Source organism: Nelumbo lutea, chromosome 1 (assembly GCF_056320005.1).
Source record: "Nelumbo lutea isolate HS-2025 chromosome 1, American lotus-T2T, whole genome shotgun sequence".
In the NCBI taxonomy this organism is placed as follows: Eukaryota; Viridiplantae; Streptophyta; class Magnoliopsida; order Proteales; family Nelumbonaceae; genus Nelumbo; species Nelumbo lutea.
The window spans coordinates 51949489-52008164 of record NC_142684.1 but is presented as its reverse complement, the minus strand read 5'-3'; the positions used below and the strand labels follow the sequence as shown (position 1 = coordinate 52008164).

The following is a 58676-nucleotide window of genomic DNA, read 5'->3' as shown; positions in this document are numbered from 1 at the left end:
CTGATGGAAACCAAACTGCCGGAAGTTGATTTCAATCGTTGGAATTTTATTTCGCAAAATTTATATATATGATATATAGATATGTATGGTATCAAAATGTTTGCAAATGGTTTTAATTCCTAGGATCCATATGAGCAGAGAGTGCAATACTATTCCTTGTAGCCGAGGGAGAGGTCCTCTCTTGTCAGGTAGTGTTTGATCATTATGGGTTGAGAGGTTAAGTGTAAATCCATTTAGGGTTACACCTAATGGGCTAATCTTGCATCTACCCATAGTCCCTAGGTTTTTATAAGATGGCTTAGCCCCAGGACCACTTAGTGTAAGTGTTGGGCCCATAGAGTCCATGTGATGGGCTCAGGGGGTTCACTGGGCTCTCTAGTGAATTCGGCTAGGTCTTGTAACAAAGGTTGGGCCGAACCCATGTGGCTGATGTGTAGATCAATGCTTGGGTCCCACGCCATACAAAGAAGCCAAACTGAGCAGTAGTTTGGAAGCCTGTTGAGCACTTGATACTTATTGGGCCTAAAGCCCATTTCGAACTAGTTGATTTAATTATCCTCTTAAAGGGGTGAATTTCATATTCAAATTAAGATTTGAATCTGATAATCTCCTGATAAGATCAGGAGTGGGTTGGCCTTATCTGCAGATAGGATTAAGATAATTCCCTATCCAAATATAGATTTGGATTGGATAACTCCTAATAGGATTAGGAGGTTTCTTAATCACTAAGAAAGAGAAGAAACCCTAGTCTTGAATTACTAGAATTCGAAACAAGGTTTCAGAAGAACCTCCTTCTGCAAATTGAGATTGGATCTCAGAAACCCTAGAGAGAAGAAAAGCAAATACGCCAACTTCAGCTCTAGAGTTCTTCTTCAACCACCGTCGCCATTCACTACCTAGTTTGATTTCTCTGAGAGGGAAAGATCAAGAAGGTGTTCTTGATACCAGTCTTTGCTGAAAGGCTGATTGTGTACGGTGCACTTCGCTTCCACCAAATTCTTGTGAAGAATTTGGTTTGTAGGGTGAGCACTATTGGTTTTGTTCCAGTATCAATGTGTCATCTTTAGTGGGAGCAGATCTTGGGAGTATTCTTTGGGCATGAACACCGACGTTGGGAAATATCGATTCTCTGTATCAGGTATAACCCTTCCCTTTCTGTTTGGTTCAGATCTGGTCTGGGTTTGGTTCGATTAGATCCATGAATATTGTATTCTAAAATCAGGGAATATGATTCCCAGTTTGAAGGGAGGAGAGAAATTTTTGAAATTCTCCCACCCTATTTCGCTGCAATCTTGGCGTCCATACGATGGATCTCTCCCTCCTTTCACTTTATGTACCTTTACTTAGAAAAAATCTGATTTCAGTTTCTAAGTTGTGTAAGGATAGTTATTTTATTTTGTTTAATAATAAAATTACAAATAAATTGAATAACAAACTCCTTACTCATGGAGAAATTGACAATGGTCTTTATGTTTTCATGCTTCTCTAGAAACAAATGTGATCGAAACTGTATTGGAACGCATCCCCAAGAAAAGAATGTGTGATACAATTAATCTTACGTGCTTATGGCATTACCGATTTAGCCAAATTAATATTGAAGGGATAGGAAATCCATCATATGGACGCCCAAGATTGCAGAATAAAGGGGGGCGAATTTCAAAAATTTTTTCTTTCCCTTCAACTGGGAATCGAATTCCCTATTTAGAAAATCATATTTTCAATGATCATTCTTGAACCATAAACTGAATCAGATCTGAACCAAAAGGAGGAGAGAGAGATAATACCTGATACAGAGAAATAATATCTCTCAATGGAGGTGTTCACGCCCAAGGTAGAAACCAAAAACCGCTCCCACTGAAAATGGCGCAGTGTAGGGTGGAGCAGAATCAGTAATGTCCTTCCTAAAAACTCGATTCTTCCCAAGAATCACCTAAGCGGTTAGTGAATACAACTCCTATCAATCTTTTCTCCAAAAGATTGGAATCAAGATCCGATCTTGATTTCTCCCAAACAATGGAGATCGAACTGCTATAGCAGCTGCAAGAAAGAGGCGGCTAGAGAGAATTTGCAAGGTGCAGAATTCTCTCCTCTGTGATCTCAGCTCTGAAGACAAGACTTGAGTCTGTTGGTTATTGTGTGTCTAAAGGCTGCCGCCCCCTCTTCCTTTTATAGACTTAAAGGGATCAGCTCCTAATCCCATTAGGAGTTGCTAACCCAAATCATATATGGATTAAAGTCCCTTTGAGATAAGGGATAATCCTTATCTTATCTGCAGATTAGATCAGCCATCTCCTAATCTAATTAGGAAATTTACAAATCTAAATCTCATTTAGATCTTGGACTCTCTGAGTGGATAGGGTGTGGGCCCAATCCTATCAGCTGATCTTATCTCAGAATTCGCCCCTTAAAGACTAATCAAATTCCATATAATAATACCCAACTTAGAAGATCTACCCAGGTTTCTAGACCTCTAGTTCATTACGGTTATGATCAAGAAAATTACTTGATGAAAGCTATGAACAGTAAGAAAGACCCCATGACTCATACGGAAGCTATGTTGTGCATAGACTCCTTGAAATGGGTAGATGCCATGAAAGTCGAGATGGACCCGATGAAAACCAATGGAGTCTAGACTCTTGTAAACCCACCCCAGTGGGTGAAAGCAATCGATTGCAAATGGATCTACAAAAGGAAGAAGGGGCTTGATGGAAAGGTTGAGACCTATAAAGCTCGACTTGTAGTAAAAGGGTTCACTCAGAAAGAATGAGTCGATTATGAGGAGACCTTCTCACCTATGGCTGTGCTTCTAAAAGCTGGAACATCCGATTTGACTTAACAGTTAAATAGTTTGATTTTGATCAGAATCTGGATGAATCCTGTGTTTACAGAAAGATAGTGGGAGATAAGGTTACATTTTTTATTCTATATGTAGATGACATTGTACACAATGGGAATGATGCAGGAATGTTGACTATGGTGAAGGTATGGCTTTCGTAGCAATTCTTCATGAAGGATCTTAGAGAATCCTCTTACATCTTGGGACTTCAACTCTATAGAGATAGATCAAGGAGGATAATTGGATTATCTCAATATACTTACATTGATAAAGTCATCAATAGACACAACATGTAGAACTCCAAGAAGGAATTTGTTCCTTTTAGGCATGAAGTCACTCTCTCAAAAGAAACGTCACCTAAGACCCCTGAGGAGATTGAGGACATGAGAGAGGTTCTCTATGCCTTAGTCATAGGGAGCATCATGTATGCTATGTTGTATACTCAGGCAAACATTGCTTGGGTTGTTAGTGTGGTAAGTAGATACTAATCTTACACAGGACAAGAGCATTGGACTATTGTGAAAAACATACTAAAGCACCTATAGAGAACTAAAGATAGTCTTATCTTCGGTGGTAGTTCACTACAAATGGTCGGGCATACTAATGTCGACATATAGCCTGACCTAGATGATAGAAAGTCTATACCAAGATACTTTAGGATCCTATGTAGTAAGAAAAATAGTCCACGACCAAGGCCAAGCACATGGTCATAAGTGATGCTACCTAATAAGTAGTATGGATGAAGAAATTTGTCCTAGAATTTGGAATTCTACCATATCACCCATTTCACTATTGTGTGATAACACTGTATCTATGGGGGATTATTGGTAACAGGGACATCCAGATTTAGAATGTAGCATCAGTGGAAAATGTGGTAGACCCATTGACTAAACCACTGGCACAGAACAGGTTTGAGAAACACATGGACAGTATGTGATTGAGGCTTGTACCTGATTGGACCTAAGTGCAAGTGGGAGATGTTAGATAGTGTATGCTTTTAGCTCCAATTATATTGATGTACAGATGCATTTATTGTAAATGAATAAAAGTACATTATTATTTCATGTTGATATTGGTATGTTTCTACGAAATTACCCCTTAAACTAGACACTTATGAGACTCATGTTAGTTTAGAATGTTCTCAGTCGTTGGATAGACTTGGTGAGTTTATCATACCAGGGCTGGCATTGATGTGCTGCCAAAGAAGTTGGGGCACCTTATCTCAGTTGCTAGGGTTACACCCAAAGCACATACAATGTGTGTTTGGTTGAAACACTGAGCCCAAACCATTTTCCAGCTATGCCCTGGACTGTGGAGATTGATAGGCAAAACTGGAAAGTTATACAAAACCCCTAAACTTGATTGTGGTACTATACTAGGTGTTGGATTGGACTGTCTTTGATGAGCCAATTAGTGAGATTTATTGAGGGTCAAAACCTTGGTATGTTGGGGTAGTCTGAGAATTCACTTAAGTGGGTGATCAAAGTGATAGGATCGGCCCCTATATCGGACAAAGTAAATGATAGGGTTAACACTCTATTTGATGGAAACCTAAACTGTCGGCAGTGGATTTCATCTGTGTTTGAGATTTGGTTTTGAAAAATATATTTATATGATATATATTATGTTTTATGAAAAATGTTTGCAAAATGTTTTAATTACCGGGATCCATCTGAGTAGAGAGTGTGGCATTGCACCTTGCAACCAGGGGAGAGGTCATTCCTTGCCAGGCAGTGTTTGATCATTATGGACCAAGATGTTAAGTGTAAGAAACTATTACAGGGCTGATTACCTGATAGTCTTTATCTTACTTAAGTCCATTATCCTTTGATCTTCATAGGATAGCTGAATTCAATGATCATTTAATTGTAAATGTTGGGCCCATTTTTAGCCCATAGTGATGTGCTCAGGGTTCACTACGTTTAGTAGTGAATTCGACCAGACCTTTTTGTAGAGGTTGGGCCAAAACCATGTGAACTTATGTGAGGTAATCATGGGGTATTAAAAACCTCCACCTTCGGACTTGGTTGCCTAACTCAAAGACTCTTGAATTTGCATAAACAATAAAAAATAATACAAACAAATAAAACATATTTTATTAGTAAAATATATTAAAAATAACAGTGCTTTAACCTCTCTTCTACTTTGATCTCTCCAAAAACTTCCCTTTGCATTTCAAATAAGTTGATTTTGAGATGTTAATAGAAAAGACGACATCAATCTTACGAACAAAACAAAATTTTGATATTCATCAAAAGCAAAATAAAAAAAAAACAAAATTTTGATTTTGCCACGAGATAAGGATATTGAAATATCCATTAATTGGAAAAAGCACAAAAATATCAATATGAAGATTGAGCCTAAACCACCCAACTTGGGCCCAACCCACACTTTAAATTTGATCCACTCGGGTTATGCTCGAGCTTGGGTTACTCAATCAGCCCAAAATAAAATTTGACATCAAAACTTAAAAAGTTTGTGCACATGTATGCATGTGTATGGTTTGCCAAAATAAATAAAAGTATATATATAACAAATATGAATATATATATAGATATAGATAGATAGATAGATAGATAGATATCAGACTGAATTCAGGTTTGAATAAGTCAAACTGGGCTTAGGTTGGTTTCAGGCTACCTAAAAGCTATCTCTGAACTTTTGGATTCAAATCCAAACCAAAGATCAAAATTCCAAAGCCAACCCATGTAAAATTGCAAATTGAATCAGTGTGGTTGAAATTGCGCCAACCCAAATTCCACCCTATCAATTTATATAATATATCCAAATTGTAGAAGGGTATTTCGAGAGGTCATCCAGTTGTTGGAAACTATATAAGAGGTTTAAGTAATTTATCCTAAAATTAATAAATTCTAACAAATAACAGCCATGTTTATTTATTGCACAGGTCCTGACAAGGGTTCAATTTGGACTGCATTCAAATAACACAAAATAATATTTGGGTTGAACTTGGATTGATTTGGTTATGCCCAATTGGAATTTAGTAATGTCATCACAAGGCTACTTTCACGGTTTACTTTAATTTTACACAATACAATAAAACCTGTGCAACACACGGGTCGCGACTAGTATAGGGCCTGGAGAAATAATTTCGATCCAATCTATTTGAATTTGATCCTTGGCCTGGCCCAAAGGAACTTGGGTTGGGTTATTAGGGGGCCATGTACACTTATCGGGCCTAGGCTTTTGAGTAAAAGATTTGTCCAACAACTGAAAGGTGAAGATTGATTGTTGTTGGGAAATCACAAAATTTATCCGTATGCCCTTTCTCACAAAAGAATATCTTCCTCTCAAAGCTCTCCCTAGTTTCTCCCGTCGCCCTAGCCCTGCTGAGAAATCAGAGAGATCGAGTTATTCGTAAAAGGGCTTCACTGTAAGGGGTCATCCCCCTTCGAGGTTCGTTTTTTATCTCTATCCTTTCGTTGATTCCTCTCTGTTTTCATCTCCATTACTGACAGACAGAGAACCCTAGAGAACTCATAAGAAATCTTATCTAGGGTTTCTGTATATAAGTTTTAGTATCTCAAAACACTCAAAATCTACTGTTTTGCATTTTTTGATTTCCTAATGTTTTTTGTAGATTGTGTTTCTATTTGACATATAAGATTGTTTCAAATTTGGGTTTTCTTAAAGGGGTCCTCTGTGGTTCTAGACTTCTAGCATCGAAGATTGGTTAATGGTGAAGGACGAGGTGGAGGGGGGATTGCTTTGGTTGAATTTGTGACGGATTTTTGAAGGTTTAGGGTTTTTCTTTTTCTGCGTAAGAAGCAGTTTTTGGATTAATGGCAGATCGCAGTGCTGCAGTTGCCCGACCCATATGGATGAAACAGGCAGAAGAAGCGAAGCTGAAGAATGAGGCTGAGAAAGCCGCGGCTGCGAAAGCTGCATTCGAGGCCACGTTTAAGGATGTCGAAAAAAAATCCGAGAAGGAGCAAGTTTCTTCGGATAGCGAGGCGGAAGAAGCGGAGGATTTGTCCAACAAACCCATTGGGCCGGTTGATCCTAGCAAGTGCATGGCTGCTGGTGCAGGGATTGCCGGGGGTGCAGCCTGTGCCCCTTCGTCTTTCGTGGTTGTTACAAAGGACTCTGATGGGCGGAAGGTTCCACATGGGGGTGCTCAGTTTAAGGTCAAGATCTCTCCTGGTGTTGGTGTTGGAGGAACAGATCAGGAAGGGATGGTGAAGGATCAAGGTGATGGGACTTACACGGTTACTTATGTTGTTCCAAAGAGAGGTAATTACATGGTGAACGTTGAATGCAATGGGAAACCCATCATGGGCAGTCCGTTTCCAGTGTTCTTCAGTGCTGGCACTACTGGAGGTGTACTGGGTTTGCCGCCGACCACTACATATCCTAATCTTGTTAACCAGACTATGCCCAACATGCCAAATTATGCAGGATCTGTTTCAGGGGCATTTCCAGGACTACTTGGAATGATTCCAGGCATTCTTCCTGGCCCCACTGGAGGGGCAATTTTGCCGGGAATTGGAACATCACTTGGGGAAGTTTGCCAGGAATACTTGAATGGAAGTTGTAGGAAAGCTGTTTGTAATCACAACCACCCAGATCGCAGCTTGTTGATGAGTGCATTGGCTCCAATAACAACCATGGGAACCTTAAGTCAAGTACCTATGGCACCTTCTGCTGCTGCAATGGCAGCTGCTCAGGCAATTGTTGCTGCACAGGCTGTTCAAGCCCATGCTGCTCAGGTGCAGGCACAAGCCCAATCCGCAAAAGATTCATCTGGTTTGCTCTTTCCCTTAATAACTCATATTTGTTTGCATTTTCTACTTTTATATATATATTTTTTTCATTTTTATTTATTATAATACTCAGTCTGGTCCAAACTCAGAAAAACAATAAAAAGGACATACCTTGTTGATGCATGCATGAGATCCAAACAAAGAGCTATGAGTACGCTAATTACATGCATCAATTGATAAAATTGTCATTAGAGGAGAACTGGTTAACCTGTCAGGTTAGACACCAAGCAAAACCAGTGTGCAGGAAGTTTATCTTGTTGTTAAACCATGTGAACTCTTAAGTAAACTATTTGATTCAAAAGCAGCCTTATTTTCACTGCTTATAAAAAGCAATCTTATTTTGACACTGTCACTCCGCATCTTCCAAATTTTGGAACTTATCTTCAGAAGCCATCATCTCTTTGGTGTTTGTTGTATAGATTGAATTAGCAATATTTCCTACTTCCTTTTTATTTAATAAGGATTCAGAGAGGGCTACATTTGGGTACTTTCTGGTCATAAAATACTTCTCTTAAAAGGTAAATACCTGTCATTTAGCACTATTTTTTAAGTTGCAATGTTCAAACCTCTTGTTGCTTTATTTCTTTTGTTTTTTTTAGTAACTAGATCAAAAGGTCTCCTTTAATATGATGGCTAGAGGGTACTGCAGATGCAACTATTGATGATGGAATTGGAGATAAAGAAGACTTAGGAATTAAACATGAGAATAAATAGGAAAGAAAAACTACTGCTGATAAAAAAAGGAAAGAAAAACTACTTCCATTATTGAACTTGCCTATCTGAGAGTGCTACATTGTTTAACCACTAGACTGTAGAGATAAATTCAGTGAGAGTCTGTATTGATTCTATCTTAAGTTGGTGGCAATATTTCTTGCTTTATTCAGCATGTAATGCTGATTTTACAAGCTTGGGTCATGCCTAACAATGAAATAAGAAAGTTTACTTTACCTGCAAATGTATATGCACCCAACTAGTGGTTTAAAAGGCGTGCTCCAGGTTCACCTAGGCGCTCAGTCTAGGCACATTTTAAGGTATATGCCTTGCCTAGGCCCTAGCGCAACAATTTCGAAAGGTGAGTGCCTGGTGCGCCTAGGCATGTACTTGGTGTGCCTTGTGCTTCAGCCCTGACATGCACCTTTTTTATTTTTTTGTGCCTTTTTTCTTTGAGAGCCCCCTATTTGCTAATGTTGTTCATTTATTCATCCTAATAAAATATATTCTTAAAAGACCATTTAAATTATAAAATCAATTTTTTGTGTAAGGGCTAACAATTTAAGATCCTAACGTGGATTTCTTTGGGCTTACCTCAAGGGGTTTGGTACAAAGGTGGCTTCTGGAAACATGAATGCAAGATATTTTACATCACATTAGCTATTTGAAGTAATACAATTGAAGAAAAAGAGAGATTCTGGGTTTTACATGCTTGAAAATGTTTTATATGTTTGATTTTATTTTTAAATTTTAATTTGAATACACTTTACATGTTATGTTTATGTATTTCAATTTTAGATAATAGGTTTTTAAAACTTATTTTAAAATTTAAGTTTATATTTTTTATTAATATTATGTTTAATATTTTTTATTTTTTTCTTAGTTTTTTGAATTTATTTGGCATTTTTTTTTGTATTTTTGCACCTTGCTTTGAAAAGGTTTGCACCTCCTGCACAAATTGCCCCTTGTGCTTTTAAAACACTATACCCAATATCTATAGATAGAGGAATGAAATGTTGGGAAAACTTGGTGATATTAGGGGTCTTTGGGAGGGTCCTTGGGAAGAACTTGGTCAATTTTATAAGATATACTCAAGAAACAAACAACCCTAGGCAGATAATTATCATAAGCATGAGGAAGTTCAACTAGTTTGTTAGCTGTTTTGAGCTTAAGGAATCTAGAACCCACCTGGCTACAAGGGAAATTTACTTGGTCCAATCTACAAAGTGGCCCTATTTGCTCTAGGATAGATATATAGATTCCTTTTTATTGTGGACTAGGACTCTAGGGGGAATATTGGAATGTTTTGTCATCTAGATCACTGCCTAGACTTGCCTTTGATCATTGGCCTATTTTACTAAAAGAAAAGAAGATCCAAAGGGGGAGGGCCAACACCTTTTAGGTTTGAAAATACATGACTTTGTCATCCAACACTTATCGAAAAAGTAGATGAGTGGTGGAGGGAGGGACAACCTACCATATAATGGAAAGGGATGAGGGACAACCTACCAACATGATGTAGGACCAGCTCAGTTCTAGTCCTTAGAGAATGTTGAATGGTCTTCTTGGATCAGAATTTTATGGCTGTTGATGGCTGTAATGGCTTCTTGAAGGAATAAGAGAGAAAATAGGGAGAGAAAGAAGAGAGAAAATACCCGGAATCACTCACAGGGTGCCTAAAATCACTCTAGCGCATGGGAATCAGTCACCATAGCTAGCATAAGCTGAAGAAAACTCAATAAACTTCATTGCCTTTTGTGTAAAACGTTCATACATATTTATAGACTCAACTCATAATAATCCTAGGAGTCAAACTGTTAGACTCATAATAGTCTTAGGAGTCAAACTGTTAGACTCAATAATCCCAGTAGGACTCAAATTAAGCTGTTATATCCTATTTCAATTCAAAGAAGACTTAATAACTCTAATCCTGCTTATGCAATGACTCTGAAATTTTAAACATAATCAAACTATAAATAGACAATCAAACCCTATTATTGGACCCTACAGAAAAATTGTAAAATGGCAAAAATACCCTTGGTGTTCAATTCAGTCCAAATCCCAAGTACCATCACTATGCCATATTAGGACCTGTTGTAAGGCCTTTCTTTCTAGAATAAGTCTTCAAGGGTGCTGATCGATTTCTATCACAACACTATGTGAAGTACAAGAGATAGTTTCCACAACATATTCCCATTTCACTTCCATGGGTAGCAATATGAACTTTTACTGGAATTGACATATTCCATAGTGAACTACTAGGACTATAAGGAGTACAATGGATAATATCATAACATAAGGGTGACAATATTGGAGATATGCGGAGTAACGGTATTATTGCCCGTGGGTGCGATCATACCAGCACTAATGCACCGGAACAATATTATTGCCCGCCTAACCTACATGATTACCACTTTGAGCTAGTTCAATATTCGTTTCAAACATGAAGTTAAATGCTAGTTTTTTTTTTGTGCTTATTTGGTTGATCTATTACACCCACTTACATTTTCTTTGAGTTTAAATTTTGCTTTAACTCATTCTATGATGAGGTTTTGAATGATAAGGTTTACTTGTCAACTTCAGAATGTATTCTTTTGTCTATAACCTTAGTTTCTTGGCTTTGTTTAATGATTTGGAACAAGATAATAATTTAAAAAGGTGGGTTTATGCTTTGTTTATCATTTAATAAAATATTTTTCTATATTTTGCGTATTTGACAATGTTTTATTTGATCAGATGCATACTTTACAATGTTTCCACCATGTCTATAATTTTTAAAATAATTTCATATAATATTTCTGACATTTCTGACATGTTTCCTATATTTGGATTTTGGACGACTGACATTTTCACTGACACTGACATTTTAAACCTTGTGTGCTGGGCTTTGTTTGTTGATGAAAGGGTTTTGTGTAACTGATGATAAATAAGGATGGAGAAAGCAATTAGGCAGCTTGCTGTCCAAGTAATGAACAAGAGATTAGAAAGAAATAAAAGAACTCTTGTTGATAGAGTAAAGAACAAAAAAGATAAATCATTTAGAAGAAGTAGGTGAGGGAAAGAAAAGAGAAAAATTCTTGGTAACAGCCAGAATTCACTAAAAACTAAACTTTATTTCATAAAATCAACTGTTATTGTTGCCAATCACAATGACTCTATTTATGGACTTACCGCAAGAACTTGGATGATCCTTTACAGACTCCAATTTGGACTAGAGAACTGACCCAAAACAACTTTTAATTGCTTTAGAACTCAGACAAACCCATAGACAACCCATAGGGACACTCAAATAAGGACTCTTCTTAACTCGTAAACAACTCTGGTAACACCTAACTAGTCCTACTAAGACTAACTTAGGGTTTGTTTGGTTCACAATTGGAATCGGAATTGAAATTCCTCAGAACTGGAACCAGAATAGTCTATACCCATAGTCTGTTTTGGTTCTGACAGTAATCAGAATGTGAATTGGAATAAGCTGGAATGAGATTTCATTCCCAATGGAGGGGGAGGGAACGGCCATTTTCTTAAATGGGGGAATGCCATTCCATGGTTTCCACCAGGAGTAGAAAGTAGAAATGGGATTCCGATTCCGCTCAACCAAACAATTGGAATTGGAATGGTCCATTCTGATTCTGATTGACTGATTCTAAACCCCTATTTCAGTGAACCAAACTGGCCATTAATGTAAAGAAACTAGAAAGTACTAACAAAGTAAATGATGATTTTACTACAAATAGTAGTTATGAGAATTGCTGCAACTAGTAAGTTGAAAATTGCCATAAATGGAAATTTTGATTTTACTAATAACACATGAACACTAAATTTGTAAAGTTGAAAAAAATACTCAAAAAATATCAATAGTCCAATTTCTGAACACCCAAAAATTCTGAAATCAGATAGTTATGGGGATTCTTAAGACACCTATAACTAGAAAATGAAGTTGCGGCAAATCTCTTCTGTTGAGCAGCACATTGATGCTTTAACAAATTTTGGGAAGTTCTTGGATATCTCTTTCCCATGCAGCAAAGAAGATGCATGTGTTTTGTTTCCAGTTAAGGTGTCAAAAGATCAGGAGGCTTGTTCTCTCTCAAAACCCCAGTTGAGTGAGGAGGAAGACCAAGAGACTATGTTCAACTCTGAATCGGATTGGTTTCTTGATAGTTTGGACCCCTTTGGTTGCAGGAAAGGCGAAAAAATTGGCAGATCTTTATGATGTTGTGGCATCCAAACCTCAAAGCAGAGGCGCCAATAGTACTTGGGGTAGGGGAAGGGGGCAAAGGTAGGAAGGTGGTGGTTTAATTCTTTTATTGGTGTGGCCGGTAGGTAAGGGACTGGTTTAGTCCAAAATCAATTTGGACGGATTGGATGGATCAACAAGACATATTGGATTGGACCAATCCAGTCCAAAATATTTATTAGATTGGATTGGACCTGGTCCATCTGTAATAAATTTATATTGGATTGGTTGGATTAAGCCAATATCAGGTCCATTGATATAAATTAAGAATATAGGTGTCAATGGACCGGGTTTGGGTTGAAACCAATCTAAATTAAAATGAATTTGAACAGATTGGACAGTCCGGACATTGAATTGGACTGGTTCAAAATGGTCCAAGATATTCATTGGATTGGATTGGACCTGGTCCATTTGTAATGGATTCACATTGGACTGGACTGAATTGGATCAAATCCAGTCTAATTGACACCCCTACTAGTAGGGTGGTCTACTAGCCTAGGGGTTGGCTCTTTTCTTTTTTGTTTTGTTTGGCCTAAGCATTTTGTGGGTGTTTTCTTTGTCCCCTGTGGGCTTTATTTAGTGGTCCCAGTGTTTGTTTGCTGGGTGTTCTCGTTGAAGCTCACCTTAGGTGGTTTGTTGGAAGGGCTTCTCTCTTGTACATCCTCCTTTTCTCTTCTCTTTTCTTTAATAATACCTTGCCTCTTCTCAAAAAAAAAAAAAAACTGGAATTAGTGTAGGAATTAAAATACTGATTTATTTCTTCATGGATACTTTCCTTGCTTCTATTGTCTTCATCATTTGAGGACCTCTCTTGGAGTGTGTCTCTCATGTCTTTCAGGTCAAAGTGGCTGTACTTCATGTCCCTTTATCAAAACACACCCATTTATTCTTTGGTGTCTTTAAATCCTTTTGGGTTCTCTGGTAATTTTGGGTTTAGGTGAAGGCTCAGGGACTTTGAGAACGAAGAAGTGGATTTTTCCTTACAGTCTTGATGTAGTGCTAAGGGCATGTTGTGCCTGAGATGTAATATGCAAGGCAAGGAGCATGACTTTTTCAAGCAAACTACATAATTTAAAAAAAATTAAAAAATGCATGCACTTGCAAAAAATGTAAAAGATCACAACAAATCTAGAAAATACTAGAAAGTATTAATTAAAAAATGAAAACTTTAATGTTAAATTAAATGTTTTAAAAAGCCTATTAGCTCAAATTAAAATATATAAACATAACATATAAAGCATATTCAATGTGAAAATCCAAAAATAAAATCAAAATATAGCATATAAACATATTCAAGCATGTCAAACTTTCAATTTCTTTATTTTCTCCCAATTGATGTTAAACATCTTTCATTCCCAATTTTATGAGCCACCTTTGTTCCAATACCCTTGAGGCGAGCCCAAACAAGTCCTTTTTAGGGTCTTAAATTCTTAATCTTAATGCAAGGTGCCAACTGGTTGGTTGGTAAGGCCTCTTGCTGATTGTAGCGGAGGCTTGGGATCGAGTTCTGTTTACACTAGGGTTGGGGGATGGCTATCCCTATTTTGTAGCCCAATGGAGCAAAAATCCCCGTTTTACATGCTTGAATGTTTTTATATGTTATGCTTAATTTTATTTTTACATTTTTACTTTTAATATTTATTATATGTTATGTTTATGCATTTTAATTTGATCTAATAAGATTTTTAAAACATTTAGTTTAAATTTAAGTATGCATTTTTTATCAAAATTATCTTTAATACATTTTTTGAACTTTTTGTAATTTTTAATTTTTTAACAATTTTTCTTTTTTTTTGAAAAATTTAAAAGTTGTGCCTCACTTAAAAAATGTACATCTCGCCTTGCACCTGAAAGGATGGGAGATCCATCATATGGATGGCCAAACCATGCATAGTGGTTGGGCGAAATTTCAAAAATTTTCTCTCCCATCTAGGAATCTTATTCCCATAATTTAGAAAAACTGCTTTTTCAAGGTTCATTCTTGAAACAAAACCAGACCATATCTGAAACCAAAACTAGGAAATAGGGATATACCTGATACGGAATAACAGTAACTCCCAATGTAGGTGTTCATGCCCAAAGAGTAACCAAAACCCACATCTATTGAAGATGACACAGCTTATGGTGAGGCAGGATCAACAGGGTGGTTTTTCAACAAGAAGCCTAATTCTTCAGTAAGAATCAGGCAAGGGGCTGGTGAGCACGACTTTAGATTGTTTCTTCTAGCAAGAAACAATATCAAGAACTATTTTTGATCAGATTTAAAAGAGATCAAACTGGGTAGGGGCGGCAAGAACTGGAGGAGAATTTTGCGGATTGCTGAGTGTATGAAACTGGTGAATTCGCCCCCTATTTATAGCCTTCTTTGGATCAACTTCGTAATCCACTTGGGAAAGATTTTCTTGCTCCAAATTTGATATTTGGATTTGGACTCTTAAATGGATTAAACATATCTTATCTCTTGCTAATCCTAATCAGCTTATAAACCAAATTCGCCCCAATTAATTAAGTCACTTAAGCCCTGTTCGAAATGGCTTTAGGCCCATTAAGTCATATAGCTCACTTTCCCTTTTATATGCTGACTAGTTTGTCTCTTTTTTTATGGCATGGGGCCCTATCATTGATCTCCACAAAAGCCATATGGGTTTAACCCAGCCTTTGTTACAAGGCCTGGCCGAATTCACTACTAAAGGTAGTGAACCCTTGAGTCCATCAACATGGTTTCTTAGCAGGCCCAACATTTACACTAAATGGTCCCTGGGTCTAGCCGCCTTATGAAGGCCCAAGGACTATGGACTTATGTGAGATTAACCCATCAGGTTTATTATTTCTAAATGGTCTTACACTTAACCTCTTAGCCCATAATGATCAAACATTGCCCGACAAGAGAGGACCTCTCCCTCGGCTGCAAGATATAGTGTTGCACTCTTTACTCACATGGATCATGGGAATTTGTAAATATTTTGTAAAACCATAATATATATATGTATATCTCTATATAATGCAAAAACATATCTCAACAATTTGAAATCAACTGCCAGCAGTTTAGGTTTTCATCAAAGAGAGTGCATTCCCCGATCATTCATTTTGTCCGACAAAGGGGCTGATCCTGTCACTATGCTCACCCACTTAGGTGAACTCTCGGATTTCCTCAACATACCCAAGTTTTGACCATTTCTAAGGATCTCACTGATTGGCATATCAAAGACAGTTCAATCCAACACCTAGTACAGTACCATAATTGAGTTTAGGATTCAGGTGTAACATTCCAATTTTGCCCATCTATTTCCATTGTCTAGGGTAATACTGAAATTTGGTCCGGTTCAGCGTTTCAAGAAAACCCACATTGCATGTGCCTCAGGTCTCACATTGACAGCTGAGACAAGCCACCCCAACCCACTTGGCGGCACATCAGTGTCAGCCTTGGCAGGATAAATCTCCCCAAATCTATCCAACAGCTGTGAAGATTCTAAACTAACACAAGTCTTATAAGTGTCCAGTTTAAGGGTATTACATAGAAACACACCAATATAAAATGAATCAAATATGTACTTTATTCATTTACAATAAATGTCATAATGTACATCAAGCTGATTGGAGCTAAGGGCATATACTGTCTAACAACACCTTGTGCCCTTAGCACAAAAAGTCCCTTGTGCTTTTTTCCGTGTCTTTTACTTTTATAACAGTGGATAAGTTGATGAACTTTTAGATGCACTACCTGTGGAAGGGACTTTAATATCTAAATTATTATGAAGATTTCCATGACTGGGCCTGTTCAGTAGCATAATTTTCATGGTTATGAAATAGTGATCATTAGATTGATGATGTTTTATGCCAGTCTTGTTCATTATGTGGACTAGGGAGTTCTCTTTATCTTAGGGTGTCTACCACCTACTCCTACTTGGTGCTTTTTAAATCTAATGTTTTATGCCAGTCTTATTCATTATGTGGACTAGGGAGTTCTCTTTATCTTAGGGTGTCTACCACCTACTCCTACTTGGTGCTTTTTAAATCTAATGTTTTATGCCAGTCTTGTTCATTATGTGGACTAGGGAGTTCTCTTTATCTTAGGGTGTCTACCACCTAGGCATCTCCTACTTGGTGCTTTTTTCGTAAAACCTCTGAAGCCTAGGGTAATTCCGTAGGCTCTATAGCAACCAACAATCATCTTTTACTAGTATGTATTATCATTTTTTTCCTAGTAGGTATGCATATATGTGGGATGGGAGGGGGTACTGATGTTCTGCTGCTTGCTAAATATCTACTCTGAAATTCTGAGTTCATGAGTTAATAGCATTGATCTTCTACAGTATCCAATTTTGCAAAGAGTTAGAATGTGAAAACAGAAATTAGAGGGGGCGCATGAGTTTGTATTCTGTCAATTGTACACAGTTTCTGTAAGTGCTAACATGACAAATGACAATGATTTTAATTGTTCAATTCGGGTATTTGCTGGTATCAGGTTGGTGGGGCTGGGGTCACCATTTTGTTCTCTAGATTTCTGGCTGCTTTCTAATTTGTTGGTTTTACTATAAACTATGTAATTTTTGGCTGGGCTGTCGTGGTAAAGGTGTTGAGCTTCTATAAGGCCAACTTGATGATTACTTTATCCATTCACTTTTTCTGATTACTACTTTACTAGTGTCTAATTTCTTGTTATTGTCTCCTTATGCCTTTAGTTATTGTTGTTGATTCTTCCAACAGTTCTAATATTCTATTTTCCATTTCTTAACAGGGTCACCTGACAAAGCAGGAAAGACTGATGCCCTGAAAAAAACACTTCAAGTTAGTAATCTCAGTCCACTTCTTACTGTGGATCAGCTGAAGCAGCTTTTTAGCTATTGTGGCACTGTTGTTGAGTGTAGCATCACTGATTCAAAGCACTTTGCTTACATAGAATATTCAAAGCCAGAAGAAGCAACTGCTGCTCTTGCATTAAACAATATGGATGTTGGGGGTCGCCCATTGAATGTTGAGATGGCAAAATCGCTTCCACCAAAACCAGCAATCTTAAATTCTCCATTGAATCCATCTTCTCTGCCAATGGTAATGCAGCAAGCAGTTGCCATGCAACAGATGCAGTTTCAACAAGCTCTCCTTATGCAACAAACAATAACTTCACAACAGGCTGCAAACCGAGCGGCAACGATGAAGTCTGCAACAGAGCTTGCATCAGCTAGAGCTGCAGAGATTAGTCGAAAGTTGAAAGCTGATGGGCTTGTAACTGAAGAGGACACGAAGAGAAAGTCCAGGTACTTGATGTGATTCCTTTAGACCATTTAAACATTACAGAAAACATAACCACAATCTGGAATATTTGATTGTTGGTGTCTCATGGTAGATAACATTGTAATAAATAAATACATCCCCATTTTTTTGATCAGCAAAATGAGTTCATTAATTAATGATTGAGAAAGATACATAGTTTTAGCTACACAAAGTCCAAAAACTCAACTGAAAAGAAGCTTGCCCACATTTGGTTTGCCAACCCCCTTTATTACTATCACAGGTTACAACATTGCCCAAAATAATGTGGATCTGTCAGATCCCTGTTTAACTAGGACATTGCCCAAGCAACACATCTCCTGTTCACAAACAGAAACTCTTCAAATTGGCTAGATGGATGATTTTAGCTGCTAGAATTGGAAAATTATTGTTTCACAAGAATTAATAGTTGGTTTTGGGACTTGGGTTGCTCTGGTGAATGGCTTCTGCTTATGAAGTCTTGAGGTAATAATTTCATTTGGTATTAGATGGATGATCAATGCATATGATCTACTACAGTTCTTACAGCCAAAACAAAGTTATTTCTGATTGTCCCTAAAACATCTATAGATGAGAAAATTAAGTTCATCTGATTGGCCTATAATCAATCCTCAAATTGAAATTTAATTGGATGTTTGGAGCTGATTTCCATTCATGTGCATTGAATGTTCCTCATAATGCTCAAATACAAGAGTTTGTCATTTTCGTGTTGATCCTTATGATTCCTTTTCATTTAATTCATTAATGCTTCTTTGGAAACAGTCATTCTTTCTTTTGTGTCAATTTTATTTTGAAAACTGATCTAACTATGAAAGAAAATTTCTGTTATATACTTATATTTAATAATAATATTGGAAGAGAACTTTTATTTTTTTTATCAATATATTGGAAGAGAACTTGCTTTACAATGGTATTAGCATAACTGATAATCTTCTTCAATTAACAGGTCACCTTCCATGTCTCGCCCAAAATCAAAGTCTAGATCAAGATCTCCCATCAAGTACCGGCATAGCCATAGGTCTCGCTCTCCCTCACCTCGAGCCCATCACTCAAGAAGTCGGAGATCCAGATCACCATATAGATCCCGACATCACACTGGTTATAGCAGCGAGTGGCGGTCACATAGAGATGTTAGGGATAGCGGCTACAGATCTGGAAAACGGGAAATGGAGAGATCCCATGATCGTTACTCTTCTGTTTCAAGGAGACATAGGAGTAGGAGTGTGAGTCCTCGCATAAGAAAATCATCTCGAGCTGGTTCTGCCTCACCAAAACACCATCAAGAAAGTTTAAGCCCTAGAATGAGGAAATCTTCTCGAGCCACTTCAAGATCTCCAAGGCGTAATCACAGAGGAAGTAGATTCTCTCCAAGGCACAACAATGACCACATTTCAAGCCAAAGAAGACGCTCGAGATCTAGATCTGCTGAAGAAGGTAAACTTCATGTAGATGATAGGAAAGATAGAAACAGATCTGATAAATTGAAGCTTGATGGCAGAAAGACTGACAGAACAGATGATGTTATCAAGGAACCAGATCTTGATTTAAAGGATTCAACAGAAATTAAAAAAGATAGGGCATCGAATGGTTTGGAACAAACTCATAAGAATTTGTTGTCTGAGGATGGGGCACTAAAAGAGGGAAGTAAGCATAGAAGGTCTAGACTGGATGACAAAGACTATGAGAAACCTGACCCCGAGAGTCAAGACCTTGTTGAGAATGATGTGGATTTAAGAGAAGATGAAAGGAATTCTCCTGTGCCAAAATTACAGAAAAGTCCAACATCTGTGGATGATAGGACCCATTCATGTAGCAAGGATATGAACAAATATGAAAAGTCCTCTTTAGAGCATACAAAAAATGAGAAGACCAGCACCGCCAGGAAGGAACGAGATTCTTCTGACAAAGACAGGAGTCGTTCTCGCACTGACATTTCCAGCAGGCATGGAAAATCAACCTCAGAACATAGAAGGCATGAAAAGGATTCAGTCAGAAGGGTGAGAGATTTTCTTGATGATGATTCCACATTCTCAAGGGAAGACAGGAAGGCCGTGGATTCTTCAAAGTCCAAGTACCACAAGAGTAGTTTGAAGCATCGAGAGGATAGTTCATCTAGAAGTACTAAAGATAGACATTCTCTTGATGATGATTCAACATATTCAAGGGAAGATAGGAGGGCCATGGATTATTCAACGTCCAAGTACCACAAGAGTAGTTCAAGGCATCGAGAAGATAGTTCCAGTAGAAGTACAAAAGATCGACACAGATCAGAGAGATTAAAGATGGAGGACAAGGAAGCCAAACCAGAAAAATCCACTGATGTCAGCAAGGTTATTATGTCTACTGATATTGATCCATCCAATCTGAAAGAGGGTAATATAGATTCCCCGAAGTTGAAATCTTACACATGTTCATCCCCCCATGAGGATCCAACTAATGGGGAACCAAAAGAGCTGAAGAATGCAGAACTAGAAGGAACTGAGGTTATTGCTGACAAAGAAGCTTATATCAATAATGATGTTGAGGGATTGGGGGAATTGACAGGCTTTGAAGTTGATGAGAAGCCTGATAAATATTCTGACAATCCTATGGAGTTGCAGGAAGAGGGAATGATTCCATGTTCTTTGGAGCAGGATACTTGGAAGAAAAACTCATCAGCTCTGGATGACGAACCTTCTTCTGATGCAGAAAATCTAGGCAAAGACAACCAGTCAATAGTGGAGAATGTATCTGGTAAAATCAAGCAACAGTATGACATCGAGGACTCAAAATGTATGAAATATGATGATTTTAAAACTTCACCTGGCTCCATGGAACAAGACTGTTACACTGAAGGATCAGTTGAGGCTTTGAAGACTGTGTACATGTCTGGGCCTAAGCCTGAGGAAAAAATGTCAGTGTTGCCAAATTATGAGAAATTGAAAGATACAAGGAAAAGGAGCAGGCATGAAACACCAGGAGAGTACAGAGAAATTTATGCAACTGGTTATGGTAAACAAGATAAAGTTAATAAAGATTTTTCTCTGCTGATAAGCCATAGCTATGAGAAGTCTGAGGGTGCAGAAGATCAAAATGGACCTAAAAGGTCATTTCCTGGGGATAGAGATATTGATAAAACTGGATTGAGTAAGGATCAAGATGACATTATTTATGGTTTAGCAGATATGAAGGAAGATGAAAAGGTTGCAGTTTCTCCACCATCTCACAGGAGTTTAGCTTCACCTGAGGGAGCTAAGAGTTATGGAATCCCCAGGACTATACAAACTAAATACCAGCATAAAAAATCTAAACCGGACCATGGATCTTTAGATTCAGGAATCTCTTCTTCAGGAGAGGATGAAGACTGGAATCATTAAATACTTGTGGTGGTGTGATGAAGTTCATTGGGATTGTGCTAGGAATTTTCCAAGTTTCAGTTCTGAAAGATAATTTCATGCTTCTAGCAGTGAAGACATGCTGTGGAAATTGAGCCATAAACTTTCTTTTGGTTCTCAGGATTTGCTCAGCCATTCAACTATCCATGAAAGACACTTGTATTTGTGTATTTTTTGCAGGTTCAGTGGGGAGACATTGGAGGAAGAGTTTCGGAGCAAATCTTGATCTTGTGAAAGTTTATTCAAGGAGTCAGCTTTTCCCCACATCCAGGATCTATCTGGCCAAGTCTGTAACAACCTTGTTTTACTGCTTAATGTATGGACTATTAATCTCGTCACTAGGTAGAGAACTTCTTGATCCAAGTGCTTATCTTAAAGGACAAAAATGTTGACTTGTCAGACTTCACCTCTTTTTTTGTTTATTTTTCTTGATCTTGTTCTTTTATTTCAAAGACATCAGAATGCTTTTCTAAAGTATTAGTGGCCTGGATCTTATCTAGATTAGGGATTTACATCTTGACCAATGCAGGGGCTTTCTGATGTTAATAGTTGCTGCATGAATGATATTCGGTGGAAAGATAATGGTGGTTGATGTCTTAGAAGGCGAACCTGAGCTATAGGTTTGTTTTCCAGAATGCTTGCGTGGTCACATTGCATGATAAGGCTTCTCTTCTTTCTATATTTGTTTTATTTCTTGTCTGTACTGGTTGGTTGAAGAGTGTCTTGCTTTGTGGTCATCCAATCTCTGAGATTTCTGGTTATAGGCTCCATGTTATTGTCTTTAATGGCTGGTGGTGCCTGTCATATCCAAAACCTGTGCAGGATTTACATGGTGGTTTTCTGTAGGAGCTTTGTCAGAGCAAGTTTGCAGAATTCATCTTCTCTATTTGTGATAGAGGTATGCAGACCTGTAGGGTTACAGACCTGTATGCTATAATGCTCTCCAACCAAATTGAAAACTTCCCCCTGGAGTCTTCACCTATACTTGCTTGAGATGGAAGTATTTCGTTTTAGCTTTTAGCATTCTCACTTTTTTTGTCTATGCCTATTACTTATGTCTTAAACCTTGGTCTTCCCTTACTCTTTTTTTCTTTTTTTCCTCTTTTCCTCTTTTCTTCCTTTTCCCTTTTCTTTTTTGCTTTTTCTCCCCTCCATTTTTCTTCGGCTTAGGTAAGATTCTGGTATGGTCGAATGAAGCCAGACACTGTTGGGCTGAACTTAGAACTACAACCTCATCATGTTAGCTTTGAGAAGAGTGGCCGTTATACTTTTAATCTATGGGAAATTGCGACTGGTGATTTTTAACAGGTAATTTTCTGTGAAATTTGTTATAGTTTGGTTGGGCTCTTCACTCTTATTAATTGATTATTTGGGTCAGAGTTATAGTCCTATTTCATAAACAGTAGCTGCTGCCTGCTGGTACTCTGGATCTCTATAAATTCTGGGTGCACCAAAGAGACTCATCTTTCCATCAGTAATTGCCACATGACTTGAAACTACCCCTAATTCCGAAAAGAAATAGGTCATTTGGAAGGTAGATGAACTTCATGAACTGTAACATATACTATTAAACGGTCTTAATTTTTAAGTGCATATACTGATATGCCATGCTGAGTTATTTATTGCTGTCTGTTTTCTGGACAAGATGACGGCCTCACATCTGCATGTAAATTTAGTTTTAAGGCATGGAACTCCTTCACACATCTAGGGTTTATCTCTTTATGGTGTAGAAAACTTGAGTAGGCGAAAGGGGATGTTTGCCAATATGCATTGTTTTAGAGAAAATATATGATATTGTATTAAACTGGAAAAAGCATTACAAGGCCCTGTTCAATGAAAAGTGCGCAGGGTTCAACCAATCCATCTTTTGTAATACTGATTACACTGTATACCTAGATACAAAAGATTACTAGTATAAAAAAAGAACTATAAGATGTATTCTTTTACTGCCTTTGTCCTGATGCGCGTTAGTATATTCTAACCCAGAAGCTCTTCAATAGTGTCTCATCTGTGCTAGTTTAAAAATTATCCTATTTCTCTGTCCATGTTGACCAAACCACTGCTGTGTTTATCGCTACTCCCCATGGGATTTTTCCTTTGTGGGACAAACCCTTCAAGTTCCAGCCCCATAATACTGCTTTCAAATCTTTGTGAAAGCATGATTTTACCTTGAACGGCCCCAGAGCGTTTGCCCATAACATCCTTGCAGGCTTTGCAATGAATGAATGAATACACATGTACTTTTTTTCATCATTTATTTTGTTCCATGCAATACATCTACACTCTTTTCGTTTTGTAAAACAAAAATAATTGCCATGCCAGAAAAAGCAAACGTTTTTGCTGATGTCACAGTTTGTTCTACAAAGCAAAGGCATGAATAGTTTGGCAAACACCCCTGAAGGGGGAAGACATTATTATTATTATTATTATATTTACTGTGTTTAAAATATCACAGTTTGTTTTACAAAGCAAAATCATGCATATTTTGGTGAACACCCCTGAAGTTGGAATGCTGCCCTTTTCCCATCATGATAACGCCATGGCTTAATATATTTTGTGTGTTCAAACTTGGTTCTTCGCATGATATATTATCTTAAATGGTTTCTTCTTCCTCTTCCTCTATCCTCCCCTTCTCTTGTTTTTTTTTTTTTTCTTTTATTTTCCTCTTCTTCCCAGCAACAAATTCATGATATTAGGATGAGCTGTGAATAGGGAGCTGAAGTCCTTGGGTTGAGCCCTCGTCTTATTACTTTCTGCTGGAAATGGATGCAAACGGATATTGTTCTTGTTCTTTGTTTTACTGCCTACTATCTTTGATCTTTCCAAGTGAAGGAAATAGGTGGTGAACCATTGAAATTTTGCATTGGCTTCTCACAGGGGGTTGAATTTATTGTGCATTGAATTGTGTTTGTCATGAGAAGCGGCTCGGATTCATTTATGTTTATGCCTTAAGAAATGAAATTGAATTTTCCATTCTGCAGGCTAAAACTATGGCTTAAGCTCGGCATAGACTTTGTAACCAAACAAATTAAGATCACAACCATTTTTTGATTGAGAAGGCCATCCTTTTATTATTATTAATATTTTTTTGATAATAACTTGGAAGGGGAGATACTTACATAATGCAATTTTATCATTTTTTTAATCTATATCACCCATTAACTCGCTTCACTCTCCACTCGTTAAATGACCCCCCCAAATGACTCCCACTCCTTTCATTCACGTTTGTAAGTCTCCTGATTTGAATTCAATTCAAGTCTTTCATTAAAAAATCAGCCCAGGTTACTAATATTAGAGGCTAAGGGTCCACTTGGTTTGCAGAAATAGGGGTCTGGAGTTGGAATCAGACCGGTCCATTCCAATTCCAACCGTTTGCTTGAATTGCAGGTCAAGGTTGCGTAGTGTCCCCAGACATTGTATTGGTGGGGGCTGCATGTATTAAGCTGCCCTGTTTGAATTTGATTTGATTCCTATTCCCATTACTATTCCGATCCCAATTCTGATTTTGATTCTGACTGAGTCATTTGGATCCTAACTTTAGCCCCTTTCTATACAATTCTACCCTAGAACCTGCGAAAGTAAAATGTGTCTTGACTTCTAACATTTTAAGTACAGAAAAATTATCGGAAAAAAGGAGGAGAAAACATATTTGAAGAAAGAAAAAAAATTGAAGAATAATTTAAACAAAAAATATACTGTGATTTATGTTTTTTGTTTCCTTTAGGTCCCTAAGTTTACTCTAGGAGGGGTGACCACAAATTTTTTAAATTAACCATTATTAAAGGGAGGTAGATTAAAATAGGTGATCCTGAATACATAACACAATTTCAGCATCTCTACCCAACCCAAAAAATACAAACGGTAAAAACATAGAGAAGAAAAGCCAAACGATTATCCCATTCGAAGAACAGGAAGCTGTTCATAGTCCTCTTTACAAACATGACAATGCCATTAGGAAGGTGTTGCATCGGAGTATAGGTATGGAAATTCTGCTGAGTAATCCTCTATTAACCAAGTTGATTAATTTCACACATGATATAGGTGATTTTCCATGGGGTAGCAACCTTCTCAAGAAGGCTATCAACCAAAACCTTGTTATCACTCTCCACTTTAACCACTGTAATGCCATGATTGAAACTTAGTTGCAAACCATCTCTAAGAGTCATCACCTCAGCAATAAACAAAGTCTCCTCAACAAAAGGCTCCAATGCTATTTCTTACAACTCCACCACAACTGCCTGGGTTACCAACTTACCATGACAAGCCCCATTACATTCATCATTGAGATTTATTTTATTTTCCTTATTTAAACATGCATATTTTGATTCTTTTACTATATCTTTTTAATTTTAATGTTTTGTAAGTCTATTCTAGTCGTTCACACTCCATATCAAGATTTAAAGTGTCGATGCATATTGGTTTTGGAATCCACTAATACTAAGTATAAAAAGTTGGATGTTTTCCTCTACCCAAAAATAAAAGAAAAGTCTTGGGTGTTTTCAACTATATTAAATATTAATAGGTGGTGTGACATCCCCTAGACAAATTACCTTACGAAAAGAAAAAAATAACAAGGAGGTTTTTTGTGTTCAGGCTGTGTTTGTTTGAGGTGTAAAATCAAACTGGGGTAAACTTTGCACCCCCGTTCGATTTTGTAGGCGTTTGGATAAAGTGTATATTTACACCATAAATCGGTGTAAAACTCCATTTTGAAATACCTTTACACCGATATTCGATATAAAAATACATTGAAATTATTGATGTAAAACTTATTCGTTTCTACCTTCTCTCTCTCTCACACACACACCTATAGGCATTAGGCTATAATCATGTTTGAGCAATGAGTACGGTTGGAAATTTGTATGCTATAAGCCAATAAATATTTAAAAACAACTGAACATGATTGATCATGTTTGAGCAATGATTACGGTTGGAAATTTACATACCTTGACAACCAAAACTCTTGATATGCATTTTTTTTTTATATTAAGATTATTGATACTTTGAACATTGCTCCATATAAACCAATAGAATATGTATTTTTGTTGTTTATTTAAGGATCAAATCTAGCATTATCCAGGGATTTATCTTTCATAGTGTATTTGTAATTTTTTCATTGTATTATGAATTTCCAATGTGTTTTCCAACTTTCAATATATCTCTTGAATTTGCCTTCCTAATATGTTTTGGTTACTTTGAACCTTGGTTAAAGTTTAAATTTAGACTAATTTATTTCATGTTGTGTTTCTAGTAAACTATTACTACTTGAAACTAATACAAAATGTGATCATGTGATTGCTTTGACCACATAAATGTTTCACTTTAAACTTGGAAATCAATTGAACGTAGGTTTCATTTCTACTTTTTCTTAGCATGGAGCCTGTTAGACAGCGTACGCCCTTAGATCCGATCATATTGATATACATTGGGCATTTATTATAAATGAATAAATGTACATAATTGATTCATGTTATATCTGGTATGTTTCTGTGTAACTATCCTTAAACTGGACACTTATAAGACTCGTGTTAGTTTACAATGTTATTAGCCGTTGGATAGACTTGGGGAGATTTATCCTGCCAAGGCTGACACTAATGTGTTGCCAAGTCGGTTGGGGTAACTTGTCTCAACTGAAGGGATGAGAGATCCATCATATGGATGGCCGAACCCTGTAGGTAGGTTATGCGAAATTTCAAATATTTCTTTCTCTCTCTCTCCCTGTGGGAATTGAAAGAATGGTAAGATCCATTGCATGGACACCAAAAGGGTGCAGAATGGGTGAAAAATTTCTTACCTTTCTTTCAATTGAGAATCATATTCCCTAAATTTAGAATACAGTATTCAAGGATCTGACTTGAACCAAAACCGAATCAGATCTGAACCAAAAGAGAAGGGAAGAGATATACCTGATCTAGAGAAATAGTATCTCCCAACGTCAGTGTTCACGCCCAAAGAAACTTCCAAGAACTACTCCCACTGAAGATGACACAATGATGATGAAGCAGAACCAGCAGTATTTATCTCATGAACCAGGTCATTCTGAAGAACTCGATAGAAGAAATGAGCACCACACATGATCAATCTTTCAACAAAGATTGATATCAAGAACCTTTCTTGATTTTTCCCTTATAGAGAAATCAAACTAGTAGTAGATAGTGGCTGAAACTAGAGGAGAGAGCTAGAGCAGAAGGTGGCGAATAACTTTCTTCTCTCTAGGGTTTTCTCTGAGATCCTATCTTAAGAAGCAGTGTGTTCTGTAAATACCCTTAAGGTTCAAATTCTTGTAATTCGAAAATTAGGGTTTTCTCCTCCTTACTTAGTGATTAAGAAACTACCTAATCTCATTAGGAGTTATCCTATTCCAAATCTGTATTTGGATAAGGAGTTTTCTTAATCCTATCTGCAGATTAGATCAACCCACTCTTGATCTTATCAAGAGGTTTCCATATTCAAATCCTAATTTGAATTTGGTCTTCATGAGTGAATATGGTTAATACCCAATCATTTTGGCTTGACCTAACCTCAGATCTACCCCTTTAAGTGACTAATCAAATCAACTCAGTTCGAAATGGGCTTTAGGCCCAATATGCATCAAGTGCTCAATAGGCTTCCAAACTGCTGCCCAGTTAGGCTTCTTTGTATGGCGTTGGACCCAAGCATTGATCTACACATCAGCCACATTGGTTCGGCCCAACCTATGTTACAAGGCCTAACCGAATTCACTAGAAATCCCAATGAACCCCTTGAGCCCAACACATGGACTCTATGGGCCCAACACTTACATTAAGTGGTCCCTGGGCCAAACCATCTTATAAAAACCTAGGGATTGTGGACAGATGCAAGATTAGCCCATCAGGTATAACCCTAAATGGTCTTACACTTAACCTCTCAGCCCATAATGATCCAAACACTGCCCAACAAGAGAGGACATCTTGCTTGACAACAAGGCACAGTGTTGCACTCTCCTCTAGGATGGACTCCGGGGATTAAAACCTTTTGCAAATGAGTTAAAACCATCTGGATCTGAATGGTAGTTGGTATCAGTATACCTAATGATCTGTAGTGAACTACCACCGAATACCAGACAAAACTCTTTTGTCATTCGAATGTACTTTAGTATATTTTTCACAACAGTCCAATGCTCCTGCCTTGGGTTTGATTGGAATCTGCTTATCACACTCACTGTCTCAGAGATGTCAGGATGAGTGCACAGCAAGGCAAATATGATGCTCCCTACGATTGAGGCATAGGGAACATCCTTCATGCCCTCAATCTCTTCGGGAGTCTTGAGAGACGTACCCTTGGAGAGAGTGACTCCATGCCTGAAAGGAACATTTCCTTTCTTGGAGTTCTCCATGCTGTATCTCTTGACTATCTTGTCAATGTAAGCAGATTGGGATAATCCTATTATCCTCTTCAATCTATCTCTATAGAGTTGAAAACCAAGTATATAGGAGGCTTCTCCAAGATATTTCATGGAGAATTGCTGTGAAAGCCACATTTTCACCATACTTAACATTCCTACATCATTCCCAATAAGTAGAATGTCATCTACATACAAAACCAAGAACGTAACCTTATCCCCATTGGATTTCTTGTAAACACAGGGCTCATCCGGTTTTTGCTCAAAGTCAAACATTTTGACGATAGAGTCAAACCGGATGTTCCAATTTCTAGAAGCTTGCTTAAGTCCATATATGGATCTATTTAATTTAAATACCATGTGTTCTTGACTTGTAGCTATGAAACCTTGTGGTTGTTTCATGTAGATATCTTCACTAAGATCTCCATTCAGGAATGCAGTTTTGACATCCATTTTCCAAATCTCATAATCATGGTATGCTGTTACAACTAGCAGGATCCTAATGGATTTAAGCATGGTCACCGACAAAAAGGTTTCCTCATTAATCGATTCCCTCTTTCTGAGTGTACCATTTCCCCATAAGACGATCCTTATAGGTCTCAACCTTACCATCAGGCCCTTCTTCCTCTTATAGATTCATTTGCAACCAATTGCTTTTACCCTAGGGGGTGGATCTACTAGAGTCCAGACTCCATTGGTCTCCATTGAGTCCATATCAATTTTCATGGCATCTACCCACTTCAATGAATCTATGTCCAATTTAGCTTCCGTATAAGTCACGGGATCATCCTCACTGGTCGTAGCTTCCACCAAGTAACTATCTTGGTCATAGTCAAAACGAACTAATGGCTTGGAAACCCAGGTAGATCTTCTAGGTTGGTCATTACTTGGAGCTTGTGGGACACCTCCCATTACCCCTGGGCTCTCCTCATCAAGAACAACTTCCTGACGATGATTTTTCAAGATGTAATCATCTTCCAAGAAATGGACATTTCGATTACAGAACACCTTCTGTTCTCCTAGGTCATAGAATAGGTAACCCATAGAGTCTTTGAGGTAGCCTACGAATAGGCAACGACTGGTCTTGGATTCCAATTTATCTGCACTTGTTCTTTTAACATGTGCCAAACAACCCCAAATCTTCAAGTGTCTCACACTTGGTTTCTTACCGATCCAAAGCTCATAGGGGGTCTTCAGAACTGATTTGGTTGGAACTCGGTTCAGCACATATATTGCAGACTCCAACGTGTAACCCCAAAAGAATGTGGGTAACTCTATGTGTACGAGAAGTAATCGGACCATATCCAATAAAGTCTGGTTCCTCTTCTCTGACACACCATTTAGTTGTGGTGTAGCAGGAGGAGCTAACTGTGATACTATCCCATTGACCTTCAAGTAGTCCCTGAATTTGTCAGGTAGATACTTGCCACATCGATCTGATCGAAGGCTCTTACTTTTTCTCCCTAACTGCTTCTCGACCTCTTGCCTGAACTCTTTGAACTTTTCAAAAGATTCAGACTTGTGTCTCATTAGGTACACGTAACCATACCGAAAATAATCATCGGTGAATGTTATAAAATAAACATGTTGTTTACGTATCCTAACACTCATGAGACCACATACATTAGTATGTATAAGATCAAGCATGCCTGTATATATTTCAGGCTTACCGTTAAATGGCCGTTTCATCATCTTACCCTGAAGGCAATGTTCATAGGTTGGAAGATCTTCTACAGTTAGAAAATCCAAAGGACCTTCCTTTACTAACCTTCTGATACAATCTATGTTGACATGGCCAAGTCGGTAATGCCACAGGCACGTGGGATTAACTGTATCATGGGTTCTTTTCTTCGGATATCATCCGACGTAGTTTCGGCTATGTTAGTTTCCAGAGAAGGATGGAGAACATAGAGATCATTCTCAAGTTCTCCGTATGCGAGGAATTTGTTATTTCTTTTGATAGTAATCATATTACTAAAAAGAACAGAATATCCATCCGTACATAATTTTGAAACAAAAATCAAATTTCTTCTCAAATTCTATACATAAAGACAATCTTTTAGTACAATAGTTCATTCTCTGAAAATTAACTCTATCGTTCCTATAGCTGTAGCTGCAACACTTGCAGAAGTCCCTAAGTAAAGAGTTACTTCTTCGTCACTCTGTCTCCTGCTTATCCTGAACCCCTGTAGTGAATTACACGCATGAGTTGAAGCCCCAGAGTCAATACACCAGAAAGCAGAAGTTACCAACAAATTGGTTTCTATGACACAGGATTCGAAATTACCTTGTCTCTTGGATTCTAGATACTGAGGACAGTTCCTCTTCCAGTGGCCGGCCTACTTGCAGAACTGACAAGCATCTGATGCTCTATCTTTCTTCTGCTTCGTTGACTTAGTAGCTTTCTTCTAAGGCTTTCTCTTTTCCTTCCTCTTCTTGTTGCCCGACTTTCCGGTATCAACAAGCATGACAATGGGCTCATCTTTCTTTATCAGTTCTTTGGCCCTCTGCAATATATTGCTGAGTTCCTGAATGCTAACATTTGGCTTATTCATGTTGTAATTCATGATGAACTGATTGAAGGATGGAGACAAAGAATTCAGGATGGCGTCCACCTTCGTGACATGGTCAAGCCCGGATCCAAGAGCCTCAAGTTCATTAATCTAACCCATCATCTGAAGATAATGGTCATGAACCTGTTGGTTCTTGGACATCTGCGCAATCATGAACTGCTTCAAGACCTTTTGCCGAGTAGAACGATTATGCTCTTCGTACATCACCCTCAGACTATCAAAGATATCATTGGACAATTCGTTCTGATTAAACTGTCGCTGTATCGGATTATCCATGGAGGCAATGATGTAGCAGCGGGCTAAGGAATTTTTCTCTTCCCATTCCTGGTAGTCCCTCCTATGGGCCTCAGAAGCCCTATCACCCGGATGTTCTAAGGCAGGATTCTTAGCTACTTTGTCCACCTTCTATGAATGAGGACCAACAGAAGGTTACGGTACTAGTCAACATAGTTTGGGCCCTTAAGTTTGTTGTCATCCAACAGTTTAGTGAATTATCCGTTTGCCATTTTTGATAAAAGGAAAATATTAGTCCATAACCTAATTTGATTCATGTTATCCACATTGATATGGCTTTTAATCTATGTTCCATTCCTATTTGTTCATCTCTAAGATTTCCCCCCTATCTTAGTGACGGAGACTGCGGATTATGTTTATGAAAATGTGGGAAATCACATAGGGTGCATGGAGCCAACTGTTTCAGCTGTATAACCCCACCACCTTTCTGTGAAGGATCATATCCACTCATTTTATGAGCTTTCCCTTTGGCCACTATCAAACAGGGTTCATTGCCATTTTATGTTAAACCTTTCTGTCTAGTGAGTGCTTACCCATCTATCATATTCGTGAACGCCAAGGTACCATGGAAGAGTTTTCCATTTTAGGATAGGCCCCTCCCACATCGGTCTATGACGCCCCTATCATCTTATGAAACATTCCAACAGATCCAAGAGCCTTTAGACATCACAAGCAAGCAATACAAAGTCTTGTCTTCAGAGCTGAAATCACAGAAGATAGAATCTGCACCCTGCAAATACTTTCTTGCTGCCTCCTTCCTGCAGCCGCCGCCTACAGCAGTTCGATCTCCAGTTCTTGGGAGAAATCAAGATTGGATCTTGATTCCAATATTTTGGATAAAAGATTGGTGGGAGTTGTATTCACAAGCCGTCTAGGTGATTCTTGAGAAGGATCAAGTTCTTTTGGAAGAACACTACTGATTCTACTCCACCCTACACTGTATATCTTTTGTGGGAGCAGATTTTGGATCCTTGCTTGGCTGTGAACACCTTCATTGGGAGATACTACTTCTCTGTATTAGGTATTATCTCTCACTACTCCTTTTGGTTCAGATCTGGTTCAGTTTATGATTCAAGAATGATCCTTGAAAATATGATTTTCTAAATAGGGAATTCAATTCTTAGTTGAAAGAATAGAAAAATTTTTGAAATTCGCCCCTTTATTCTACAATCTTTGGGCGTCCATGTATTCCTTAAGTGGTATCAGAGCCAAGTTCAAATCTTGAACCATTCTGTTTCAGATCTGAACCTGCACAAATAGGGAGAAGGCGTTCTACCCAATTTGCGCAGATATGGGTTTTGGGAAATTTGTTCCGAAAATAGATGGGCAAATTATCTGAAATTAATTTTATATAAATCTGATTATTATTTAGAATAGTTCTATATGATTTTCTTGAGTTTTGGGCTGTTCGTACAACAGGAGATCGAATTCTTTGTTTGTGCAGGGAGAACTATAAGATTTGCAGTTTCTTGAATTTATTTATTACGTTTGGTCTGTAAATGATTTTTTTTTTATTTTTTAGACTCAATGTATAGGCATTCGACCTAATGTAATTATTAATAGAAATAGGATTTCTATTTAATTTTAATTTTGGATCAAAGATGATGGCGCAGAGAAGGAGATTTCGCAGATGGGACATTCGCTATCTGCGATTTGTAGTTTATGAAACTGCAATCTGTGATCTAACCTCTGTTTTGCAGGATGGAGTGTGTGAACAACCCTAATTAACTGATTCTTGATTTTCTTTTATCAGTTATTTAATTTTAAATTATTTTCTTGAATTAAGAATTTAATTAAAGATCAAACCCTAGACCCATTCGAACCAAGATTGGTTCAAACAGTTTGGACCAAATCTAGGGTTTAATCAAGGCTGAAAGTCAGCCCTATTTTTCCCACTGATGGGCATGAGGATTGATATTTAATTAAATGGTTAATTCGGCCCAACCTGTAAAGGCCCAGTTTTAAATAGTTAAAACTACTAAAAGCCCACTTCAAAGGATAAAGATATATGGGCTAAACTGGGTAACCCAAATTCAACCCATATACCTAGATAATATTAATGGTTAATATTATGGATTTTCAACGGGCTTCTAATAGGCTTTATAGATAATTAATTGATTGGATTAATTTATCCCTGCATGAGATGTATGGATGTTTGATGTGTTGCATACATGGGCCATAAGTACTTGACCCATGCTCATTCTACAGTGGCTCTTGCGCACACCATGGCTGAATGCACATCATTGCCATGGTGTCCCTTTTAGTCATTGGATGACCTCTTTCAGTGGTGGGCCCCACACCTCATCAAGAGGTTACGTGCGGAACCCTAGATGATTTAAGGCCCGCCGAAATATGACTTTATGAAAGTTAGTGGGAGCCACTTTGGTTTGACCTAAATCAAAATATGGCGTAATTAACCATTCCCTCCAACTAATATGAGTGCAAGTGATAGGGAGATTCATATGATGAACTCCCTAAAGGCCTTCCATCATTAGCATGAGTATGGGTCCTTCAGTAATGAGGAAACACACCAGAAAATGCGCTATCCATTTGCTGTTGGGCTTGTCTAAATGTTTCATAAGATGATAGGGCCATCATAGATCGATGTGGGAGGGGCTTCACCAAAAAATGGAAACTCTCTCACGGTACCTTGGCGTTCACGAATATGATGGGTAAGCACTCACTAGACAGAAATGTTTACCTGAAAACGGATCTGAACCTTGTCTGGCAGAGGCCAAAGGGAAAACTCATATGATGAATGAATATGATCCTTCACAGAAAGGTGGTGGGGTTATGCAGCTGAAACAGTTGGCATCATGCACCCTATGTGATTTTCCACATTTCTAGAGACAACCCGTAGTCTCCGTCACTGAGAAAGGAGGGAAATTTCAGAGATGAATAAATGGAAATGGATCATAGATTAAAATCCATATCTATGAAATGAATATGAATCAAATTAGGTTGTCGACTGATGTTTTATCTTTTATCAGAAAATGGCAAACAGATCATTTTCAAAGCTTCTTGACGACAACAAGCTTAAGGGCCTAAACTATGCCAACTGGTATAGGAACCTTGTGTTGGTCTTAACCTCTGAAAAATTGGATAAGGTAGCCAAGAATCCTGCCCCGGATCGTCTAGGAGATAGGGCTTCTGAGGCCCATAGACGAGAATACCAAGAATGGGAGGAGAAAAACTCCCTTGCCCGTTGTTATATCATTGCCTCTTTGAACAATCCAATTCAGAGATAGTTCGATCATATCGAACTTACCAAAGACATATTGGATAGTCTTAAGACAATGTACGAAGAGCAGAACTACTCGGCAGAAGGTTTTGAAATAGTTCATGACCGTGCAGATGTCAAAGAACCAACAAGTTCACGACTATTGTCTCCGGATGATGGGTTATATCAATAAATTGGAGGCTCTTGGATCCGGGCTGGATCTGGTAACATAGATCGATGTTATTCTCAACTCTCTACCTCTATCCTTTAATCCATTTATCATGAACTACAACATGAACAAGCTGAATGTTAGCTTGCAAGAGCTCAACAATATGTTGCAAAGATTTGAAGAATTGATTAAAAAGGATGAGCCCATTGCATTGCTTGTTGAAACTAGCAAATCAGGCAAGAAAATGAAGGCAAAGAGAAAGCCCCGGAAGAAGGTTGCCAAACCCAAGAGGCAGAAAAAAGACAAAGCATCGGATGCCTGTCACTTCGGCAAGAAGATCGACCATTGGAAAAAGAACTGTCCTGGCTACCTGGAATCCAAGAAACGTAATTTCGAATCTTGTGTTATAGAAACCAATTTATTGGTAACTTCTGCGTCCTGGTCTATTGACTCTGGGGCTTCAAATCATGCGTGTAACTCACTACAGGGGTTCATGGTAAACAGAAGGCTGAGTGAAGGAGAAGTCACTCTCTACTTGGGAACTACTGCAACTGTTGCAGCCGCGGCAATAGGAATCGGGGAGTTAATTTTTAGAGAATGAATAATTGGACTCAAAGATTGTCTTTATGTACAAAATTTAAGGAGAAATTTGATTTCTGTTTCAAAATTGTGTGCAGATGGTTATTTTGCATTTGGGGAACTGGAGAAATAACAGATTACTATTAAACGATTACTATTAAAAGAAATACGATTACTATTAGTAATACGATTACTATTAAAAGAAATAACAGATTCATCGCATTTGGGGAACTGGAGAATGGTCTCTATGTTCTACATCATTCTCTAGAAACTAACATAACCGAAACTACATCGACTGAAATCCCCAAGAAGGGAGCCCGTGATACAGTTAATCCCATGTATCTGTGGCATTACCGACTTGGCCACATCGGTGTTGACCGAATCACAAGGTTGGTAAAGGATGGTCCTTTGGATTTTCTAACTATAGAAGATCTTCCCACCTATGAGCCTTGTCTAGAAGGCAAGATGATGAAACGACCATTTAACAGTAAGCCTGAAAGAGGAGGGAAATCTCAGAGACCATATCCAACTATAGAAGATCTTCCCACGCAGTCTCTAATGCGTAACCCCAAAAGGATGTGGGTAACTTTGAGTGTATGTGAAGCGATCGGACCATATCCAATAAGGTCCTATTCCTCCTCTCCGAAACACCGTTAAGTTGTGGTGTAGCAGGAGGAGCTAATTGTGATACTATCCCATTGTCCTTTAAGTAGTCCCTGAATTCGTCAGAGAGATACTCGCCACCTCGATCTGATCGAAGGGCCTGAATTTCTCTCCCTAACTGTTTCTCGACCTCCTGTCTAAACTCTTTGAACTTTTCAAAGGATTCAGACTTGTGTTTCATTAGGTACACGTAACCGTATCGTGAAAAATCATCTGTGAAGGTGATGAAATACACGTGTTGATTTCGTGTCCTAACACTCAGGGGACCACATACATCAGTATGTATTAGGTCAAGTGTGCCCGTAGATCTTTCAGGCTTACCGTTAAATGGCCGTTTCGTCATCTTGCCTTATAGGCAAAGCTCACAAGTGGGAAGATCTTTTACAGTTAGAAAATCCAAAGGACCATCCTTTACCAACCTCGTGATTCGGTCAATACCGATGTGGCCAAGTCGATAATGCCACAGACACGTGGGATTAACTGTATCATGAGCTCTCTTCTTAGGGATTTCTGCCAACGTAGTTTCAGTTATATTAGTTTCTAGAGAAGGATGTAGAACATAGAGACCGTTCTCCAGTTCCCCGTATGCGATGAATCTGTTGTTTCTTTTAACAGTAATCGTATTACTAAATAAGACAGAATAACCATCTGCACACAGTTTTGAGACAGAAATCAAATTTCTCATTAAATTTTGTAAATAAAGACAGTCTTTCAGTACAATTATTCCTTCTCTAAAATTTAATTCCACGGTTCCTATGGCCGCGGCTGCAACGGTTGCAGTAGTCCCCAAGAAGAGTGTGACTTCTCCTTCACTCAGCCTTCTACTTAACTTGAACCCCTGCAGTGAGTTACAAGCATGAGTCGAAGCCCCGGAGTCAATACACGAGGAAGCAAATGCTACCAACAAATTGGTTTCTATAACACAAGTTTCGATTTTACCTTTCTTGGATTCCAGGTAGGCAGGACAATTCCTTTTCCAGTGGCCGGTCTTCTTGCAGAACTGATAGGCATCCGATGCTTTGTCTTTCTTCTGCTTCTTGCTCTTAGTGGCTTTCTTCTGAGGCTTCTTTGCCTTCCTCTTTCTCTTGCCTGTCTTGCCAGCTTCAACAAGCATGGCTACAGGCTCATCCTTTCTAATAAGTTCCTCAGCTCTTTGCAACATATTGCTGAGCTATTGTAAGCTGACATTCAGCTTGTTCATTTTATAGTTCATGATGAACGGATTAAAGGAAGGAGGCAAAGAGTTAATGATAGCATCTATCTGGGTAGCAAGGTCCAACCCAGATCCAAGAGCCTCCAGTTCGTTGATGTATCCCATCATCCGAAGACAATGGTCGTGAACTTGTTGACCCTTGGACATTTGTGCAGTCATGAACTGTTTCAAGACCTTTTGTCGAGTAGAACGATTCTGCTCTTCATACATTATCCTGAGACTATCCAATATGTCTTTAGCAAGTTTGATCTGATCGAACTGCCTCTGTATCGGGTTGTCTAAGGAGGCAATGATGTAACACCGGGCAAGGGAGTTTTTCTCCTCCCATTCTTGATAATCTCTCCTTCGGGCCTCAGAAGCCCTATCACCCGGACGCTCCGGGGCAGGATTCTTTGCCACTTTGTGCAGCTTTTCAGAAGCTAGGACCAGCATAAGGTTCCTGTACCAATCAGCATAGTTTGGGCCCTTCAACTAGTTGTCATCAAGTAGTTTTGCAAAAGATCCGTTTGCCATTTTCTGATAAAAGAGCAAACATCAGTCCACAACCTAATTTGATTCATGTTCATTTCATAGATATGGATTTTAATCTATGATCCATTTCCATTTATTCGTCTCTGAGATTTCCCTCCTCTCTCAGTGACGGAGACTACGGGTTGTCTTTGGAAATGTGGGAAATCACATAGGTGCATGGAGCCAACTGTTTCAGTTGCATAACCCCACCACCTTTCTGTGAAGGATCACATCCACTCATCATATGAGTTTTCCCTTTGGCCTCTGTCAGACAAGGTTCAGAGCCGTTTTCAGGTAAACCTTTCTGTCTAGTGAGTGCTTACCCATCATATTCGTGAACGCCAAGGTATCATGAGAGAGTTCCCATTTTCTGGTGAAGCCCCTCCCACATCGGTCTATGATGCCCCTATCATCTTATGAAACACTCAGACAAGCCCAATAGCAAATGGATAGCCCATTTTCTGGTGCGTTTCCTCATTACTGAATGACCCATCCTCATGCTAATGATGGAAGGCCTTTAGAGAGTTCATCATATGAATCTCCCTATCACACGCACTCATATTAGCTGGAGGAAACAAAATTACGCTCTAGTTTGATTTAGGTCAAACCAAAGTGGCTCCCACTGACTTTCATAAAGCCAGATTTGGTGGGCCTTAAATCGGCTAGGGTTCTGCACGCATCCTCTTGATGAGGTGTGGGGCCCACCACTGAGGGAAGTCATCCAATGACCAAAAGGGACACCATGGCAATGATGTGCATTAAGCCATGGTGTGCGCAAGAGCCACTGTCGAATGAGCATGGGCCAAGTACTTATGGCCCATGTACGCAGCACATCACACATCCATACATCACTTGCAGGGATAAATTGATCCAATCAATTAATTATCTGTAAGGCCCGTTGGAAGCCCGTTAAAATTTCATAATATTAACCATTAATATTATCTAGGTATATGGGCTGAATTAGGGTTACCCAGTTTGGCCCATATAGCTTTATACTTTAAAATGGGCTTTTGCAGTTTTAACTATTTAAAACTGGGCCTTTACAGGCTGGGCCGAATTAACCATTTAATTAAATATCAATCCTTAGGCCCATTAGTGGGAAATTAGGGCTGACTTTCAGCCTTGATTAAACCCTAGAATTGGTCCAAACAGTTTTGAACCAATCTTGGTTCGAATGGGTCTAGTGTTTGATTTTTAATTAAATCCTTAATTCAAGAAAATAATCTGAAATTAAATACTGATAAAAGGAAAAACAAGAATCAGTCAAACAGGGCTGTTCGCACAATCCCTCCTACAAAACAGAGGTTAGATCACAGAATGCAGTTTCACAAACTGCAAATCGCAGATAGCATTTCTCTCATCTGCAAAATCTCCTTCTCTGTGAAATCTCCTTTTCTGCGCCGCCTACTTTGTTCCAGAAAAAATAAATAGAAATCCTATTTCTATTAATAATTACATCAGATCGAATACCTATACATTGAGTCTAGGAAATAAAAAAAATTATTTACAGACTGAAAATAAATCAAGAACTGCAAAAACGCAGATTCCCTACGCAAACCATGAATTTGATCTCCTCTTGCACGAACATCCCATAAATCAAGAAAATTATAAAGAACAATTCTAAATAATAATCAGATTTATTTAAAATTAATTTCAGATTATTTGCCCATGTGATTTGGGAACAAATTTCCCAAAACCAAATCTGCGCAAATTGGGTAAAACGCCTTCTCCCTAATTGCGCAGGTTCAGATCTGAAACAGAATGGTTCAAGATTTGAACCTGTGGCTCTGATACCACTGAAGGGTTGAGAGATCCATCACATGGACGCCCAAGGATTGTGGAATAAGGGGCGAATTTCAAAAATTTTTCTCTCCCTTCAACTGGGAATCACATTCCCTATTTAGAAAATCATATTTTCAAGGATAAATCTTGAACCTTAAACTGAACCAGATCTGAACCAAAAGGAATGGGAGAGAATGATACCTGATACGGAGAAGCAATATCTCCCAACGAAGGTGTTCACGCCCAAGGAAGGATCCAAAGACAGCTCCCAGTGAAGATGGCGCAGTGTAGGATGGAGCAGAATCAACAGTGTTCTTCCCCAAGAACTCTGTCCTTCGCAAGAAACAACAGGATGGAACGTGAGCATAGCTCCCTTTTCAATCATTTCTCAAAGAATTGATGTCAAGATCCAATCTTGACTTCTCCCACAGCTGGAAATCGAACTGGCAAACAGGGCGGCAAGAGCAGGGAGGCGACAAGAGAGTATTCGTAGGGTCCAGAATTAGATTAGCTTTATCCTAATCTTATTAGGAGGTTTCTAGATCTGAATCACATTCAGATCTGGACTCTTTGAGTGGATAGGATTAAGACCCTATCCTAACTGCTAATCCATCTCAGAATTTGCCCCTTTAATTAACTAAATTAATAGCCCAGTTCGAAATGGGCTTTAGGCCCATTAAGTTTATGTGCTCACTTAACCTTCCTAACTGCTGCCCAGTTGGGCTTCCTTGTATGGCGTGGGACCCAAGCATTGATCTACACAACAGCCACATGGGTTCGGCCCAACCTTTGTTACAAGGCCTGGTCGAATACACTGTTAAAGACAGTGCACCCCCTGAAATCCATCAAATGGGCTCTATGGGCCCAACACTTACCCTAAGTGGTCCCTGGGCCAAGCCACCTTGTAACACCCAGGGACTGTGGGCAGATGCAAGATTATCCCATCAGGTATTTTCCTCAATGGTCTTACACTTAACCTCTCAGCCCATAATGTTCATACACTGCCCGACAAGAGACGACCTCTCCCTCGGCTGCAAGGAACAGTGCTGCACTCTCCACGTATATGGATCCTGGGAATTAAAACCCTTTTGCAAACATTTTAGAAACCATAATATATATACTTTTATATCTCATATAAAATATATTTTGCAAAACAAATTTCAACGGTTGAAATCGGCTGCCGGTAGTCTTGGTTTCCAATAGTGAGAGTGCATCCCCGATCATTACCTTTGTCCGACAAAGGGGCTGATCCTGTCACTATGATCACCCACTCAGATGAATTCTCAGATTGTCCCAACATACCCAGGTTTTGACCCCCACTAAGGATCTCACTGATTGGTACATGAAAGACAGCCCGATCCGACACCTAGTGCAGTATCATAATCGAGTGTAGGGGTCAGGTGTAACTTTCCAGTTTTGCCCATCAATCTCCAAGGTCCAGGGCAATACTGGAAATTTGGTCCAGTTTAAAGATTCAATTAATCCCACACTGTATGTGCCTTGGGTCTCACCCCGGTAGTTTAGACAAGCCACCCCAACCGACTTGGTGGCACCACAGTGTCAGCCTTGTCAGCATAGGTCTCCCCAGACCGACCCACTGTCTATGAACATTCAAAACTAACACGAGTCTCAATAAGTGTCCAGTTTAAGGGTAATACACAGAAACATACCAAGGGAACATGAATCAAATATGTACTTTTATTCATTTCCAATAAACTCATAAAGTACATCAATTTTGATTGAAGCTAAGGGCATACAAAACTGTCTAACATTAAACCCATTCCGAATGGGGCTTATTTGATTAGTCACTTAAGCAACGAATTCTTAGATGGTTCAGCTGATAGGATTGGGCCCGCACCCTATCCACTTAGAGAGTCTAAAATTTTAATAAGATTTAGATCTAAAAACTTCCTAATTCCCCTTATCTTAAAGCTATTTCTAATTCAGATATGATTTGGGTTAGCAACTCCTAATGGGATTAGGAGCTGATTCCTTTAAGATTATAAAAGGAAGAGGGGGCGGCAGCGTTTAGACATTACAAGCAAGCAATACAAAGTCTTGTCTTTATAGCTGAAATCACAGAGGAGAGAATCTACACCCTGCAAATACTCTCTTGCCGCCTCCTTCCTACAGCCGCTGCCTACAATAGTTTGATCTCCAGTTCTTGGGGGAAATCAAGATTGGATCTTGATTCCAATCTTTTGGAGAAAAGATTGGTGGGAGTTGTATTCACAAGCCGTCCAGGTGATTCTTGAGAAGGATCAAGTTCTTTTGGAAGAACACTGCTGATTCTGCTCCACCCTGCACTGCGCCATCTTCAGTGGGATAGATCTTGGATCATTCCTTGGCTGTGAATACATCCATTGGGAGATATTACTTCTCTGTATTAGGTATTATCTCTCCCTACTCCTTTTGGTTCAAATCTGGTTCAGTTTATAGTTCAAGAATGATCATTGAAAATATGATTTTCTAAATACGGAATTCGATTCCCAATTAAAGGGAGAGAAAAATTTTTGAAATTCGCCCCCTTATTCCGCAATCTTTGGGCATCCATGTGATGGATATCCTGTCCTTCAACCATGGCAATGATATGCATTTAGCCATGGTATGCGTAAGAGAAACTATCGTATCTACATGAGCCATGTACTTATGGCCCATGGACGTAGCACATCACACATCCATATATCACATGCAATGATAGAATTGATCCAATCAATTAATATCTGTAAAACCCATTATTAAAGCCCAATTTAATCCATAATTTTACTGATTAATATTATTTAGGTATATGGGCTAAATAGCAGTTAGCAGTTCGGCTCATATAGCTTTTTTGCAATTAGTGGGCTTTAGCATTTTTAACAATTTAAAGTGGGCCTTACAGGCATGGGCCGAATTAAATCTCATAATTAACTATCAATCCCATGACCCAAAAGTGGGAAATCGAACTAGCTGATATCAAGATTAAATCTCATAATTCTCCAAAGGCTGATATCAAGATCCAATCTCGATCGTTCCTGCTTGAAAGAGGAGATCGAACTGGCAGTGTGGCGGTGGCGGCAGGAAGGAGGCAGTAGAGACAAAATAGTGTAGTGATGCTATGTTCTCTCTTCTATACCTCTTGCTCTGAGAGTGAGGATGTGATCATCCAAGAGGTTGGCTCCCCCTCCTCTTTTTATAACCTTAAAGGGATTAGCTCCTAATCACATTAGGAGTTGCTGATCCAAACCATATTTGGATCTGAATTCCCTTTAAGTTATAAGGATAAACCTTTATCTTATTTGCAGATTAGATCAGCCCACTCCTAATCTTATTAGGAGGTTTCTAGATCTAAATCTGTATTCAAATTTGGACTCTCTGAGTGGATAGGGTTAAGACCCTATCCTATCTGCTAATCTAATCTCAGATCCGCCCCTTTATTTAAGTGATCAAATCAGCCCAGTTTTAAATGGGCTTTAGGCCCATGAAGTCTTAGTGCTCAGTATGCTTCCAAACTGCTGCCCAGTTGGGCTTCTTTGTATGGCGTGGGACCCAAACATTGATCTACACATCAGCCACATGGGTTCAACCCAGTCTCTGTTACAAGGCCTGGTCGAATACACTATTATGGATAGTGCACCCCTGGAAATCATCACATGGGCTCCTAATGGACCCAACACTTACACTAAGTGGTCCCTAGGCCAAGCCACCTTATAAAAGCCTAGGGACTGTGGGCAGATGCAAGGTTAGCCAATCAGGTATTACCCTCAATGATATTACACTTAACCTCTCAGCCCATAATGGTCAAACATTACCCAACAAGAGAGGACCTCTCCTTCGGCTGCAGGGAACAGTGCTGCACTCTCTACTCACATGGATCCCGGAAATTAAAACCTTTTGCAAACATTTTGAAACCATATATATATTTATATTTCTATATAAATATATTTTACAAAACAAATTTCAACAATTGAAATTGGCTGCCGGTAGCTTTTGTTTCCATTAGAGAGAGTGCACCCCTGGTCTTTCACTTTGTCCGACAAAGGGGCTGATCCTGTCACTATGATCACCCACTCAGATGAATTATCGGACTATTCCAACATATCCAGGTTTTGACCCCCTCTAAGGATCTCACTGATTGGCATATCTAAGACAGCCCATTCCGGCACCTAGTGCAGTATCATAATCGAGTCTAGGGGTCAGGTGTAACATTCTAGTTTTGCCCATTTATCTCCAAGGTCTAGGGCAATACTGGAATTCTGGTCTGATTCAGGGTTTCAAGAAAACCTACACTGCATTACTTCTTGTCTCACCCTGGTAGCTGAGGCAAGCCATACCAACCAACTTGGCAGCACACCAGTGTCAGCCTTGGCAGGATAAATCTCCCCAGATCTATCCAACGGCTGTGAATATTTTAAGCTAACACGAGCATCATAAGTGTCCAGTTTAAGGGTATTACATAGAAACACTCCATAATAACATGAATCAAATATGTTCTTTATTCATTTTCATTAAATGTACATCATTCTGATTGGAGCTAAGGGCATATACACTATCTAACATCAACTGCTAAGGTGAGACCCGAAGCACATGTAGTGTGTGTTACTTGAAACTCTAAACACGAACCATTTTCCTATTATGCCGTGGACCTTAGAGACTGGTAGGCAAAGGTGGAAAGTTACACCTAACCCCTAGACTCGATTATGGTACTGCATTGGGTGTTGGGTTGGACTGTCTTTGATATGCCAACCAGTGAGATCCTTAACGGGGGTCAAAATCTGAATATGTTGAGGCAGTTTATGAATTCACTTGAGTGAGTGATCATAGTGACATTATCAAACCCTTTGTCGAACAAACTGAATGATCAGGGGCTGTACTCTCTTTGATGGAAACCAAAACTACTGGTAGTCAATTTCAACCATGCTTGTGATTTGCTTTTGCAATATATATATATATATATATATATATATATATATTATGTTTTATGAAAAAATGTTTGCAAAAGGCTTTAATTCTCGGGATCCATCCGAGTAGAGAGTGCAACACTGTACCTTGTAGCCGAGGGAGAGGCCCTCTCTTGTCGGGTAGTGTTTGATCATTATGGACTGAAAGATTAAGTGTAAGACCATTTGGGGATTTTATACCTGATGGGCTAATCTCACTTAAGACCATAGTCCTTATGCTTTCATAAGGTGATTGGACTCAAGGACCCTTTAGTGTAAATGTTGGACCCATTAAGAGCTCATATTGATGGACTCAGGGGTTCACTGTGCTCAACAGTGGACTCGGCCAGGTCTTGTAACAGAGGTTAGGTTTAACCCATATGACTTTTTTGATGTCAATGTTAGGGTCCCACGCCATATAAAGAGAGCCAAGTTAGCCAGCAATTAGAAGGAGAAGTGAGCCTGCTAGCTTAATGGGCCCAAGACCCATTATTAATTGGATTAATTAAGAAGTCAAATGACAACTTAAGCGGTCATGTGACTTGGGCGAATTGGGATATGGATATGGGCTTAAACCAACAATGGGATAAGAGAATAACTTTTATCCACTTAAGGAGTCCATATCCAATAAAGATTTGGATTAGGAAGCTCCTAATTAGATTATGAGAAGCTGATCTTTAAGGCTTATAAATAGAGGGGGTGAACTACTTCCATTTTCACCTTTCTGCTCTTAGTTCTCTCCCTCTATTCTTGCTGCCCAAACCCTAATTCGATCTCTAGTTTTTGAATTGATAAAGATTAGTTCATACCTTTGATTTTGCAAGAAAATCAGATCAGATTTGGTGCTCACACTCCCTTGTTTGATTCAAGCCATTGGATTGCTGTTCTTGCTGAAGGACTGCATTGCTGAACCTGCTTCATCTCAAGCTATGCCATCCTCAGTGGAAGCGGATTTTGGTACCCTCTTTGGGCATGAACCCCTACTTTGGGAGCTACACGTGTGAATTCTGTATGAGGTATTTCTCTCACTTTCTTTTGGTTTCAGATATGGTCCGGTTTGGATTAAGAACGACCATTAAAAAATGCAATTTTTCTAAAATTGGGAATACGATTCCCGGAAGGGAGAAAATAAATTTTTGAAAATTTGCCATTATGCATGGTTCCACCATCCATACAATGGATCTCCCTTCCCTTTAGTGGTATCTGAGCCAGGTTCAATTCTTGAACTAAATTTAGATTAAATCTGAAGCAGTACAAATTGGCATAAACTGTTCTACCTGATTTGTGCAAATTAGTAGTTTTTTGAGAATTTGGTTCTCAATTTTGGTGTTTGATCTGAAATTAATTCTTTATTATTCTACAATAATTTTGGAATTATTCTATGCTTATTTCTTGAATTTTTGGGCTATTTGTGTGATGGAGATCGGATTCTTTTATAGCACCAAGATTTCTGCACCCTACATTTTATTCTATTCAATTTTGGTCCATAAATATTTTTATTTTATTTTTAAACAAAATGTATATGATTCGATCTAATGTAATTAATAAAACATTAGGTTTTTCTATATTTTTTTTACATTGGAAGATTTGCTGGAACACGCAGAGAAGAAGATTTTGCAGAAAAGAAATTTGCAATTTGCGATTAACCCTTTTCTTGTAGGTTTGTAGTTTGTCTAGATCAGATTTGGACAATCACACTTGCAGCCCTAGCTCTTGTGTTTTCTTGCTGTTCTTGAATGTCAAATTCGGCAGTAATTAATTCAGATCAAAATCTTGATAATTACATTATGTATTTGTTAGACAGTTATGCCCTTAGCTCCAATCAGATTAATGTATCTTTTGACATTTATTGTAAATGAATAAAGCACATAATTGATTCATGTCATTGTGGTATGTTTTTGTGTAATACTCTTAAATCGGACACTTAGGAGACTCATGTTAATTTAAAATCTTCATAGCCATTGGATATGTCTGGGGAGATTTATCCTACCAAGGCTGACACTGATGTGCCGCCAAGTTGGTTAGGGTGGCTTGTCTCAACTACCCGTGTGAGACCTGAGGTTCATGCAGTGTGGATTTTCTTGAAACCCTAAATCAGACCAAATTCTAGTATTGCCCTGGACCTTGAAGATAGATGGGCAACACTAAAATGTTACACCTAACATCTAGACTCGATTATGGTACTACACTAGGTGTCGGATTGGACTGCCTTTGATATGCCAATCAATGAGACCCTTAGAGGGGGTCAAAACCTGGGTATATTGGAACAATCCGAGAAATCATCTGACTGGGTGATTATAGTGACATGATCATCCCCTTTGTCAGATAAAGTGAAAGACCAGGGAATGCACTCTCTCTGATGAAAACCTAAATTGCCGGTAGTTGATTTCAAACGTTGAATTTTTTTTTTGCAATATATATATATATATTATGATTTCAAAATGTTTTAATTCTCGTGATCCATGTGAGTAGAGAGTGTAGCACTGTACCTTGTAGCTGTGAGAGAGGTCCTCTCTTGTCAGGCAGTGTTTGATCATTATGGGTTAAGAGGTTAAGTGTAAGATCATTAAGGGTCATACCTGATGGACTAATCTTGCATCTACCCATAGTTCTTGGGTTTTCATAAGGTGGTTGGATCCTATAAACATTTAGTGTAAATGCTGGGTCCATTAAGAGCCCATGGTGATGGACTGAGGGGCTCACTGTCTCTTATAGTGAATTTGGCATGGCCTTGTAACAAAGGCTAGGCTGAACCCATGTGACTGATGTGTAGGTCGATGTAAGGGTCCCACACCATACAAATAGGGCCAACTAGGCAACAAGTTAAGGAGTAAGTGAGCACATAAGCTTAATGGGCCTAAAGCCCAACTCGAATTGGGCTTAATTTAGTTAATTAAAAGGGGCAAGATCTGATTTATAATCTGATTAGGATTAGATGAATGGATAAGATAAGTTTTATCCATTTAGGTGTCCAGATTCAAATGTCAGATTTGAATCAAGAAACTCTCTTCTAATTAGATTAGGAGGCTGATCCAAAGAAGACTATAAATAGGGGGCAAATTCATTAGTTTTACACACAACAATCTATAGATTTCTCTCCTATTCTTGCCATCCCTACCCAGTTCGATCTCCTCTTGTGGTTATGATCAAGAAAGGTTCTTGATATTGTTTCTTGGTTGAAGAAACAATTTGAAGTTGTGCTCATAAGCCCCTGTTTGATTCTTGTTGAAGAATCCTGGTTCTTGTTGAAGAGCCATCCTATTGATCCTACTTCAGTACACACCGTGTTATCTTTAGTGGAAGCGGTTGGCCTTCTCCTTAGGTGTGAACACGTTCATTATGAGTTACTGCTACTTTGTATCAAGTATATCCCTCTCCTCCCTAAAAATGTAGTTTGGATTCAAGAACGAACATTGAAAATACAACTTTCTAAGTTAAAGCAGCACCAACCCATTTTCATCATAACAGCTATATGGGCCGAACTACTTTTGTAGTTTAGCCCATATACCTAGATGATTTTATTTGATGATACATGGGCCTTAATGGACTGATAATGTGTTAAGTTTAATTAATTTGGGTTTTACAGATTATTTAATTGATTGGATCAATTTATGCATGTGAATGTGTGTGATGTGCTGAATGTAATTCGCACATTGGCCATAAGTACTTGACCCATGTTTAATCATTAGTGGTTCTTTGTGAACACAATGGATGAATCCACATCATTGCCATGGTGCCCTAAAGATTATTGGATGATCTCCCTTCTTAATGGGCCCTAGATCAGCTTCCTCCCAAAGAGGAACCATGCAGAACCCTAGCCCGTTTTTGGCCCATTTAAATTTGACTTTATGAAAGTCAGTGGGAGCCACTTTGGTTTGACTTTATAAGTACAAGTGATAGAGAATTTCATATGATGAGTTCTCTAAAGCCTTTCGTCATTAGCATGAAGATGGGCTGTATTGGTAATGAGGAGATGCACTATAAAATTGGGCTATCCATTTGCTAGTCTAGTTTGTTGGATTGCTTCATAAGATGATAGGGGTGTCATAGACTGATGTGGGAGGGGCCTATCCTAAAATGGAAGACTCTCTCATGGTACCTTGGAGTCCATGATATGATGGGTCAACACTTACTGGATAGAAAGGTTTAACCTAAAATGGCAATGAACCTTGTTTGATAGAGACCAAAGGGAAAGCTCATTTAATGAGCGGATAAGATCTTTTATAGAAAGTGTTATTCAGACCAAAGGTTGAGTGATGATGAAATAACGCTTTACTTGGGGACTTCTACAATAGTTGCAGCTACAACCATAAGAGCTATATATTTAATTTTTAGAGAATAAATTGATAGGCTTAGTTATTGTCTTTATAACTTTGAGAAGAAATCTAATTTCTGTTTCAAAATTGTGTAAGGATGGTTATCCTATTTTGTTTAGTAATATGATTACTATTAAACTGAATAACAAATTCTCACTTACGAAGAACTTGAGAATTGTCTCTATGTCCTCCGTCCTTCTTTGAAAATAAACATAACCGAAATTACGTTAGAAATATCCCCAAAAAAAGAACATGTGATATGGTAAATCCCATGTACTTGTGGCATTACCGACTTGGCCACATTAATATAGATTGTATCACAAGGTTGGTAAATGATGGTCTTTTGGATTTTCTAACTGTAAAAGATTTTCCAACTTGTGAACCATGCCTTAAGGGTAAGATGACAGAATGACCATTTACGAGAATGCCTAAAAGATCTATGGGCACACTTGACCTGATACGTACTGATGTATGTGGCCCATGACTGTTAGGACACGTAACCAACACATTTATTTTACATTTACCAATGATTTCTCTCGGTATGGTTATGTGTACCTAATGAAACATAAGTCTAAATCATTTGAAAATTTCAAGGAGTTAAGGCAAGAGGTCGAGAAACAGTTAGGGAGATAGATTAAGACCCTTTGATTAGATTGAGGAGGCGAATATCTCTCTAGTGAATTCAGGGATTACTTAAAAGACAATGGGTTTGTATCATAGTTGGCTCCTCCTGCTACACCACAATTAAACGGTGTGTCGGAGAGGAGAAAGCATACCTTATTAGATATATGGTTCGCTCACTTCTCGTCCATTCAGAACTACCTATATCCTTTTGGAGATACGCATTGGAGATTACAATATACGTGTTGAACCAGGTTCTAACCAAATCTGTTCCTAAGACTCCCTATGAGCTTTGGACCGGTAAGAAAACAAGTGTAAAGCACTTGAAGATTTGGGATTGTCCAGCACATGTTAAAAGAACAAGTGCTGATAAATTGGAATCCAAGTCCAGCCCTTGCTTATTTGTAGCCTACCCCAAAAGCACTGTGGGATACCTATTCTATGACCTAAGAGAGCAAAAAGTGTTTTGTAGTCGAAATGCCTAATTTTTGGAAGAAGATTACATTTTAGACAATCATTGTCAGGAAGTTGTTCTTAATGAGGAGAGCCCAAAAGTAGTGGGAGATGTTCCATAGGCTCCAGATAACACCCAATTGGGATGATCTACTCGGTTTCTAGGCTTCCAGTTTGTTACGACTATGATCAAGAAAGTTACTTGATGGAATCCATGACCAATGAGGAAGATCCCTTGACTTATACAAAAGCTATGTTGGACATAGATTCCTTGTAGTGGGTAGATGCCATGAGAGTCAAGATGGACTCAATGAAAACCAACAAGGTCTGGACTCTCGTAGACCCACCCCCTGGGGTGAAAGCAATTGGTTGCAGATGGATCTACAAGAGGAAGAAGGGCTTTGATGGGAAGATTGAGACCTATAAAGCTCATCTTGTAGCGAAGGGGTACACTCAGAAAGAGGGAGTCAATTATGAGGAATCCATTTCGCTAGTGGCCATTCTTAAATCCATACGAATCCTGCTAGCTATAGCAGCACACTATGACTAAGAGATTAGACAAATGGGTGTCAAAACCACATTCCTGAATGAAGATCTTATTGAAAATATCTATATGCAACAACTGCAAGGTTTCATTATTGCGGGTCAGGAACACATGGTTTGCAAAGTCAACTAATCCATCTATGGACTTGAGCAAGTTTCAAGAAGTTGGAACATCTGATTTGATTCTACCATCAAATAGTTTGACTTTGAGAAGAATATGGATGAGTCCTGTGTTTACAGGAAAGCAGTGGGAGATAATGTTATGTTCTTGGTTTTGTATGTAAATGACATTCTAGTAATTAGGAATGATGTAGTAATGTTGAATACGGTGGAGGTATGGCTTTTGTAGAGATTCTCCATGAAAGATTTTGGAGAAGCCTCCTATATCTTGGGACTTTGACTCTATAGAGATAGATCGAAAAGGATGATAGGATTATCCCTATGTACTTACATTGACAAAATTGTCAAAAGATACAATATTGAGAACTCCAAGAAGAGATTTGTCACTTTCAAATATGGAGTCGCTCTCTCCAAGGGTATATTTCCCAAGACTCCCAAGGAGATTGAGGGCATGAGAGAGGTTCTCTATGCTTCAACCATAGGGAGCATCATGTATGCCATGTTGTGGTCTTGGCTAGACATTGCTCAAGCTGTAAGTGTTGTAAGTAGATATTAGTCAAACTCAAGATAGGAGCACTGGACAACTGTAAAGTACATACTCAAATACCTTCGAAAGACAAAAGATTTTTGTCTGGTATTCGATAGTAGTTCACTACAGATCCTAGGGTATACTAAGGCCGACTTCTTGTAAGTCCCAGATGATAGAAAGTCTACATTTGGTTACACCTTTACGATGAGGTCCTGTGCAGTTAGCTAGAAAAGCAACAAATAAGGGTCTATGGTAGATTGCACGACTGAGTTCAAATACATTGCCGCAAGTGAAGCTGCTAAGTAAGCAGTTTGGATGAAGAAGTTCATTCATAAATTAGGAGTAGTTCCGTCTAGCACATCACCCATTCCACTGATGTGTGACAACACTAGAGCCATTGCTCAGGCTAAGAGAGTCAAGAGCCCACTCAAAGTCAAAGCACAACACTAGACTCGATTATGATACTGCACTAGGTGTCGGATCGGGCTGTCTTTGATGTACCAATCAGTGAGATCCTTAGCGGGGGTCAAAACCTGGGTATGTTGGGACAATCCGAGAATTCATCTGAGTGGGTGATCATAGTGACAGGATCAGCCCCTTTGTCGGACAAAAGTAATGATCGGGGATGCACTCTCACTGTTGGAAACTAAGACTGCCGGCAATCGATTTCAACCGTTGAAATTTGTTTTGCAAAATATATTTTATATGAGACATAAAAGTATATATATTATGGTTTCTAAAATGTTTGCAAAAGGTTTTAATTCCCGGGATCCATATAAGTGGAGAGTGCAACACTGTTCCTTGCAGCCGAGGGAGAGGTCCTCTCTTGTCGGGCAGTGTATGATCATTATGGGTTGAGAGGTTAAGTGTAAGACCATTGAGGATAATACCTGATGGGCTAATCTTGCATCTGCCCACAGTCCCTGGGTGTTACAAGGTGGCTTGGCCCAGGGACCACTTAGGGTAAGTGTTGGGCCCATAGAGCCCATTTGATGGGTTTCAGGGGGTGCTCTGTCTTTAACAGTGTATTCGACCAGGCCTTGTAACAAAGGCTGGGCCGAACCCACGTGGCTGATGTGTAGATCAATGCTTGGGTCCGATGCCATACAAGGAAGCCCAACTGGGCAGCAGTTAGGAAGGTTAAGTGAGCACATAAGCTTAATGGGCCTAAAGCCCATTTCGAACTATGCTATTAATTTAGTTAATTAAAGGGGCGAATTCTGAGATGGATTAGCAGTTAGGATAGGGTCTTAATCCTATCCACTCAGAGAGTCCAGATCTGAATGTGATTCAGATCTCGAAACCTCCTAATAAGCTTAGGTTAAAGCTAATCTAATCTGTAGATAAGATAAGGGTTTATCCTTATCATTAGAAGAGAAGGCTGATCCAAATATGATTTGGATAAGCACTCCCTAATGGGATTAGGAGCTGATCTTTTCAAGTTAACAAAAGGAAGGAGGGGGCGGCACCCTTGAGAGAGACCAAGAAACACATCAGAGACTCTTTTAGTGCTGAAATCAAGAAGAGAGAATTCTGCACCCTGCGAATACTCTCTTGCCGCCTCCCTGCTCTTGCCGCCCTGTTTGCCTGTTCGATTTCCAGCTGTGGGAGAAGTCAAGATTGGATCTCGACATCAATTCTTTGAGAAAGGATTGAAAAGGGAGTTGTGCTCACGTTCCATCCTGCTGTTTCTTGCGAAGGACAGAGTTCTTGGGGAAGAACACTGCTGATTTTTCTCCATCCTACACTGCGCCATCTTCAGTGGGAGCTGTCTTTGGATCCTTCCTTGGGCGTGAACACCTTCGTTGGGAGATATTGCTTCTCCGTATCAGGTATCATTTTCTCCCATTCCTTTTGGTTCAGTTTTGGTTCAGTTTAAGGTTCAAGATTTATCCATGAAAATATGATTTTCTAAATAGGGAATGTGATTCCCAGTTGAAGGGAGAGAAAAATTTTTGAAATTCGCCCCTTATTCCACAATCTTTCGGCATCCATGTGATGGATCTCTCAACCCTTCAGTGGTATCAGAGCCACAGGTTCAAATCTTGAACCATTCTGTTTCAGATATGAACCTGCGCAATTAGGGAGAAGGCGTTTTACCCAATTTGCGCAGATTTGGTTTTGGTAAATTTGTTCCCAAATCAGATGGGCAAATAATCTGTAATTAAATTCAAATAAATCTGATTATTATTTAGAATTGTTCTTTATAATTTTCTTGATTTATGGGCTGTTCGTACAAGAGGAGATTGAATTCTTGGTTTGCGAAGGGAATCTGCGATTTTGCAGTTCTTGACTTATTTTGGGTCTGTAAATAATTTTTTTTTATTTTCTAGACTCAATGTATAGGTATTCGATCTGATGTAATTATTAATAGAAATAGGATTTCTATTTATTTTATTTTGGATCGAAGATGGCGGCACAGAGAAGGAGATTTCGCAGATAAGAGAAATGCTATCTGCGATTTGCAGTTTGTGAAACTGCATTGTATGATCTAACCTTTGTTTTGCAGGAAGGATTGTGCGAACAGCCCTGTTTGACTAATTCTTGTTTTTCCTTTTATCAGTATTTAATTTCAGATTATTTTTTTGAATTAAGGATTTAATTAAAAATCAAACACTAGACCCATTCGAACCAAGATTGGTTCAAAACTGTTTGGACCAATTCTAGGGTTTAATCAAGGCTGAATGTCAGCCCTAATTTCCCACTAATGGGCCTAAGGATTGATATTTAATTAAATGGTTAATTCGGCCCAACCTGTTGACGGGTTTGTCGAAGCCCTCAAAATTAGTACTAGTCACACAATAAAATGTTTGCAGTAAAAGTGGTTCTAGGTCGAATCCCACCGGGAGCAAATCAATAATCTCTTAGCCGAATGGGTAAAGTAATTGTGTGGGAAAATTAAATAACTAGAATTAAAAGAATAATAAACTAAACAAACAAGGGAAAATCAGTCTTACCGAATTCTAGTTCAAGGGTTCGGGTTGAATTGATTGGCCATCGATCCTCGGTACAATTCAGCATTCTTGCAATTCAAGCATTTAACCTTAGATTTATTAGGATAGCCATAATAAACCTTGTGTTTTCCTAATTCAGTTGATCAAACCCAGCATTCGATCAACACTTATCACCACTTAACTGGGTACGATAGCGTTCCATGTTAAACAATGATAGCATTAAGATTTGTGAAAACAGTTAAACCAAAATAACAATAATTGAGATAGCTGCAATTACTGAATTTTGTTCCATCGATTCTTTTAGGTTGAACCATGTTAAAACATTGGTCAAAGGCTGTCACGAACAATTGACCCAAAAAAGATTTCAACCTAATTGCTACTTGTACCATTATTCGAGACAATTACGGATCACCGAAATCATGGATAGCAGTAGGAAAATCAACATTAATTCAGTTTGTCAGACTAATTAACATTAACATCCAATAAAAAATGTGCACAAGAACCAATGAATACTTGAATTAAAAAGAAAGAAAACAAAGTAACTACAGAACCTCACAATGACACAATCGAACCTCCCCCCTTGAACCAGAAAAAGAAGCTTAGCTACTCATGATCTGCGCAGTCTCCATGCTCTTCTTCTCCATAGCCGAACTGCCTTCTTGCTTCTTGGTCTTCTTGATGATCTCTTGGATCTTGGAATGAGTGATTTCTAGAGCTGGTTCACCCCCCCTCTTTATATAGCCAAAGGAGAGGGTTGTTTTCCAACTCCTTCTAGGAGATCATCTTATTCTTAGGGAGTTTTGATCTTATCTTGAACTAATCCTATCCTATCTCTTATCTAATGCTCTAATCTCAATCTTTTTATCTCTCTAGGATTACGTTCGAAATTCGGACTCTTAACTCTTGAATTCGAGTTGGGCTGCTTCAAGCTACTTCTGCGAGTTGGGCTTAAGTTGTGAAATGGGCCTGGCTGCGAACTTGCTCCGACTTTGGGCTCATGTTCGTACTCGATGCAGGCCGAATCTGTCAAAACCCAAAACATAAAAGTTGTGGGCCTTCCTTTTATCTTTCTAATGCTTCTTGAATTGTCCAATTCAGTGTCCGGAATTGAGAGTTAGGCCCATATTACTGACTGTCGCCGAAACTATGCAAAATCACCCGATTTGTCCTATTTTCTTCCAATTGCCTTCTTTATTGCCCTAGATTGAAAGACAAGAGTAATGAGTTCATTTAAGTGATAAATAAATATAACAGAGTGAATATTAGAGGATAAAAATAGGATTCTTTTTGGTCTCATCACCTATAAAGGCCCAGTTTTAAATAGTTAAAACTGCAAAAGCCCATTTCAAAGGATAAATCTATATGGGCCGAACTGGGTAACCCTAATTCAGCCCATATACCTAGATAATATTAATGGTTAATATTATGGAATTTTAACGGGCTTCCATCGGGCCTTACAGATAATTAATTGATTGGATCAATTTATCCCTGCATGTGATGTATGGATGTGTGATGTGCTGCGTACATGGGCCATAAGTACTTGGCCCATGCTCATTCGACAGTGGATCTTGCGCACACCATGGCTGAATGCACATCATTGCCATGGTGTCCCTTTTGGTCATTGGATGACTTCCCTCAGTGGTGGGCCCCACACCTCATCAAGAGGTTGCGTGCGGAACCCTAGCCGATTTAAGGCCCACCAAAATCTGGCTTTATGAAAGTCAGTGGGAGCCACTTTGGTTTGACCTAAATCAAACTAGGGCGTAATTTTGTTCCCTCCAACTAATATGAGTGCGTGTGATAGGGAGATTCATATGATGAACTCTCTAAAGGCCTTCCATCATTAGCATGAGGATGGGTCCTTTAGTAATGAGGAAACGCACCAGAAAATGGGCTATCCATTTGCTGTTGGGCTTGTCTGAGTGTTTCATAAGATGATAGGGGCGTCATAGACCGATGTGGGAGGGGCTTCACCAACTCTCTCACGGTACCTTGGCGTTCACGAATATGATGGGTAAGCACTCACTGGACAGAAAGGTTTACTTGAAAACGGCTCTGAACCTTGTCTGACAGAGGCCAAAGGGAAAACTCATATGATGAGTGGATGTGATCCTTCACAGAAAGGTGGTGGGGTTATGCAGCTGAAACAGTTGGCTCCATGCACCCTATGTGATTTCCCACATTTCCAGAGACAACCCGTAGTCTCCATCACTGAGAGAGGAGGGAAATCTCAGAGACGAATAAATGGAAATGGATCATAGATTAAAATTCATATCTATGAAATGGACATGAATCAAATTAGGTTGTGGACTGATGTTTGCTCTTTTATCAGAAAATGGCAAACGGATCTTTTGCAAAACTACTTGATGACAACAAGTTGAAGGGCCCAAACTATGCTGATTGGTACAGGAACCTTATGCTGGTCCTAGCTTTTGAAAAGCTGGACAAAGTGGCAAAGAATCTTGCCCCGGAGCGTCCGGGTGATAGGGCTTCTGAGGCCCGAAGGAGAGATTATCAAGAATGGGAGGAGAAAAACTCCCTTGCCCGGTGTTACACCATTGCCTCCTTAGACAACCCGATACTAAGGCAGTTTGATCTAATTCAACTTGCTAAAGACATATTGGATAGTCTCATGACAATGTATGAAGAGCAGAATCATTCTACTCGACAAAAGGTCTTGAAACAGTTCATGACCGCACAAATGTCCAAGGGTCAACAAGTTCACGACCATTGTCTTCGGATGATGGGATACATCAACGAACTAGAGGCTCTTGGATCCGGGCTAGACCTTGCTACCCAGATAGATGCTATCCTTAACTCTTTGCCTCCTTCCTTTAATCCGTTCATCATGAACTATAACATGAACAAGCTGAATGTCAGCTTACAAGAGCTCAGAAATATGTTGCAAAGAGATGAGGAACTGATTAGAAAGGATGAGCCTGTAGCCATGCTTGTTGAAGCTGGCAAGACAGGCAAGAGAAAGAGGAAGGCAAAGAAGCCTCAGAAGAAAGCCACTAAGAGCAAGAAGCAGAAGAAAGACAAAGCATCGGATGCTTGTCACTTCTGCAAGAAGACTGGCCACTGGAAAAGGAATTGTTCTGCCTACCTAGAATCCAAGAAAGGTAACTTCGAAACTTGTGTTATAGAAACCAATTTGTTGGTAGCTTCTGCTTCCTGGTGTATTGACTCCGGTGCTTCGACTCATGCTTGTAACTCACTGTAGGGGTTCAAGGTAAGCAGAAGGCTGAGTGAAGGAGAAGTCACACTCTTCTTGGGGACTATAGCAACTGTTGCAGCCGCGACCATAGGAACCGTGGAAGTAATTTTTAGAGAAGGAATAATTGTACTGAAAGACTGTCTTTATGTACAAAGTTTAAGGAAAAATTTGAATTCTGTCTCAAAACTGTGTGCAGATGGTTGTTCTGTCTTCTTTAGTAAAATGATTACTGTTAAAAAGAAACAATAGATGCATCGCATACGGGGAACTAGAGAATGGTCTCTATGTTCTACATCCTTCTCTAGAAACTAACATAACCGAAACTACGTCGGCTGAAATCCCTAAGAAGAGAGCTTGTGATACAGTTAATCCCACGTGTCTGTGGCATTATCGACTTGGCCACATCGGTGTTGACTGAATCACAAGGTTGGTAAATGATGGTCCTTTGGATTTTCTAACTGTAGAAGATCTTCCCACTTGTGAGCCTTACCTACGAGGCAAGATGACGAAACGGCCATTTAACGGTAAGCCTGAAAGATCTACGGGCACACTTGACCTAATACATACTGATGTATGTGGTCCCCTGAGTGTTAGGACACGAAATCAACACGTGTACCTAATGAGACACAAGTCTGAATCCTTTGAAAAGTTCAAAGAGTTTAGACAAGAGGTCGAGAAACAGTTAGGGAGAGAAATTAAGGCCCTTCGATCAGATCGAGGTGGCGAGTATTTCTTTGACGAATTCAGGGACTACTTAAAGGACAATGGGATAGTATCACAATTATCTCCTTCTGCTACACCACAACTTAACGGTGTTTCGAAGAGGAGGAATAGGACCATACTGGATATGGTCCGGTCACTTCTCATACACTTAGAATTACCCACATCCTTTTGGGGTTACGCATTAGAGACTGCGATTTACGTGCTGAATCAGGTTCCAACCAAAATGGTTTCGAACACTCCATATGAACTTTGGACCGGAAAAAACCAAGTGTCAGACACTTGAAGATTTGCGGTTGTCCAGCACACGTTAAAATAACGAGTGCAAACAAGTTGGAATCCAAGACCAACCATTGCCTATTTGTAGGCTACCCAAAAGGCTCTGTAGGTTACCTTTTCTATGACCCAAGTGAGCAGAAAGTGTTCTGCAGTCGAAATGCCCAATTCTTGGAGACCGATTACATCCTGGACACCCATCGTCAGGAAATTGTTCTTGATGAGGAGAGCTCAAGAGCAGTGGGAGATGTCCCACAAGTTCCAGGTAGTGACCAATCTAAAAGATCCACTCGGGTATCTAGGCCACCAGTTCGTTATGGTTATGACCAGGATAGTTACCTGGTGGAAACCTTGACTAGTGAGGAGGATCCCGTGACTTACATGGAAGCTATGTTGGACATAGATTCCCAGAAGTGGGTGGAGGCCATGAGA

The 58676-nt window shown here is 39.0% G+C and overlaps 1 protein-coding gene across 5 annotated transcripts; it reads left to right on the top strand.

Annotated features, from left to right (window-relative positions):
- The first annotated feature begins 5990 nt into the window (after positions 1 to 5990).
- On the top strand, positions 5991 to 24291 carry LOC148874629 (RNA recognition motif (RRM)-containing protein). 5 transcript variants are annotated; one of them, XR_016105666.1, is made up of 8 exons: positions 5991 to 6253; positions 6491 to 7603; positions 17307 to 17823; positions 18783 to 21552; positions 21740 to 21830; positions 22033 to 22108; positions 22381 to 22518; positions 23887 to 24291. XR_016105666.1 is itself a non-coding variant. In XM_088966382.1 (4 exons), exons 2-4 carry the CDS (start codon positions 6640 to 6642, stop codon positions 21190 to 21192), a joined length of 3891 nt encoding a protein of 1296 aa, XP_088822508.1. In that variant the 5' UTR covers positions 5991 to 6253; positions 6491 to 6639; the 3' UTR covers positions 21193 to 21684. The 5 variants fall into 5 exon arrangements, 3 of the variants coding, with proteins under 3 accessions (XP_088822508.1, XP_088822510.1, XP_088822509.1); XR_016105667.1 differs by having other exon boundaries at positions 6122 to 6253; positions 6510 to 7603; XM_088966382.1 differs by lacking the exons at positions 21740 to 21830; positions 22033 to 22108; positions 22381 to 22518; positions 23887 to 24291 and having other exon boundaries at positions 18783 to 21684.
- The last annotated feature ends 34385 nt before the right edge of the window (positions 24292 to 58676 follow it).

Excerpts from the sequence above, each read along its gene's own strand:
- LOC148874629 (XM_088966382.1), top strand. The coding sequence starts at position 6,640 with ATGGCAGATCGCAGTGCTGCAGTTGCCCGACCCATATGGATGAAACAG. Across the intron at positions 7,604-17,306 it reads ATCCGCAAAAGATTCATCTG|GGTCACCTGACAAAGCAGGA; the intron begins GTTTGCTCTTTC and ends ATTTCTTAACAG. Across the intron at positions 17,824-18,782 it reads GACACGAAGAGAAAGTCCAG|GTCACCTTCCATGTCTCGCC; the intron begins GTACTTGATGTG and ends TTCAATTAACAG.